This window comes from Calonectris borealis, unplaced genomic scaffold (assembly GCF_964195595.1).
Source record: "Calonectris borealis unplaced genomic scaffold, bCalBor7.hap1.2 HAP1_SCAFFOLD_33, whole genome shotgun sequence".
In the NCBI taxonomy this organism is placed as follows: domain Eukaryota; kingdom Metazoa; phylum Chordata; class Aves; order Procellariiformes; family Procellariidae; genus Calonectris; species Calonectris borealis.
Genome location: NW_027441449.1, coordinates 2,580,644 through 2,650,934, shown reverse-complemented (window position 1 = coordinate 2,650,934; position 70,291 = coordinate 2,580,644). Strand labels below are relative to the sequence as shown.

General features: G+C 47.5%; 1 pseudogene; it reads right to left on the bottom strand.

Moving 5' to 3' along the window:
• Window positions 1–45,789: 45,789 nt before the first annotated feature.
• Window positions 45,790–64,891, bottom strand: LOC142076139 (adenylate cyclase type 10-like; annotated as a pseudogene).
• Window positions 64,892–70,291: the final 5,400 nt, after the last annotated feature.

Sequence of the window (70,291 nt, the reverse complement as noted above, 5' to 3'; positions counted from 1 at the left end):
TGAACTCTAGACTCAAAGCTGTGGACCCTAAAAATAAAGCTTTGAGCCCCAAAAGAGGGGTTTGGACCCTAAAAATGAGGGTTTGGGCCATAAAAAAGGCAATTCTGAACTCTAGAATCAAAGCTGTGGACCCTAAAAATAAAGCTTGGAGCCCCAAAAGAGCGGTTTGGACCCTAAAAATGAGGGCTTAGAAACTCAGTATATGGCTTGGACCCTAAAAAGAACTGGCTGGATCCTAAAACCGAGCGTTTGGTGCCTGAAAATCGGACTTCAAAAACTAAAAATGCAGCTTTGGACTCTCAAAATGAGATTTTGTAAACTGAAATGGAGCCTTTGGACCTTAAAAATGAGGGTTTGGGCCATAAAAAGGCAATTCTGAAGTCTAGAATCCAAGCTGTGGACCCTAAAAATGAAGCTTTGAGCCTCAAAAGAGGGGTTTACACCCTAAAAATGAGCGTTTGGGCCTTAAAAAAGCAATTTTTAAGTCTGGAATCAAAGCTGTGGATCCTAAAAGTGGAGCTTTGAGCCCCAAAAGAGGGGTTTACTCCACAAAAATGAGGGTTTTGGCTGTAAAAAGGCAGTTTTGAACTCTAAAATCAAAGCTGTGTATGCTAAAAATGAAGCTTTGAGCCCCAAAAGAGGGGTTTGGACCCTAAAAATGAGGGTTTGGGGCAAAAAAGGCAATTCTGAACTCCAGACTCAAAGCTGTGGACCCTACAAGTGTAGCTTTGAGCCCCAAAAGTGGGGTTTGGACCCTAAAATTGAGGGTTTAGAAACTCAGTATATGGGTTGGACCCTAAAAAGAACTGTCTGGATCCTAAAACCGAGCCTTTGGAGCCTGAAAATCGGACTTTAGAAACTAAAAATGCAGCTTTGGACTCTAAAAATGAGATTTTGTAAACTGAAATGGAGGCTTTGGACCCTAAAAATGAGGGTTTGGGCCATAAAAAGGCAATTCTGAACTCCAGACTCAAAGCTGTGGACCCTAAAAATGAAGCTTGGAGCCACAAAAGAGGAGTTTGGACCATCAAAATGAGGGTTTGGGCTAAAAAGGCAGTTTTGAACATTAAAATCAAAGCTGTGGACCCTAAAAATGAAGCTTGGAGCCCCAAAAGAGGGGTTTGGACCCTAAAAATGAGGGTTTGGGCCATAAAAAGGCAGTTCTGAACTCTAGACTCAAAGCTGTGGAGCCTAAAAATGAAGCTTGGAGCCCCAAAAGAGGGGTTTGGACCCTAAAAATGAGCGTTTGGGCCATAAAAATGCAATTCTGAAGTCTAGAATCCAAGCTGTGGAGCCTAAAAATGAAGCTTTGAGCCCCAAAAGAGGGGTTTGGACCCTAAAAATGAGGGTTTGGGCCAAAAAAAGGCAATTCTGAACTCCAGACTCAAAGCTGTGGACCCTACAAGTGGAGCTTTGAGCCCCAAAAGAGGGGTTTACACCACAAAAATGAGGGTTTTGGCCGTAAAAAGGCAGTTTTGAACTCTAAAATCAAAGGTGTGTACGCTAAAAATGAAGCTTTGAGCCCCAAAAGAGGGGTTTGGACCCTAAAAATGAGGATTTGGGGCATAAAAAGGCAATTCTGAACTCTAGAATCAAAGCTGTGGACCCTAAAAATAAAGCTTTGAGCCCCAAAAGAGGGGTTTGGACCCTAAAAATGAGGGTTTGGGCCATAAGAAGGCAATTTTGAAGTCTAGAATCAAAGCTGTGGACCCTAAAAATGAAGCTTGGAGCCCCAAAAGAGGGGTATACACCACAAAAATGAGGCTTTTGGCTGTAAAAAGGCAATTTTGAACTCTAGACTCAAAGCTGTGGACCCTAAAAATGAAGCTTTGAGCCGCAAAAGAGGGGTTTACACCCTAAAAATGAGGGTTTGTCCTTAAAAAGGCAATTCTGAAATCTAGAATAAAAAGCTGTGGACCCTAAAAATGAAGCTTTGAGCCCCAAAAGAGGGGTTTGGACCCTAAAAATGAGGGTTTGGGCCATAAAAAAGGCAATTCTGAAGTCTAGAATCAAAGCTGTGGACCCTAAAAATGAAGCTTGGAGCCCCAAAAGAGGGGTTTGGACCCTAAAAATGAGCGTTTGGGCCATAAAAAGGCAATTTTGAACTCTAGAATCAAAGCTGTGGACCCTAAAAATGAAGCTTGGAGCCCCAAAATAGGGGTTTGGACCCTAAAAATGAGGGTTTGGAAACTCAGTATATGGCTTGGACCCTAAAAAGAACTGGCTGGATCTTAAAACCGAGCCTTTGGACCCTGAAAATCGGACTTTAGAAACTAAAAATGCAGCTTTGGACTCTAAAAATGAGATTTTGTAAACTGAAGCGGAGCAATTGGACTTTAAAAATGGGGGTTTGGGCCATAAAAGGCAATTCTGAACTCTAGACTCAAAGCTGTGGAGCCTAAAAATGAAGCTTTGAGCCCCAAAAGAGGGGTTTGGACCCTAAAAATGAGGATTTGGGCCATAAAAATGCAATTCTGAACTCTAGACTCAAAGCTGTGGACCCTAAAAATGAAGCTTGGAGCCCCAAAAGAGGGGTTTACACCCTAAAAATGAGGGTTTGGGCCATAAGAAGGCAATTTTGAAGTCTAGACTCAAAGCTGTGGAACCTAAAAATGAAGCTTGGAGCCCCAAAAGAGGGGTATACACCACAAAAATGAGGCTTTTGGCTGTAAAAAGGCAATTTTGAACTCTAGACTCAAAGCTGTGGACCCTAAAAATGAAGCTTTGAGCCGCAAAAGAGGGGTTTACACCCTAAAAATGAGGGTTTGTCCTTAAAAAGGCAATTCTGAACTCTAGAATAAAAAGCTGTGGACCCTAAAAATGAAGCTTTGAGCCCCAAAAGAGGGGTTTGGACCCTAAAAATGAGGGTTTGGGCCATAAAAAGGCAATTCTGAAGTCTAGACTGAAAGCTGTGGACCCTAAAAATGAAGCTTTGAGCCCCAAAAGAGGGGTTTGGACCATCAAAATTAGGGTTTGGGCCTTAAAAAGGCAATTCTGAAGTCTAGAATCAAAGCTGTGGACCCTAAAAATGAAGCTTTGAGCCCCGAAGAGGGGTTTGGACCCTAAAAATGAGGGTTTGGGCCATAAAAAGGCAATTCGGAACTCTAGAATCAAAGCTGTGGACCCTAAAAGTGGAGCTTTGAGCCCCAAAAGACCGGTATGGACCCTAAAAATGAGGGTTTAGAAACTCAGTATATGGCTTGGACCCTAAAAAGAACTGGCTGGATCCTAAAACCGAGCCTTTGGACCCTGAAAATCAGACTTTAGAAACTAAAAATGCAGCTTTGGACTCTAAAAATGAGATTTTGTAAACTGAAATGGAGCCTTTGGACCTTAAAAATGAGGGTTTGGGCCATGAAAAGGCAGTTTTGAACTCTAGACTGAAAGCTGTGGACCCTAAAAATGAAGCTCTGAGCTGCAAAAGAGGGATTTACACCTTAAAATGAGGGTTTGGGCCATAAAAAGGCAATTCTGAAGTCTAGAATCAAAGCTGTGGACCCTAAAAATGAAGCTTTGAGCCCCAAAAGAGGGGTTTGGACCTTAAAAATGAGGTTTTGGACCATAAAAAGGCAATTCTGAATTCCAGACTCAAAGCTGTGGACCCTAAAAATGAAGCTTGGAGCCCCAAAAGAGGGGTTTGGACCCTAAAAATGAGGGTTTAGAAACTCAGTATATGGCTTGGACCCTAAAAAGAACTGGCTGGATCCTAAAACCGAGCGTTTGGAGACTGAAAATCGGACTTCAAAAACTAAAAATGCAGCTTTGGACTCTAAAAATGAGATTTTGTAAACTGAAATGGAGGCTTTGGACCTTAAAAATGAGGGTTTGGGCCATAAAAAGGCAATTCTGAAGTCTAGAATCCAAGCTGTGGACCCTAAAAATGAAGCTTTGAGCCTCAAAAGAGGGGTTTACACCCTAAAAATGAGCGTTTGGGCCTTAAAAAAGCAATTTTTAAGTCTGGAATCAAAGCTGTGGATCCTAAAAGTGGAGCTTTGAGCCCCAAAAGAGGGGTTTACTCCACAAAAATGAGGGTTTTGGCTGTAAAAAGGCAGTTTTGAACTCTAAAATCAAAGCTGTGTATGCTAAAAATGAAGCTTTGAGCCCCAAAAGAGGGGTTTGGACCCTAAAAATGAGGGTTTGGGGCAAAAAAGGCAATTCTGAACTCCAGACTCAAAGCTGTGGACCCTACAAGTGTAGCTTTGAGCCCCAAAAGTGGGGTTTGGACCCTAAAATTGAGGGTTTAGAAACTCAGTATATGGGTTGGACCCTAAAAAGAACTGGCTGGATTCTAAAACCGAGCCTTTGGAGCCTGAAAATCGGACTTTAGAAACTAAAAATGCAGCTTTGGACTCTAAAAATGAGATTTTGTAAACTGAAATGGAGGCTTTGGACCCTAAAAATGAGGGTTTGGGCCATAAAAAGGCAATTCTGAACTCCAGACTCAAAGCTGTGGACCCTAAAAATGAAGCTTGGAGCCACAAAAGAGGAGTTTGGACCATCAAAATGAGGGTTTGGGCCTAAAAAGGCAGTTTTGAACATTAAAATCAAAGCTGTGGACCCTAAAAATGAAGCTTTGAGCCCCAAAAGAGGGGTTTGGACCCTAAAAATGAGGGTTTGGGCCATAAAAAGGCAGTTCTGAACTCTAGACTCAAAGCTGTGGAGCCTAAAAATGAAGCTTGGAGCCCCAAAAGAGGGGTTTGGACCCTAAAAATGAGCGTTTGGGCCATAAAAATGCAATTCTGAAGTCTAGAATCAAAGCTGTGGAGCCTAAAAATGAAGCTTGGAGCCCCAAAAGAGGGGTTTGGACCCTAAAAATGAGGGCTTAGAAACTCAGTATATGGCTTGGACCCTAAAAAGAACTGGCTGGATCCTAAAACCGAGCCTTTGGAGCCTGAAAATCGGACTTTAGAAACTAAAAATGCAGCTTTGGACTCTAAACATGAGATTTTTTAAACTGAAGCGCAGGCTTTGGACCCTAAAAATGAGGGTTTGGGCCATAAAAAGGCAATTCTGAAGTCTAGAATCCAAGCTGTGGACCCTAAAAATGAAGCTTTGAGCCCCAAAAGAGGGGTTTGGACCCTAAAAATGAGGGTTTGGGCCAAAAAAAGGCAATTCTGAACTCCAGACTCAAAGCTGTGGACCCTACAAGTGGAGCTTTGAGCCCCAAAAGAGGGGTTTACACCACAAAAATGAGGGTTTTGGACGTAAAAAGGCAGTTTTGAACTCTAAAATCAAAGGTGTGTACGCTAAAAATGAAGCTTTGAGCCCCAAAAGAGGGGTTTGGACCCTAAAAATGAGGATTTGGGCCATAAAAAGTCAATTCTGAACTCTAGACTCAAAGCTGTGGACCCTAAAAATAAAGCTTTGAGCCCCAAAAGAGGGGTTTGGACCCTAAAAATGAGGGTTTGGGCCATAAGAAGGCAATTTTGAAGTCTAGAATCAAAGCTGTGGACCCTAAAAATGAAGCTTGGAGCCCCAAAAGAGGGGTATACACCACAAAAATGAGGCTTTTGGCTGTAAAAAGGCAATTTTGAACTCTAGACTCAAAGCTGTGGACCCTAAAAATGAAGCTTTGAGCCGCAAAAGAGGGGTTTACACCCTAAAAATGAGGGTTTGTCCTTAAAAAGGCAATTCTGAACTCTAGAATAAAAAGCTGTGGACCCTAAAAATGAAGCTTTGAGCCCCAAAAGAGGGGTTTGGACCCTAAAAATGAGGGTTTGGGCCATAAAAAGGCAATTCTGAAGTCTAGACTGAAAGCTGTGGACCCTAAAAATGAAGCTTTGAGCCCCAAAAGAGGGGTTTGGACCATCAAAATTAGGGTTTGGGCCTTAAAAAGGCAATTCTGAAGTCTAGAATCAAAGCTGTGGACCCTAAAAATGAAGCTTTGAGCCCCGAAGAGGGGTTTGGACCCTAAAAATGAGGGTTTGGGCCATAAAAAGGCAATTCGGAACTCTAGAATCAAAGCTGTGGACCCTAAAAGTGGAGCTTTGAGCCCCAAAAGAGCGGTATGGACCCTAAAAATGAGGGTTTAGAAACTCAGTATATGGCTTGGACCCTAAAAAGAACTGGCTGGATCCTAAAACCGAGCCTTTGGAGCCTGAAAATCAGACTTTAGAAACTAAAAATGCAGCTTTGGACTCTAAAAATGAGATTTTGTAAACTGAAATGGAGCCTTTGGACCTTAAAAATGAGGGTTTGGGCCATAAAAAGGCAATTCTGAACTCCAGACTCAAAGCTGTGGACCCTAAAAATGAAGCTTGGAGCCACAAAAGAGGAGTTTGGACCATCAAAATGAGGGTTTGGGCTAAAAAGGCAGTTTTGAACATTAAAATCAAAGCTGTGGACCCTAAAAATGAAGCTTGGAGCCCCAAAAGAGGGGTTTGGACCCTAAAAATGAGGGTTTGGGCCATAAAAAGGCAGTTCTGAACTCTAGACTCAAAGCTGTGGAGCCTAAAAATGAAGCTTGGAGCCCCAAAAGAGGGGTTTGGACCCTAAAAATGAGCGTTTGGGCCATAAAAATGCAATTCTGAAGTCTAGAATCCAAGCTGTGGAGCCTAAAAATGAAGCTTTGAGCCCCAAAAGAGGGGTTTGGACCCTAAAAATGAGGGTTTGGGCCAAAAAAAGGCAATTCTGAACTCCAGACTCAAAGCTGTGGACCCTACAAGTGGAGCTTTGAGCCCCAAAAGAGGGGTTTACACCACAAAAATGAGGGTTTTGGCCGTAAAAAGGCAGTTTTGAACTCTAAAATCAAAGGTGTGTACGCTAAAAATGAAGCTTTGAGCCCCAAAAGAGGGGTTTGGACCCTAAAAATGAGGATTTGGGGCATAAAAAGGCAATTCTGAACTCTAGAATCAAAGCTGTGGACCCTAAAAATAAAGCTTTGAGCCCCAAAAGAGGGGTTTGGACCCTAAAAATGAGGGTTTGGGCCATAAGAAGGCAATTTTGAAGTCTAGAATCAAAGCTGTGGACCCTAAAAATGAAGCTTGGAGCCCCAAAAGAGGGGTATACACCACAAAAATGAGGCTTTTGGCTGTAAAAAGGCAATTTTGAACTCTAGACTCAAAGCTGTGGACCCTAAAAATGAAGCTTTGAGCCGCAAAAGAGGGGTTTACACCCTAAAAATGAGGGTTTGTCCTTAAAAAGGCAATTCTGAACTCTAGAATAAAAAGCTGTGGACCCTAAAAATGAAGCTTTGAGCCCCAAAAGAGGGGTTTGGACCCTAAAAATGAGGGTTTGGGCCATAAAAAAGGCAATTCTGAAGTCTAGAATCAAAGCTGTGGACCCTAAAAATGAAGCTTGGAGCCCCAAAAGAGGGGTTTGGACCCTAAAAATGAGTGTTTGGGCCATAAAAAGGCAATTTTGAACTCTAGAATCCAAGCTGTGGACCCTAAAAATGAAGCTTGGAGCCCCAAAATAGGGGTTTGGACCCTAAAAATGAGGGTTTGGAAACTCAGTATATGGCTTGGACCCTAAAAAGAACTGGCTGGATCTTAAAACCGAGCCTTTGGACCCTGAAAATCGGACTTTAGAAACTAAAAATGCAGCTTTGGACTCTAAAAATGAGATTTTGTAAACTGAAGCGGAGCAATTGGACTTTAAAAATGGGGGTTTGGGCCATAAAAGGCAATTCTGAACTCTAGACTCAAAGCTGTGGAGCCTAAAAATGAAGCTTTGAGCCCCAAAAGAGGGGTTTGGACCCTAAAAATGAGGATTTGGGCCATAAAAATGCAATTCTGAACTCTAGACTCAAAGCTGTGGACCCTAAAAATGAAGCTTGGAGCCCCAAAAGAGGGGTTTACACCCTAAAAATGAGGGTTTGGGCCATAAGAAGGCAATTTTGAAGTCTAGACTCAAAGCTGTGGAACCTAAAAATGAAGCTTGGAGCCCCAAAAGAGGGGTATACACCACAAAAATGAGGCTTTTGGCTGTAAAAAGGCAATTTTGAACTCTAGACTCAAAGCTGTGGACCCTAAAAATGAAGCTTTGAGCCGCAAAAGAGGGGTTTACACCCTAAAAATGAGGGTTTGTCCTTAAAAAGGCAATTCTGAACTCTAGAATAAAAAGCTGTGGACCCTAAAAATGAAGCTTTGAGCCCCAAAAGAGGGGTTTGGACCCTAAAAATGAGGGTTTGGGCCATAAAAAGGCAATTCTGAAGTCTAGACTGAAAGCTGTGGACCCTAAAAATGAAGCTTTGAGCCCCAAAAGAGGGGTTTGGACCATCAAAATTAGGGTTTGGGCCTTAAAAAGGCAATTCTGAAGTCTAGAATCAAAGCTGTGGACCCTAAAAATGAAGCTTTGAGCCCCGAAGAGGGGTTTGGACCCTAAAAATGAGGGTTTGGGCCATAAAAAGGCAATTCGGAACTCTAGAATCAAAGCTGTGGACCCTAAAAGTGGAGCTTTGAGCCCCAAAAGACCGGTATGGACCCTAAAAATGAGGGTTTAGAAACTCAGTATATGGCTTGGACCCTAAAAAGAACTGGCTGGATCCTAAAACCGAGCCTTTGGACCCTGAAAATCAGACTTTAGAAACTAAAAATGCAGCTTTGGACTCTAAAAATGAGATTTTGTAAACTGAAATGGAGCCTTTGGACCTTAAAAATGAGGGTTTGGGCCATGAAAAGGCAGTTTTGAACTCTAGACTGAAAGCTGTGGACCCTAAAAATGAAGCTTTGAGCCGCAAAAGAGGGATTTACACCTTAAAATGAGGGTTTGGGCCATAAAAAGGCAATTCTGAAGTCTAGAATCAAAGCTGTGGACCCTAAAAATGAAGCTTTGAGCCCCAAAAGAGGGGTTTGGACCTTAAAAATGAGGTTTTGGACCATAAAAAGGCAATTCTGAATTCCAGACTCAAAGCTGTGGACCCTAAAAATGAAGCTTGGAGCCCCAAAAGAGGGGTTTGGACCCTAAAAATGAGGGTTTAGAAACTCAGTATATGGCTTGGACCCTAAAAAGAACTGGCTGGATCCTAAAACCGAGCGTTTGGAGACTGAAAATCGGACTTCAAAAACTAAAAATGCAGCTTTGGACTCTAAAAATGAGATTTTGTAAACTGAAATGGAGGCTTTGGACCTTAAAAATGAGGGTTTGGGCCATAAAAAGGCAATTCTGAAGTCTAGAATCCAAGCTGTGGACCCTAAAAATGAAGCTTTGAGCCTCAAAAGAGGGGTTTACACCCTAAAAATGAGCGTTTGGGCCTTAAAAAAGCAATTTTTAAGTCTGGAATCAAAGCTGTGGATCCTAAAAGTGGAGCTTTGAGCCCCAAAAGAGGGGTTTACTCCACAAAAATGAGGGTTTTGGCTGTAAAAAGGCAGTTTTGAACTCTAAAATCAAAGCTGTGTATGCTAAAAATGAAGCTTTGAGCCCCAAAAGAGGGGTTTGGACCCTAAAAATGAGGGTTTGGGGCAAAAAAGGCAATTCTGAACTCCAGACTCAAAGCTGTGGACCCTACAAGTGTAGCTTTGAGCCCCAAAAGTGGGGTTTGGACCCTAAAATTGAGGGTTTAGAAACTCAGTATATGGGTTGGACCCTAAAAAGAACTGGCTGGATTCTAAAACCGAGCCTTTGGAGCCTGAAAATCGGACTTTAGAAACTAAAAATGCAGCTTTGGACTCTAAAAATGAGATTTTGTAAACTGAAATGGAGGCTTTGGACCCTAAAACTGAGGGTTTGGGCCATAAAAAGGCAATTCTGAACTCCAGACTCAAAGCTGTGGACCCTAAAAATGAAGCTTGGAGCCACAAAAGAGGAGTTTGGACCATCAAAATGAGGGTTTGGGCCTAAAAAGGCAGTTTTGAACATTAAAATCAAAGCTGTGGACCCTAAAAATGAAGCTTTGAGCCCCAAAAGAGGGGTTTGGACCCTAAAAATGAGGGTTTGGGCCATAAAAAGGCAGTTCTGAACTCTAGACTCAAAGCTGTGGAGCCTAAAAATGAAGCTTGGAGCCCCAAAAGAGGGGTTTGGACCCTAAAAATGAGCGTTTGGGCCATAAAAATGCAATTCTGAAGTCTAGAATCCAAGCTGTGGACCCTAAAAATGAAGCTTTGAGCCCCAAAAGAGGGGTTTGGACCCTAAAAATGAGGGTTTGGGCCAAAAAAAGGCAATTCTGAACTCCAGACTCAAAGCTGTGGACCCTACAAGTGGAGCTTTGAGCCCCAAAAGAGGGGTTTACACCACAAAAATGAGGGTTTTGGACGTAAAAAGGCAGTTTTGAACTCTAAAATCAAAGGTGTGTACGCTAAAAATGAAGCTTTGAGCCCCAAAAGAGGGGTTTGGACCCTAAAAATGAGGATTTGGGCCATAAAAAGTCAATTCTGAACTCTAGACTCAAAGCTGTGGACCCTAAAAATAAAGCTTTGAGCCCCAAAAGAGGGGTTTGGACCCTAAAAATGAGGGTTTGGGCCATAAGAAGGCAATTTTGAAGTCTAGAATCAAAGCTGTGGACCCTAAAAATGAAGCTTGGAGCCCCAAAAGAGGGGTATACACCACAAAAATGAGGCTTTTGGCTGTAAAAAGGCAATTTTGAACTCTAGACTCAAAGCTGTGGACCCTAAAAATGAAGCTTTGAGCCGCAAAAGAGGGGTTTACACCCTAAAAATGAGGGTTTGTCCTTAAAAAGGCAATTCTGAACTCTAGAATAAAAAGCTGTGGACCCTAAAAATGAAGCTTTGAGCCCCAAAAGAGGGGTTTGGACCCTAAAAATGAGGGTTTGGGCCATAAAAAGGCAATTCTGAAGTCTAGACTGAAAGCTGTGGACCCTAAAAATGAAGCTTTGAGCCCCAAAAGAGGGGTTTGGACCATCAAAATTAGGGTTTGGGCCTTAAAAAGGCAATTCTGAAGTCTAGAATCAAAGCTGTGGACCCTAAAAATGAAGCTTTGAGCCCCGAAGAGGGGTTTGGACCCTAAAAATGAGGGTTTGGGCCATAAAAAGGCAATTCGGAACTCTAGAATCAAAGCTGTGGACCCTAAAAGTGGAGCTTTGAGCCCCAAAAGACCGGTATGGACCCTAAAAATGAGGGTTTAGAAACTCAGTATATGGCTTGGACCCTAAAAAGAACTGGCTGGATCCTAAAACCGAGCCTTTGGAGCCTGAAAATCAGACTTTAGAAACTAAAAATGCAGCTTTGGACTCTAAAAATGAGATTTTGTAAACTGAAATGGAGCCTTTGGACCTTAAAAATGAGGGTTTGGGCCATGAAAAGGCAGTTTTGAACTCTAGACTGAAAGCTGTGGACCCTAAAAATGAAGCTTTGAGCCGCAAAAGAGGGGTTTACACCCTAAAAATGCGGGTTTGGGCCATAAGAAGGCAATTCTGAACTCCAGACTCAAAGCTGTGGACGCTAAAAGTGGAGCTTTGAGCCCCAAAAAGAGGGGTTTACACCACAGAAATGAGGGTTTTGGCCATAAAAAGGCAATTCTGAACTCTAGAATCCAAGCTGTGGACCCTAAAAATGAAGCTTTGAGCCCCAAAAGAGGGGTTTGGACCTTAAAAATGAGGTTTTGGACCATAAAAAGGCAATTCTGAATTCCAGACTCAAAGCTGTGGACCCTAAAAATGAAGCTTGGAGCCCCAAAAGAGGGGTTTGGACCCTAAAAATGAGGGTTTGGGCCATAAAAAGGCAATTCTGAAGTCTAGAATCCAAGCTGTGGACCCTAAAAATGAAGCTTTGAGCCCCAAAAGAGGGGTTTGGACCCTAAAAATGAGGGTTTGGAAACTCAGTATATGGCTTGGACCCTAAAAAGAACTGGCTGGATCTTAAAACCGAGCCTTTGGACCCTGAAAATCGGACTTTAGAAACTAAAAATGCAGCTTTGGACTCTAAAAATGAGATTTTGTAAACTGAAGCGGAGCAATTGGACTTTAAAAATGGGGGTTTGGGCCATAAAAGGCAATTCTGAACTCTAGACTCAAAGCTGTGGAGCCTAAAAATGAAGCTTTGAGCCCCAAAAGAGGGGTTTGGACCCTAAAAATGAGGATTTGGGCCATAAAAATGCAATTCTGAACTCTAGACTCAAAGCTGTGGACCCTAAAAATGAAGCTTGGAGCCCCAAAAGAGGGGTTTACACCCTAAAAATGAGGGTTTGGGCCATAAGAAGGCAATTTTGAACTCTAGACTCAAAGCTGTGGACCCTAAAAATGAAGCTTTGAGCCGCAAAAGAGGGGTTTACACCCTAAAAATGAGGGTTTGTCCTTAAAAAGGCAATTCTGAACTCTAGAATAAAAAGCTGTGGACCCTAAAAATGAAGCTTTGAGCCCCAAAAGAGGGGTTTGGACCCTAAAAATGAGGGTTTGGGCCATAAAAAGGCAATTCTGAAGTCTAGACTGAAAGCTGTGGACCCTAAAAATGAAGCTTTGAGCCCCAAAAGAGGGGTTTGGACCATCAAAATTAGGGTTTGGGCCTTAAAAAGGCAATTCTGAAGTCTAGAATCAAAGCTGTGGACCCTAAAAATGAAGCTTTGAGCCCCGAAGAGGGGTTTGGACCCTAAAAATGAGGGTTTGGGCCATAAAAAGGCAATTCGGAACTCTAGAATCAAAGCTGTGGACCCTAAAAGTGGAGCTTTGAGCCCCAAAAGACCGGTATGGACCCTAAAAATGAGGGTTTAGAAACTCAGTATATGGCTTGGACCCTAAAAAGAACTGGCTGGATCCTAAAACCGAGCCTTTGGAGCCTGAAAATCAGACTTTAGAAACTAAAAATGCAGCTTTGGACTCTAAAAATGAGATTTTGTAAACTGAAATGGAGCCTTTGGACCTTAAAAATGAGGGTTTGGGCCATGAAAAGGCAGTTTTGAACTCTAGACTGAAAGCTGTGGACCCTAAAAATGAAGCTTTGAGCCGCAAAAGAGGGGTTTACACCCTAAAAATGCGGGTTTGGGCCATAAGAAGGCAATTCTGAACTCCAGACTCAAAGCTGTGGACGCTAAAAGTGGAGCTTTGAGCCCCAAAAAGAGGGGTTTACACCACAGAAATGAGGGTTTTGGCCATAAAAAGGCAATTCTGAACTCTAGAATCCAAGCTGTGGACCCTAAAAATGAAGCTTTGAGCCCCAAAAGAGGGGTTTGGACCTTAAAAATGAGGTTTTGGACCATAAAAAGGCAATTCTGAATTCCAGACTCAAAGCTGTGGACCCTAAAAATGAAGCTTGGAGCCCCAAAAGAGGGGTTTGGACCCTAAAAATGAGGGTTTGGGCCATAAAAAGGCAATTCTGAAGTCTAGAATCCAAGCTGTGGACCCTAAAAATGAAGCTTTGAGCCCCAAAAGAGGGGTTTGGACCCTAAAAATGAGGGTTTGGAAACTCAGTATATGGCTTGGACCCTAAAAAGAACTGGCTGGATCTTAAAACCGAGCCTTTGGACCCTGAAAATCGGACTTTAGAAACTAAAAATGCAGCTTTGGACTCTAAAAATGAGATTTTGTAAACTGAAGCGGAGCAATTGGACTTTAAAAATGGGGGTTTGGGCCATAAAAGGCAATTCTGAACTCTAGACTCAAAGCTGTGGAGCCTAAAAATGAAGCTTTGAGCCCCAAAAGAGGGGTTTGGACCCTAAAAATGAGGATTTGGGCCATAAAAATGCAATTCTGAACTCTAGACTCAAAGCTGTGGACCCTAAAAATGAAGCTTGGAGCCCCAAAAGAGGGGTTTACACCCTAAAAATGAGGGTTTGGGCCATAAGAAGGCAATTTTGAAGTCTAGACTCAAAGCTGTGGAACCTAAAAATGAAGCTTGGAGCCCCAAAAGAGGGGTATACACCACAAAAATGAGGCTTTTGGCTGTAAAAAGGCAATTTTGAACTCTAGACTCAAAGCTGTGGACCCTAAAAATGAAGCTTTGAGCCGCAAAAGAGGGGTTTACACCCTAAAAATGAGGGTTTGTCCTTAAAAAGGCAATTCTGAACTCTAGAATAAAAAGCTGTGGACCCTAAAAATGAAGCTTTGAGCCCCAAAAGAGGGGTTTGGACCCTAAAAATGAGGGTTTGGGCCATAAAAAGGCAATTCTGAAGTCTAGACTGAAAGCTGTGGACCCTAAAAATGAAGCTTTGAGCCCCAAAAGAGGGGTTTGGACCATCAAAATTAGGGTTTGGGCCTTAAAAAGGCAATTCTGAAGTCTAGAATCAAAGCTGTGGACCCTAAAAATGAAGCTTTGAGCCCCGAAGAGGGGTTTGGACCCTAAAAATGAGGGTTTGGGCCATAAAAAGGCAATTCGGAACTCTAGAATCAAAGCTGTGGACCCTAAAAGTGGAGCTTTGAGCCCCAAAAGACCGGTATGGACCCTAAAAATGAGGGTTTAGAAACTCAGTATATGGCTTGGACCCTAAAAAGAACTGGCTGGATCCTAAAACCGAGCCTTTGGACCCTGAAAATCAGACTTTAGAAACTAAAAATGCAGCTTTGGACTCTAAAAATGAGATTTTGTAAACTGAAATGGAGCCTTTGGACCTTAAAAATGAGGGTTTGGGCCATGAAAAGGCAGTTTTGAACTCTAGACTGAAAGCTGTGGACCCTAAAAATGAAGCTTTGAGCCGCAAAAGAGGGATTTACACCTTAAAATGAGGGTTTGGGCCATAAAAAGGCAATTCTGAAGTCTAGAATCAAAGCTGTGGACCCTAAAAATGAAGCTTTGAGCCCCAAAAGAGGGGTTTGGACCTTAAAAATGAGGTTTTGGACCATAAAAAGGCAATTCTGAATTCCAGACTCAAAGCTGTGGACCCTAAAAATGAAGCTTGGAGCCCCAAAAGAGGGGTTTGGACCCTAAAAATGAGGGTTTAGAAACTCAGTATATGGCTTGGACCCTAAAAAGAACTGGCTGGATCCTAAAACCGAGCGTTTGGAGACTGAAAATCGGACTTCAAAAACTAAAAATGCAGCTTTGGACTCTAAAAATGAGATTTTGTAAACTGAAATGGAGGCTTTGGACCTTAAAAATGAGGGTTTGGGCCATAAAAAGGCAATTCTGAAGTCTAGAATCCAAGCTGTGGACCCTAAAAATGAAGCTTTGAGCCTCAAAAGAGGGGTTTACACCCTAAAAATGAGCGTTTGGGCCTTAAAAAAGCAATTTTTAAGTCTGGAATCAAAGCTGTGGATCCTAAAAGTGGAGCTTTGAGCCCCAAAAGAGGGGTTTACTCCACAAAAATGAGGGTTTTGGCTGTAAAAAGGCAGTTTTGAACTCTAAAATCAAAGCTGTGTATGCTAAAAATGAAGCTTTGAGCCCCAAAAGAGGGGTTTGGACCCTAAAAATGAGGGTTTGGGGCAAAAAAGGCAATTCTGAACTCCAGACTCAAAGCTGTGGACCCTACAAGTGTAGCTTTGAGCCCCAAAAGTGGGGTTTGGACCCTAAAATTGAGGGTTTAGAAACTCAGTATATGGGTTGGACCCTAAAAAGAACTGGCTGGATTCTAAAACCGAGCCTTTGGAGCCTGAAAATCGGACTTTAGAAACTAAAAATGCAGCTTTGGACTCTAAAAATGAGATTTTGTAAACTGAAATGGAGGCTTTGGACCCTAAAAATGAGGGTTTGGGCCATAAAAAGGCAATTCTGAACTCCAGACTCAAAGCTGTGGACCCTAAAAATGAAGCTTGGAGCCACAAAAGAGGAGTTTGGACCATCAAAATGAGGGTTTGGGCCTAAAAAGGCAGTTTTGAACATTAAAATCAAAGCTGTGGACCCTAAAAATGAAGCTTGGAGCCCCAAAAGAGGGGTTTGGACCCTAAAAATGAGGGTTTGGGCCATAAAAAGGCAGTTCTGAACTCTAGACTCAAAGCTGTGGAGCCTAAAAATGAAGCTTGGAGCCCCAAAAGAGGGGTTTGGACCCTAAAAATGAGCGTTTGGGCCATAAAAATGCAATTCTGAAGTCTAGAATCAAAGCTGTGGAGCCTAAAAATGAAGCTTGGAGCCCCAAAAGAGGGGTTTGGACCCTAAAAATGAGGGCTTAGAAACTCAGTATATGGCTTGGACCCTAAAAAGAACTGGCTGGATCCTAAAACCGAGCCTTTGGAGCCTGAAAATCGGACTTTAGAAACTAAAAATGCAGCTTTGGACTCTAAACATGAGATTTTTTAAACTGAAGCGCAGGCTTTGGACCCTAAAAATGAGGGTTTGGGCCATAAAAAGGCAATTCTGAAGTCTAGAATCCAAGCTGTGGACCCTAAAAATGAAGCTTTGAGCCCCAAAAGAGGGGTTTGGACCCTAAAAATGAGGGTTTGGGCCAAAAAAAGGCAATTCTGAACTCCAGACTCAAAGCTGTGGACCCTACAAGTGGAGCTTTGAGCCCCAAAAGAGGGGTTTACACCACAAAAATGAGGGTTTTGGACGTAAAAAGGCAGTTTTGAACTCTAAAATCAAAGGTGTGTACGCTAAAAATGAAGCTTTGAGCCCCAAAAGAGGGGTTTGGACCCTAAAAATGAGGATTTGGGCCATAAAAAGTCAATTCTGAACTCTAGACTCAAAGCTGTGGACCCTAAAAATAAAGCTTTGAGCCCCAAAAGAGGGGTTTGGACCCTAAAAATGAGGGTTTGGGCCATAAGAAGGCAATTTTGAAGTCTAGAATCAAAGCTGTGGACCCTAAAAATGAAGCTTGGAGCCCCAAAAGAGGGGTATACACCACAAAAATGAGGCTTTTGGCTGTAAAAAGGCAATTTTGAACTCTAGACTCAAAGCTGTGGACCCTAAAAATGAAGCTTTGAGCCGCAAAAGAGGGGTTTACACCCTAAAAATGAGGGTTTGTCCTTAAAAAGGCAATTCTGAACTCTAGAATAAAAAGCTGTGGACCCTAAAAATGAAGCTTTGAGCCCCAAAAGAGGGGTTTGGACCCTAAAAATGAGGGTTTGGGCCATAAAAAGGCAATTCTGAAGTCTAGACTGAAAGCTGTGGACCCTAAAAATGAAGCTTTGAGCCCCAAAAGAGGGGTTTGGACCATCAAAATTAGGGTTTGGGCCTTAAAAAGGCAATTCTGAAGTCTAGAATCAAAGCTGTGGACCCTAAAAATGAAGCTTTGAGCCCCGAAGAGGGGTTTGGACCCTAAAAATGAGGGTTTGGGCCATAAAAAGGCAATTCGGAACTCTAGAATCAAAGCTGTGGACCCTAAAAGTGGAGCTTTGAGCCCCAAAAGACCGGTATGGACCCTAAAAATGAGGGTTTAGAAACTCAGTATATGGCTTGGACCCTAAAAAGAACTGGCTGGATCCTAAAACCGAGCCTTTGGAGCCTGAAAATCAGACTTTAGAAACTAAAAATGCAGCTTTGGACTCTAAAAATGAGATTTTGTAAACTGAAATGGAGCCTTTGGACCTTAAAAATGAGGGTTTGGGCCATGAAAAGGCAGTTTTGAACTCTAGACTGAAAGCTGTGGACCCTAAAAATGAAGCTTTGAGCCGCAAAAGAGGGGTTTACACCCTAAAAATGCGGGTTTGGGCCATAAGAAGGCAATTCTGAACTCCAGACTCAAAGCTGTGGACGCTAAAAGTGGAGCTTTGAGCCCCAAAAAGAGGGGTTTACACCACAGAAATGAGGGTTTTGGCCATAAAAAGGCAATTCTGAACTCTAGAATCCAAGCTGTGGACCCTAAAAATGAAGCTTTGAGCCCCAAAAGAGGGGTTTGGACCTTAAAAATGAGGTTTTGGACCATAAAAAGGCAATTCTGAATTCCAGACTCAAAGCTGTGGACCCTAAAAATGAAGCTTGGAGCCCCAAAAGAGGGGTTTGGACCCTAAAAATGAGGGTTTGGGCCATAAAAAGGCAATTCTGAAGTCTAGAATCCAAGCTGTGGACCCTAAAAATGAAGCTTTGAGCCCCAAAAGAGGGGTTTGGACCCTAAAAATGAGGGTTTGGGCCATAAAAAGGCAATTCTGAACTCTAGAATCAAAGCTGTGGACCCTAAAAGTGGAGCTTTGAGCCCCAAAAGAGCGGTATGGACCCTAAAAATGAGGGTTTAGAAACTCAGTATATGGCTTGGACCGTAAAAAGAACTGGCTGGATCCTAAACCCGAGCCTTTGGAGCCTGAAAATCAGACTTTAGAAACTAAAAATGCAGCTTTGGACTCTAAAAATGAGATTTTGTAAACTGAAATGGAGCCTTTGGACCTTAAAAATGAGGGTTTGGGCCATGAAAAGGCAATTCTGAAGTCTAGAATCCAAGCTGTGGACCCTAAAAATGAAGCTTTGAGCCCCAAAAGAGGGGTTTGGACCCTAAAAATGAGGGTTTGGGCCATAAAAAGGCAATTCTGAACTCTAGAATCAAAGCTGTGGACCCTAAAAGTGGAGCTTTGAGCCCCAAAAGAGCGGTATGGACCCTAAAAATGAGGGTTTAGAAACTCAGTATATGGCTTGGACCGTAAAAAGAACTGGCTGGATCCTAAACCCGAGCCTTTGGAGCCTGAAAATCAGACTTTAGAAACTAAAAATGCAGCTTTGGACTCTAAAAATGAGATTTTGTAAACTGAAATGGAGCCTTTGGACCTTAAAAATGAGGGTTTGGGCCATGAAAAGGCAATTCTGAACTCTAGACTCAAAGCTGTGGACCCTAAAAATGAAGCTTTGAGCCCCAAAAGAGGGATTTACACCTTAAAATGAGGGTTTGGGCCATAAAAAGGCAATTCTGAAGTCTAGAATCAAAGCTGTGGACCCTAAATTGAAGCTTTGAGCCCCGAAGAGGGGTTTGGAACCTAAAAATGAGTGTTTGGGCCATAAAAAGGCAACTTTGAAGTCTAGAATCAAAGCTGTGGAGCCTAAAAATGAAGCTTTGAACCCCAAAAGCGGGGTTTGGACCCTAAAAATGAGGGTTTAGAAACTCAGTATATGGCTTGGACCCTAAAAAGAACTGGCTGGATCCTAAAACCGAGCGTTTGGAGACTGAAAATCGGACTTCAAAAACTAAAAATGCAGCTTTGGACTCTAAAAATGAGATTTTGTAAACTGAAATGGAGGCTTTGGACCTTAAAAATGAGGGTTTGGGCCATAAAAAGGCAATTCTGAAGTCTAGAATCCAAGCTGTGGACCCTAAAAATGAAGCTTTGAGCCTCAAAAGAGGGGTTTACACCCTAAAAATGAGCGTTTGGGCCTTAAAAAAGCAATTTTTAAGTCTGGAATCAAAGCTGTGGATCCTAAAAGTGGAGCTTTGAGCCCCAAAAGAGGGGTTTACTCCACAAAAATGAGGGTTTTGGCTGTAAAAAGGCAGTTTTGAACTCTAAAATCAAAGCTGTGTATGCTAAAAATGAAGCTTTGAGCCCCAAAAGAGGGGTTTGGACCCTAAAAATGAGGGTTTGGGGCAAAAAAGGCAATTCTGAACTCCAGACTCAAAGCTGTGGACCCTACAAGTGTAGCTTTGAGCCCCAAAAGTGGGGTTTGGACCCTAAAATTGAGGGTTTAGAAACTCAGTATATGGGTTGGACCCTAAAAAGAACTGGCTGGATCCTAAAACCGAGCCTTTGGAGCCTGAAAATCGGACTTTAGAAACTAAAAATGCAGCTTTGGACTCTAAAAATGAGATTTTGTAAACTGAAATGGAGGCTTTGGACCCTAAAAATGAGGGTTTGGGCCATAAAAAGGCAATTCTGAACTCCAGACTCAAAGCTGTGGACCCTAAAAATGAAGCTTGGAGCCACAAAAGAGGAGTTTGGACCATCAAAATGAGGGTTTGGGCCTAAAAAGGCAGTTTTGAACATTAAAATCAAAGCTGTGGACCCTAAAAATGAAGCTTTGAGCCGCAAAAGAGGGGTTTGGACCCTAAAAATGAGGGTTTGGGCCATAAAAAGGCAGTTCTGAACTCTAGACTCAAAGCTGTGGAGCCTAAAAATGAAGCTTGGAGCCCCAAAAGAGGGGTTTGGACCCTAAAAATGAGCGTTTGGGCCATAAAAATGCAATTCTGAAGTCTAGAATCCAAGCTGTGGAGCCTAAAAATGAAGCTTTGAGCCCCAAAAGAGGGGTTTGGACCCTAAAAATGAGGGTTTGGGCCAAAAAAAGGCAATTCTGAACTCCAGACTCAAAGCTGTGGACCCTACAAGTGGAGCTTTGAGCCCCAAAAGAGGGGTTTACACCACAAAAATGAGGGTTTTGGCCGTAAAAAGGCAGTTTTGAACTCTAAAATCAAAGGTGTGTACGCTAAAAATGAAGCTTTGAGCCCCAAAAGAGCGGTTTGGATCCTAAGAATGAGGGTTTGGAAACTCAGTATATGGCTTGGACCCTAAAAACAACTGGCTGGATCCTGAAACCGAGCCTTTGGAGCCTGAAAATCAGACTTTAGAAAGTAAAAATGCAGCTTTGGACTCCAAAAATGAGATTTTGTAAACTGAAGCGGAGCCTTTGGACCTTAAAAATGAGGGTTTGGGCCATAAAAAGGCAATTCTGAACTCTAGAATCAAAGCTGTGGACCCTAAAAATGAAGCTTTGAGCCCCAAAAGAGGGGTTTGGACCCTAAAAATGAGGGGTTTGGCCATGAAAAGGCAGTTTTGAACTCTAGACTCAAAGCTGTGGACCCTAAAAATGAAGCTTTGAGCCCCAAAAGAGAGGTTTACACCCTAAAAATGCGGGTTTGGGCCATAAAAAGGCAATTCTGAACTCTGGACTCAAAGCTGTGGACCCTAAAAATGAAGCTTTGAGCCCCAAAAGAGGGGTTTGGACCTTAAAAATGAGGTTTTGGACCATAAAAAGGCAATTCTGAATTCCAGACTCAAAGCTGTGGACCCTAAAAATGAAGCTTGGAGCCCCAAAAGAGGGGTTTGGACCCTAAAAATGAGGGTTTGGGCCATAAAAAGGCAATTGTGAAGTCTAGACTGAAAGCTGTGGACCCTAAAAATGAAGCTTTGAGCCCCAAAAGAGGGGTTTGGACCATCAAAATGAGGGTATGGGCCTTAAAAAGGCAATTCTGAAGTCTAGAATCAAAGCTGTGGACCCTAAAAATGAAGCTTTGAGCCCCGAAGAGGGGTTTGGACCCTAAAAATGAGGGTTTGGGCCATAAAAAGGCAATTCTGAACTCTAGAATCAAAGCTGTGGACCCTAAAAGTGGAGCTTTGAACCCCAAAAGAGCGGTATGGACCCTAAAAATGAGGGTTTAGAAACTCAGTATATGGCTTGGACCCCAAAAACAACTGGCTGGATCCTAAACCCGAGCCTTTGGAGCCTGAAAATCAGACTTTAGAAAGTAAAAATGCAGCTTTGGACTCTAAAAATGAGATTTTGTAAACTGAAGCGGAGCCTTTGGACCTTAAAAATGAGGGTTTGGGCCATAAAAAGGCAATTCGGAACTCTAGAATCAAAGCTGTGGACCCTAAAAGTGGAGCTTTGAACCCCAAAAGAGCGGTATGGACCATAAAATTGAGGGTTTAGAAACTCGGTATATGGCTTGGACCCTAAAAAGAACTGGCTGGATCCTAAAACCGAGCCTTTGGAGCCTGAAAATCAGACTTTAGAAACTAAAAATGCAGCTTTGGACTCTAAAAATGAGATTTTGTAAACTGAAATGGAGCCTTTGGACCTTAAAAATGAGGGTTTGGGCCATGAAAAGGCAGTTTTGAACTCTAGACTCAAAGCTGTGGACCCTAAAAATGAAGCTTTGAGCCCCAAAAGAGGGGTTTACACCCTCAAAATGCGGGTTTGGGCCATAAAAAGGCAATTCTGAATTCCAGACTCAAAGCTGTGGACCCTAAAAATGAAGCTTGGAGCCCCAAAAGAGGGGTTTGGACCCTAAAAATGAGGGTTTGGGCCATAAAAAGGCAATTCTGAAGTCTAGACTGAAAGCTGTGGACCCTAAAAATGAAGCTTTGAGCCCCAAAAGAGGGGTTTGGACCCTAAAAATGAGGGTTTGGGCCATAAAAAGGCAATTCTGAACTCTAGAATCAAAGCTGTGGACCCTTAAAAATGAAGCCTTGGAGCCCCAAAAGAGGGGTTTGGACCCTAAAAATGAGGGTTTGGGCCATAAAAAGGCAGTTCTGAACTCTAGAATCAAAGCTGTGGAGCCTAAAAATGAAGCTTTGAGCCGCAAAAGAGGGGTTTACACCCTAAAAATGAGGGTTTGGGCCATAAAAAGGCAGTCCTGAACTCTAGACTCAAAGCTGTGGACCCTTAAAAATGAAGCTTTGAGCCCCAAAAGAGGGGTTTGGACCCTAAAAATGAGGGTTTGGGCCATAAAAAGGCAGTTCTGAACTCTAGAGTCAAATCTGTGGACCCTAAAAATAAAGCTTTGAGCCCCAAAAGAGGGGTTTGGACCCTAAAAATGAGGGTTTGGGCCATAAGAAGGCAATTTTGAAGTCTAGAATCAAAGCTGTGGACCCTAAAAATGAAGCTTGGAGCCCCAAAAGAGGGGTATACACCACAAAAATGAGGCTTTTGGCTGTAAAAAGGCAATTTTGAACTCTAGACTCAAAGCTGTGGACCCTAAAAATGAAGCTTTGAGCCGCAAAAGAGGGGTTTACACCCTAAAAATGAGGGTTTGTCCTTAAAAAGGCAATTCTGAACTCTAGAATAAAAAGCTGTGGACCCTAAAAATGAAGCTTTGAGCCCCAAAAGAGGGGTTTGGACCCTAAAAATGAGGGTTTGGGCCATAAAAAAGGCAACTCTGAAGTCTAGAATCCAAGCTGTGGACCCTAAAAATGAAGCTTTGAGCCCCAAAAGAGGGGTTTACACCCTAAAAATGAGGGGTTTGGCCGTAAAAAGGCAGTTTTGAACTCTAAAATCAAAGCTGTGTACGCTAAAAATGAAGCTTTGAGCCCCAGAAGAGGGGTTTGGACCCTAAAAATGAGGGTTTGGGCCATAAAAAGGCTATTCGGAACTCTAGAATCAAAGCTGTGGACCCTAAAATTGAAGCTTTGAGCCCCAAAACTGGCGTTTACACCATAAAATTCTGCGTTTAGAAACTCAGTATATGGCTTGGACCCTAAAAAGAACTGGCTGGATCCTAAAACCGAGCCTTTGGAGCCTGAAAATCGGACTTTAGAAACTGAAAGTGCAGCTTTGGACTCTAAAAATGAGATTTTGTAAACTGAAACGGAGCCTTTGGACCTTAAAAATGAGGGTTTGGGCCATAAAAGGACAATTCTGAACTCTGGACTCAAAGCTGTGGGCGCTAAAAGTGGAGCTTTGAGCCCCAAAAGAGTGGTTTACACCACAAAAATGAGGGTTTGGGCCATAAAAAGGCAGTTCTGAACTCTAGAATCAAAGCTGTGGACCCTAAAAATGAAGCTTTGAGCCCCAAAAGAGGGGTTTGGACCCTAAAAATGAGGGTTTGGGCCATAAAAAGGCAATTCTGAACTCTGGACTCAAAGCTGTGGAGCCTAAAAACGAAGCTTGTAGCCCCAAAAGAGGGGTTTGGACCCTAAAAATGAGCGTTTGGGCCATAAAAAGGCAATTCTAAAGTCTAGAATGAAAACTGTGGACCCTAAAAATGAGGGTTTGAGCCCCAAAAGAGCGGTTTGGACCCTAAGAATGAGGGTTTCGAAACTCAGTATATGGCTTGGATCCTAAAAAGAACTGGCTGGATCCTAAAACCGAGCCTTTGGAGCCTGAAAATCAGACTTTAGAAACTAAAAATGCAGCTTTGGACTCTCAAAATGAGATTTTGTAAACTGAAGCGGAGCCTTTGGACCTTAAAAATGAGGGTTTGGGCCATAAAAAGGCAGTTTTGAACTCTAGACTCAAAGCTGTGGACCCTAAAAATGAAGCTTGGAGCCCCAAAAGAGGGGTTTGGACCCTAAAAATGAGGGTTTGGGCCATAAAAAGGCAATTCTGAACTCTAGAGTCAAAGCTGTGGACCCTAAAAATGAAGCTTGGAGCCCCAAAAGAGCGATTTGGACCCTAAAAATGAGGGTTTAGTAACTCAGTATATGGCTTGGACCCTAAAAAGAACTGGCTGGATCCTAAAACCGAGCCTTTGGAGCCTGAAAATCGGACTTTAGAAACTAAAAACGCAGCTTTGGACTCTAAAAATGAGATTTTGTAAACTGAAATGGAGCCTTTGGACCTTAAAAATGAGGGTTTGGGCCATGAAAAGGCAGTTTTGAACTCTAGACTGAAAGCTGTGGACCCTAAAAATGAAGCTCTGAGCTGCAAAAGAGGGATTTACACCCTCAAAATGAGGGTTTGGGCCATAAAAATGCAATTCTGAACTCTAGACTCAAAGCTGTGGACCCTAAAAATGAAGCTTTGAGCCGCAAAAGAGCGGTTTGGACCATAAAAATGAGGTTTTGAGCCATAAAAAGGCAATTCTGAATTCCAGACTCAAAGCTGTGGACCCTAAATATGAAGCTTGGAGCCCCAAAAGACTGGTTTGGACCCTAAAAATGAGTGTTTAGGCCATAAAAAGGCAACTTTGAAGTCTATAATCAAAGCTGTGGAGCCTAAAAATAAAGCTTTGAGCCCCAAAAGCGGGGTTCGGACCCTAAAAATGAGGGTTTAGAAACTCAGTATATGGCTTGGACCCTAAAAGGAACTGGCTGGAACCTAAAACCGAGCCTTTGGAGCCTGAAAATCGGACTTCAAAAACTAAAAATGCAGCTTTGGACTCTAAAAATGAGATTTTGTAAACTGAAATGGAGGCTTTGGACCTTAAAAATGGGGGTTTGGGCCATAAAAAGGCAATTCTGAACTTTAGACTCAAAGCGGTGGACCCTAAAAATGAAGCTTGGAGCCCCAAAAGAGGGGTTTGGACCCTAAAAATGAGCGTTTGGGCCATAAAAAGGCAATTTTGAAGTCTAGAATCAAAGCTGTGGACCCTAAAAATGAAGCTTTGAGCCCCAAAAGAGGGGTTTACACCCTAAAAATGAGGGTTTGTCCCTAAAAAGTAATTCTGAACTCTAGACTCAAAGCTGTGGACCCTAAAAATGAAGCTTTGAGCCGCAAAAGAGGGGTTTGCACCCTAAAAACGAGTGTTTGGGCCATAAAAAGGCAATTTTGAACTCCAGACTCAAAGCTGTGGACCGTAAAAGTGGAGCTTTGAGCCCCAAAAGTGGGGTTTACACCAGAAAAATGAGGTGTTTGGCCGTAAAATGCAGTTTTGAACTCTAAAATCAAAGCTGTGTACCCTAAAAATGAAGCTTTGAGCCGCAAAAGAGGGGTTTGCACCCTAAAAATGAGTGTTTGGGCCATAAAAAGGCAATTTTGAACTCTAGAATCCAAGCTGTGGACCCTAAAAATGAAGCTTGGAGCCCCAAAATAGGGGTTTGGACCCTAAAAATGAGGGTTTGGAAACTCAGTATATGGCTTGGACCCTAAAAAGAACTGGCTGGATCTTAAAACCGAGCCTTTGGACCCTGAAAATCGGACTTTAGAAACTAAAAATGCAGCTTTGGACTCTAAAAATGAGATTTTGTAAACTGAAGCGGAGCAATTGGACTTTAAAAATGGGGGTTTGGGCCATAAAAGGCAATTCTGAACTCTAGACTCAAAGCTGTGGAGCCTAAAAATGAAGCTTTGAGCCCCAAAAGAGGGGTTTGGACCCTAAAAATGAGGATTTGGGCCATAAAAATGCAATTCTGAACTCTAGACTCAAAGCTGTGGACCCTAAAAATGAAGCTTGGAGCCCCAAAAGAGGGGTTTACACCCTAAAAATGAGGGTTTGGGCCATAAGAAGGCAATTTTGAAGTCTAGACTCAAAGCTGTGGAACCTAAAAATGAAGCTTGGAGCCCCAAAAGAGGGGTATACACCACAAAAATGAGGCTTTTGGCTGTAAAAAGGCAATTTTGAACTCTAGACTCAAAGCTGTGGACCCTAAAAATGAAGCTTTGAGCCGCAAAAGAGGGGTTTACACCCTAAAAATGAGGGTTTGTCCTTAAAAAGGCAATTCTGAACTCTAGAATAAAAAGCTGTGGACCCTAAAAATGAAGCTTTGAGCCCCAAAAGAGGGGTTTGGACCCTAAAAATGAGGGTTTGGGCCATAAAAAGGCAATTCTGAAGTCTAGACTGAAAGCTGTGGACCCTAAAAATGAAGCTTTGAGCCCCAAAAGAGGGGTTTGGACCATCAAAATTAGGGTTTGGGCCTTAAAAAGGCAATTCTGAAGTCTAGAATCAAAGCTGTGGACCCTAAAAATGAAGCTTTGAGCCCCGAAGAGGGGTTTGGACCCTAAAAATGAGGGTTTGGGCCATAAAAAGGCAATTCGGAACTCTAGAATCAAAGCTGTGGACCCTAAAAGTGGAGCTTTGAGCCCCAAAAGACCGGTATGGACCCTAAAAATGAGGGTTTAGAAACTCAGTATATGGCTTGGACCCTAAAAAGAACTGGCTGGATCCTAAAACCGAGCCTTTGGACCCTGAAAATCAGACTTTAGAAACTAAAAATGCAGCTTTGGACTCTAAAAATGAGATTTTGTAAACTGAAATGGAGCCTTTGGACCTTAAAAATGAGGGTTTGGGCCATGAAAAGGCAGTTTTGAACTCTAGACTGAAAGCTGTGGACCCTAAAAATGAAGCTTTGAGCCGCAAAAGAGGGATTTACACCTTAAAATGAGGGTTTGGGCCATAAAAAGGCAATTCTGAAGTCTAGAATCAAAGCTGTGGACCCTAAAAATGAAGCTTTGAGCCCCAAAAGAGGGGTTTGGACCTTAAAAATGAGGTTTTGGACCATAAAAAGGCAATTCTGAATTCCAGACTCAAAGCTGTGGACCCTAAAAATGAAGCTTGGAGCCCCAAAAGAGGGGTTTGGACCCTAAAAATGAGGGTTTAGAAACTCAGTATATGGCTTGGACCCTAAAAAGAACTGGCTGGATCCTAAAACCGAGCGTTTGGAGACTGAAAATCGGACTTCAAAAACTAAAAATGCAGCTTTGGACTCTAAAAATGAGATTTTGTAAACTGAAATGGAGGCTTTGGACCTTAAAAATGAGGGTTTGGGCCATAAAAAGGCAATTCTGAAGTCTAGAATCCAAGCTGTGGACCCTAAAAATGAAGCTTTGAGCCTCAAAAGAGGGGTTTACACCCTAAAAATGAGCGTTTGGGCCTTAAAAAAGCAATTTTTAAGTCTGGAATCAAAGCTGTGGATCCTAAAAGTGGAGCTTTGAGCCCCAAAAGAGGGGTTTACTCCACAAAAATGAGGGTTTTGGCTGTAAAAAGGCAGTTTTGAACTCTAAAATCAAAGCTGTGTATGCTAAAAATGAAGCTTTGAGCCCCAAAAGAGGGGTTTGGACCCTAAAAATGAGGGTTTGGGGCAAAAAAGGCAATTCTGAACTCCAGACTCAAAGCTGTGGACCCTACAAGTGTAGCTTTGAGCCCCAAAAGTGGGGTTTGGACCCTAAAATTGAGGGTTTAGAAACTCAGTATATGGGTTGGACCCTAAAAAGAACTGGCTGGATTCTAAAACCGAGCCTTTGGAGCCTGAAAATCGGACTTTAGAAACTAAAAATGCAGCTTTGGACTCTAAAAATGAGATTTTGTAAACTGAAATGGAGGCTTTGGACCCTAAAACTGAGGGTTTGGGCCATAAAAAGGCAATTCTGAACTCCAGACTCAAAGCTGTGGACCCTAAAAATGAAGCTTGGAGCCACAAAAGAGGAGTTTGGACCATCAAAATGAGGGTTTGGGCCTAAAAAGGCAGTTTTGAACATTAAAATCAAAGCTGTGGACCCTAAAAATGAAGCTTTGAGCCCCAAAAGAGGGGTTTGGACCCTAAAAATGAGGGTTTGGGCCATAAAAAGGCAGTTCTGAACTCTAGACTCAAAGCTGTGGAGCCTAAAAATGAAGCTTGGAGCCCCAAAAGAGGGGTTTGGACCCTAAAAATGAGCGTTTGGGCCATAAAAATGCAATTCTGAAGTCTAGAATCCAAGCTGTGGACCCTAAAAATGAAGCTTTGAGCCCCAAAAGAGGGGTTTGGACCCTAAAAATGAGGGTTTGGGCCAAAAAAAGGCAATTCTGAACTCCAGACTCAAAGCTGTGGACCCTACAAGTGGAGCTTTGAGCCCCAAAAGAGGGGTTTACACCACAAAAATGAGGGTTTTGGACGTAAAAAGGCAGTTTTGAACTCTAAAATCAAAGGTGTGTACGCTAAAAATGAAGCTTTGAGCCCCAAAAGAGGGGTTTGGACCCTAAAAATGAGGATTTGGGCCATAAAAAGTCAATTCTGAACTCTAGACTCAAAGCTGTGGACCCTAAAAATAAAGCTTTGAGCCCCAAAAGAGGGGTTTGGACCCTAAAAATGAGGGTTTGGGCCATAAGAAGGCAATTTTGAAGTCTAGAATCAAAGCTGTGGACCCTAAAAATGAAGCTTGGAGCCCCAAAAGAGGGGTATACACCACAAAAATGAGGCTTTTGGCTGTAAAAAGGCAATTTTGAACTCTAGACTCAAAGCTGTGGACCCTAAAAATGAAGCTTTGAGCCGCAAAAGAGGGGTTTACACCCTAAAAATGAGGGTTTGTCCTTAAAAAGGCAATTCTGAACTCTAGAATAAAAAGCTGTGGACCCTAAAAATGAAGCTTTGAGCCCCAAAAGAGGGGTTTGGACCCTAAAAATGAGGGTTTGGGCCATAAAAAGGCAATTCTGAAGTCTAGACTGAAAGCTGTGGACCCTAAAAATGAAGCTTTGAGCCCCAAAAGAGGGGTTTGGACCATCAAAATTAGGGTTTGGGCCTTAAAAAGGCAATTCTGAAGTCTAGAATCAAAGCTGTGGACCCTAAAAATGAAGCTTTGAGCCCCGAAGAGGGGTTTGGACCCTAAAAATGAGGGTTTGGGCCATAAAAAGGCAATTCGGAACTCTAGAATCAAAGCTGTGGACCCTAAAAGTGGAGCTTTGAGCCCCAAAAGACCGGTATGGACCCTAAAAATGAGGGTTTAGAAACTCGGTATATGGCTTGGACCCTAAAAAGAACTGGCTGGATCCTAAAACCGAGCCTTTGGAGCCTGAAAATCAGACTTTAGAAACTAAAAATGCAGCTTTGGACTCTAAAAATGAGATTTTGTAAACTGAAATGGAGCCTTTGGACCTTAAAAATGAGGGTTTGGGCCATGAAAAGGCAGTTTTGAACTCTAGACTGAAAGCTGTGGACCCTAAAAATGAAGCTTTGAGCCGCAAAAGAGGGGTTTACACCCTAAAAATGCGGGTTTGGGCCATAAGAAGGCAATTCTGAACTCCAGACTCAAAGCTGTGGACGCTAAAAGTGGAGCTTTGAGCCCCAAAAAGAGGGGTTTACACCACAGAAATGAGGGTTTTGGCCATAAAAAGGCAATTCTGAACTCTAGAATCCAAGCTGTGGACCCTAAAAATGAAGCTTTGAGCCCCAAAAGAGGGGTTTGGACCTTAAAAATGAGGTTTTGGACCATAAAAAGGCAATTCTGAATTCCAGACTCAAAGCTGTGGACCCTAAAAATGAAGCTTGGAGCCCCAAAAGAGGGGTTTGGACCCTAAAAATGAGGGTTTGGGCCATAAAAAGGCAATTCTGAAGTCTAGAATCCAAGCTGTGGACCCTAAAAATGAAGCTTTGAGCCCCAAAAGAGGGGTTTGGACCCTAAAAATGAGGGTTTGGAAACTCAGTATATGGCTTGGACCCTAAAAAGAACTGGCTGGATCTTAAAACCGAGCCTTTGGACCCTGAAAATCGGACTTTAGAAACTAAAAATGCAGCTTTGGACTCTAAAAATGAGATTTTGTAAACTGAAGCGGAGCAATTGGACTTTAAAAATGGGGGTTTGGGCCATAAAAGGCAATTCTGAACTCTAGACTCAAAGCTGTGGAGCCTAAAAATGAAGCTTTGAGCCCCAAAAGAGGGGTTTGGACCCTAAAAATGAGGATTTGGGCCATAAAAATGCAATTCTGAACTCTAGACTCAAAGCTGTGGACCCTAAAAATGAAGCTTGGAGCCCCAAAAGAGGGGTTTACACCCTAAAAATGAGGGTTTGGGCCATAAGAAGGCAATTTTGAACTCTAGACTCAAAGCTGTGGACCCTAAAAATGAAGCTTTGAGCCGCAAAAGAGGGGTTTACACCCTAAAAATGAGGGTTTGTCCTTAAAAAGGCAATTCTGAACTCTAGAATAAAAAGCTGTGGACCCTAAAAATGAAGCTTTGAGCCCCAAAAGAGGGGTTTGGACCCTAAAAATGAGGGTTTGGGCCATAAAAAGGCAATTCTGAAGTCTAGACTGAAAGCTGTGGACCCTAAAAATGAAGCTTTGAGCCCCAAAAGAGGGGTTTGGACCATCAAAATTAGGGTTTGGGCCTTAAAAAGGCAATTCTGAAGTCTAGAATCAAAGCTGTGGACCCTAAAAATGAAGCTTTGAGCCCCGAAGAGGGGTTTGGACCCTAAAAATGAGGGTTTGGGCCATAAAAAGGCAATTCGGAACTCTAGAATCAAAGCTGTGGACCCTAAAAGTGGAGCTTTGAGCCCCAAAAGACCGGTATGGACCCTAAAAATGAGGGTTTAGAAACTCAGTATATGGCTTGGACCCTAAAAAGAACTGGCTGGATCCTAAAACCGAGCCTTTGGAGCCTGAAAATCAGACTTTAGAAACTAAAAATGCAGCTTTGGACTCTAAAAATGAGATTTTGTAAACTGAAATGGAGCCTTTGGACCTTAAAAATGAGGGTTTGGGCCATGAAAAGGCAGTTTTGAACTCTAGACTGAAAGCTGTGGACCCTAAAAATGAAGCTTTGAGCCGCAAAAGAGGGGTTTACACCCTAAAAATGCGGGTTTGGGCCATAAGAAGGCAATTCTGAACTCCAGACTCAAAGCTGTGGACGCTAAAAGTGGAGCTTTGAGCCCCAAAAAGAGGGGTTTACACCACAGAAATGAGGGTTTTGGCCATAAAAAGGCAATTCTGAACTCTAGAATCCAAGCTGTGGACCCTAAAAATGAAGCTTTGAGCCCCAAAAGAGGGGTTTGGACCTTAAAAATGAGGTTTTGGACCATAAAAAGGCAATTCTGAATTCCAGACTCAAAGCTGTGGACCCTAAAAATGAAGCTTGGAGCCCCAAAAGAGGGGTTTGGACCCTAAAAATGAGGGTTTGGGCCATAAAAAGGCAATTCTGAAGTCTAGAATCCAAGCTGTGGACCCTAAAAATGAAGCTTTGAGCCCCAAAAGAGGGGTTTGGACCCTAAAAATGAGGGTTTGGAAACTCAGTATATGGCTTGGACCCTAAAAAGAACTGGCTGGATCTTAAAACCGAGCCTTTGGACCCTGAAAATCGGACTTTAGAAACTAAAAATGCAGCTTTGGACTCTAAAAATGAGATTTTGTAAACTGAAGCGGAGCAATTGGACTTTAAAAATGGGGGTTTGGGCCATAAAAGGCAATTCTGAACTCTAGACTCAAAGCTGTGGAGCCTAAAAATGAAGCTTTGAGCCCCAAAAGAGGGGTTTGGACCCTAAAAATGAGGATTTGGGCCATAAAAATGCAATTCTGAACTCTAGACTCAAAGCTGTGGACCCTAAAAATGAAGCTTGGAGCCCCAAAAGAGGGGTTTACACCCTAAAAATGAGGGTTTGGGCCATAAGAAGGCAATTTTGAAGTCTAGACTCAAAGCTGTGGAACCTAAAAATGAAGCTTGGAGCCCCAAAAGAGGGGTATACACCACAAAAATGAGGCTTTTGGCTGTAAAAAGGCAATTTTGAACTCTAGACTCAAAGCTGTGGACCCTAAAAATGAAGCTTTGAGCCGCAAAAGAGGGGTTTACACCCTAAAAATGAGGGTTTGTCCTTAAAAAGGCAATTCTGAACTCTAGAATAAAAAGCTGTGGACCCTAAAAATGAAGCTTTGAGCCCCAAAAGAGGGGTTTGGACCCTAAAAATGAGGGTTTGGGCCATAAAAAGGCAATTCTGAAGTCTAGACTGAAAGCTGTGGACCCTAAAAATGAAGCTTTGAGCCCCAAAAGAGGGGTTTGGACCATCAAAATTAGGGTTTGGGCCTTAAAAAGGCAATTCTGAAGTCTAGAATCAAAGCTGTGGACCCTAAAAATGAAGCTTTGAGCCCCGAAGAGGGGTTTGGACCCTAAAAATGAGGGTTTGGGCCATAAAAAGGCAATTCGGAACTCTAGAATCAAAGCTGTGGACCCTAAAAGTGGAGCTTTGAGCCCCAAAAGACCGGTATGGACCCTAAAAATGAGGGTTTAGAAACTCAGTATATGGCTTGGACCCTAAAAAGAACTGGCTGGATCCTAAAACCGAGCCTTTGGACCCTGAAAATCAGACTTTAGAAACTAAAAATGCAGCTTTGGACTCTAAAAATGAGATTTTGTAAACTGAAATGGAGCCTTTGGACCTTAAAAATGAGGGTTTGGGCCATGAAAAGGCAGTTTTGAACTCTAGACTGAAAGCTGTGGACCCTAAAAATGAAGCTTTGAGCCGCAAAAGAGGGATTTACACCTTAAAATGAGGGTTTGGGCCATAAAAAGGCAATTCTGAAGTCTAGAATCAAAGCTGTGGACCCTAAAAATGAAGCTTTGAGCCCCAAAAGAGGGGTTTGGACCTTAAAAATGAGGTTTTGGACCATAAAAAGGCAATTCTGAATTCCAGACTCAAAGCTGTGGACCCTAAAAATGAAGCTTGGAGCCCCAAAAGAGGGGTTTGGACCCTAAAAATGAGGGTTTAGAAACTCAGTATATGGCTTGGACCCTAAAAAGAACTGGCTGGATCCTAAAACCGAGCGTTTGGAGACTGAAAATCGGACTTCAAAAACTAAAAATGCAGCTTTGGACTCTAAAAATGAGATTTTGTAAACTGAAATGGAGGCTTTGGACCTTAAAAATGAGGGTTTGGGCCATAAAAAGGCAATTCTGAAGTCTAGAATCCAAGCTGTGGACCCTAAAAATGAAGCTTTGAGCCTCAAAAGAGGGGTTTACACCCTAAAAATGAGCGTTTGGGCCTTAAAAAAGCAATTTTTAAGTCTGGAATCAAAGCTGTGGATCCTAAAAGTGGAGCTTTGAGCCCCAAAAGAGGGGTTTACTCCACAAAAATGAGGGTTTTGGCTGTAAAAAGGCAGTTTTGAACTCTAAAATCAAAGCTGTGTATGCTAAAAATGAAGCTTTGAGCCCCAAAAGAGGGGTTTGGACCCTAAAAATGAGGGTTTGGGGCAAAAAAGGCAATTCTGAACTCCAGACTCAAAGCTGTGGACCCTACAAGTGTAGCTTTGAGCCCCAAAAGTGGGGTTTGGACCCTAAAATTGAGGGTTTAGAAACTCAGTATATGGGTTGGACCCTAAAAAGAACTGGCTGGATTCTAAAACCGAGCCTTTGGAGCCTGAAAATCGGACTTTAGAAACTAAAAATGCAGCTTTGGACTCTAAAAATGAGATTTTGTAAACTGAAATGGAGGCTTTGGACCCTAAAAATGAGGGTTTGGGCCATAAAAAGGCAATTCTGAACTCCAGACTCAAAGCTGTGGACCCTAAAAATGAAGCTTGGAGCCACAAAAGAGGAGTTTGGACCATCAAAATGAGGGTTTGGGCCTAAAAAGGCAGTTTTGAACATTAAAATCAAAGCTGTGGACCCTAAAAATGAAGCTTGGAGCCCCAAAAGAGGGGTTTGGACCCTAAAAATGAGGGTTTGGGCCATAAAAAGGCAGTTCTGAACTCTAGACTCAAAGCTGTGGAGCCTAAAAATGAAGCTTGGAGCCCCAAAAGAGGGGTTTGGACCCTAAAAATGAGCGTTTGGGCCATAAAAATGCAATTCTGAAGTCTAGAATCAAAGCTGTGGAGCCTAAAAATGAAGCTTGGAGCCCCAAAAGAGGGGTTTGGACCCTAAAAATGAGGGCTTAGAAACTCAGTATATGGCTTGGACCCTAAAAAGAACTGGCTGGATCCTAAAACCGAGCCTTTGGAGCCTGAAAATCGGACTTTAGAAACTAAAAATGCAGCTTTGGACTCTAAACATGAGATTTTTTAAACTGAAGCGCAGGCTTTGGACCCTAAAAATGAGGGTTTGGGCCATAAAAAGGCAATTCTGAAGTCTAGAATCCAAGCTGTGGACCCTAAAAATGAAGCTTTGAGCCCCAAAAGAGGGGTTTGGACCCTAAAAATGAGGGTTTGGGCCAAAAAAAGGCAATTCTGAACTCCAGACTCAAAGCTGTGGACCCTACAAGTGGAGCTTTGAGCCCCAAAAGAGGGGTTTACACCACAAAAATGAGGGTTTTGGACGTAAAAAGGCAGTTTTGAACTCTAAAATCAAAGGTGTGTACGCTAAAAATGAAGCTTTGAGCCCCAAAAGAGGGGTTTGGACCCTAAAAATGAGGATTTGGGCCATAAAAAGTCAATTCTGAACTCTAGACTCAAAGCTGTGGACCCTAAAAATAAAGCTTTGAGCCCCAAAAGAGGGGTTTGGACCCTAAAAATGAGGGTTTGGGCCATAAGAAGGCAATTTTGAAGTCTAGAATCAAAGCTGTGGACCCTAAAAATGAAGCTTGGAGCCCCAAAAGAGGGGTATACACCACAAAAATGAGGCTTTTGGCTGTAAAAAGGCAATTTTGAACTCTAGACTCAAAGCTGTGGACCCTAAAAATGAAGCTTTGAGCCGCAAAAGAGGGGTTTACACCCTAAAAATGAGGGTTTGTCCTTAAAAAGGCAATTCTGAACTCTAGAATAAAAAGCTGTGGACCCTAAAAATGAAGCTTTGAGCCCCAAAAGAGGGGTTTGGACCCTAAAAATGAGGGTTTGGGCCATAAAAAGGCAATTCTGAAGTCTAGACTGAAAGCTGTGGACCCTAAAAATGAAGCTTTGAGCCCCAAAAGAGGGGTTTGGACCATCAAAATTAGGGTTTGGGCCTTAAAAAGGCAATTCTGAAGTCTAGAATCAAAGCTGTGGACCCTAAAAATGAAGCTTTGAGCCCCGAAGAGGGGTTTGGACCCTAAAAATGAGGGTTTGGGCCATAAAAAGGCAATTCGGAACTCTAGAATCAAAGCTGTGGACCCTAAAAGTGGAGCTTTGAGCCCCAAAAGACCGGTATGGACCCTAAAAATGAGGGTTTAGAAACTCAGTATATGGCTTGGACCCTAAAAAGAACTGGCTGGATCCTAAAACCGAGCCTTTGGAGCCTGAAAATCAGACTTTAGAAACTAAAAATGCAGCTTTGGACTCTAAAAATGAGATTTTGTAAACTGAAATGGAGCCTTTGGACCTTAAAAATGAGGGTTTGGGCCATGAAAAGGCAGTTTTGAACTCTAGACTGAAAGCTGTGGACCCTAAAAATGAAGCTTTGAGCCGCAAAAGAGGGGTTTACACCCTAAAAATGCGGGTTTGGGCCATAAGAAGGCAATTCTGAACTCCAGACTCAAAGCTGTGGACGCTAAAAGTGGAGCTTTGAGCCCCAAAAAGAGGGGTTTACACCACAGAAATGAGGGTTTTGGCCATAAAAAGGCAATTCTGAACTCTAGAATCCAAGCTGTGGACCCTAAAAATGAAGCTTTGAGCCCCAAAAGAGGGGTTTGGACCTTAAAAATGAGGTTTTGGACCATAAAAAGACAATTCTGAATTCCAGACTCAAAGCTGTGGACCCTAAAAATGAAGCTTGGAGCCCCAAAAGAGGGGTTTGGACCCTAAAAATGAGGGTTTGGGCCATAAAAAGGCAATTCTGAAGTCTAGAATCCAAGCTGTGGACCCTAAAAATGAAGCTTTGAGCCCCAAAAGAGGGGTTTGGACCCTAAAAATGAGGGTTTGGGCCATAAAAAGGCAATTCTGAACTCTAGAATCAAAGCTGTGGACCCTAAAAGTGGAGCTTTGAGCCCCAAAAGAGCGGTATGGACCCTAAAAATGAGGGTTTAGAAACTCAGTATATGGCTTGGACCGTAAAAAGAACTGGCTGGATCCTAAACCCGAGCCTTTGGAGCCTGAAAATCAGACTTTAGAAACTAAAAATGCAGCTTTGGACTCTAAAAATGAGATTTTGTAAACTGAAATGGAGCCTTTGGACCTTAAAAATGAGGGTTTGGGCCATGAAAAGGCAATTCTGAAGTCTAGAATCCAAGCTGTGGACCCTAAAAATGAAGCTTTGAGCCCCAAAAGAGGGGTTTGGACCCTAAAAATGAGGGTTTGGGCCATAAAAAGGCAATTCTGAACTCTAGAATCAAAGCTGTGGACCCTAAAAGTGGAGCTTTGAGCCCCAAAAGAGCGGTATGGACCCTAAAAATGAGGGTTTAGAAACTCAGTATATGGCTTGGACCGTAAAAAGAACTGGCTGGATCCTAAACCCGAGCCTTTGGAGCCTGAAAATCAGACTTTAGAAACTAAAAATGCAGCTTTGGACTCTAAAAATGAGATTTTGTAAACTGAAATGGAGCCTTTGGACCTTAAAAATGAGGGTTTGGGCCATGAAAAGGCAATTCTGAACTCTAGACTCAAAGCTGTGGACCCTAAAAATGAAGCTTTGAGCCCCAAAAGAGGGATTTACACCTTAAAATGAGGGTTTGGGCCATAAAAAGGCAATTCTGAAGTCTAGAATCAAAGCTGTGGACCCTAAATTGAAGCTTTGAGCCCCGAAGAGGGGTTTGGAACCTAAAAATGAGTGTTTGGGCCATAAAAAGGCAACTTTGAAGTCTAGAATCAAAGCTGTGGAGCCTAAAAATGAAGCTTTGAACCCCAAAAGCGGGGTTTGGACCCTAAAAATGAGGGTTTAGAAACTCAGTATATGGCTTGGACCCTAAAAAGAACTGGCTGGATCCTAAAACCGAGCGTTTGGAGACTGAAAATCGGACTTCAAAAACTAAAAATGCAGCTTTGGACTCTAAAAATGAGATTTTGTAAACTGAAATGGAGGCTTTGGACCTTAAAAATGAGGGTTTGGGCCATAAAAAGGCAATTCTGAAGTCTAGAATCCAAGCTGTGGACCCTAAAAATGAAGCTTTGAGCCTCAAAAGAGGGGTTTACACCCTAAAAATGAGCGTTTGGGCCTTAAAAAAGCAATTTTTAAGTCTGGAATCAAAGCTGTGGATCCTAAAAGTGGAGCTTTGAGCCCCAAAAGAGGGGTTTACTCCACAAAAATGAGGGTTTTGGCTGTAAAAAGGCAGTTTTGAACTCTAAAATCAAAGCTGTGTATGCTAAAAATGAAGCTTTGAGCCCCAAAAGAGGGGTTTGGACCCTAAAAATGAGGGTTTGGGGCAAAAAAGGCAATTCTGAACTCCAGACTCAAAGCTGTGGACCCTACAAGTGTAGCTTTGAGCCCCAAAAGTGGGGTTTGGACCCTAAAATTGAGGGTTTAGAAACTCAGTATATGGGTTGGACCCTAAAAAGAACTGGCTGGATCCTAAAACCGAGCCTTTGGAGCCTGAAAATCGGACTTTAGAAACTAAAAATGCAGCTTTGGACTCTAAAAATGAGATTTTGTAAACTGAAATGGAGGCTTTGGACCCTAAAAATGAGGGTTTGGGCCATAAAAAGGCAATTCTGAACTCCAGACTCAAAGCTGTGGACCCTAAAAATGAAGCTTGGAGCCACAAAAGAGGAGTTTGGACCATCAAAATGAGGGTTTGGGCCTAAAAAGGCAGTTTTGAACATTAAAATCAAAGCTGTGGACCCTAAAAATGAAGCTTTGAGCCGCAAAAGAGGGGTTTGGACCCTAAAAATGAGGGTTTGGGCCATAAAAAGGCAGTTCTGAACTCTAGACTCAAAGCTGTGGAGCCTAAAAATGAAGCTTGGAGCCCCAAAAGAGGGGTTTGGACCCTAAAAATGAGCGTTTGGGCCATAAAAATGCAATTCTGAAGTCTAGAATCCAAGCTGTGGAGCCTAAAAATGAAGCTTTGAGCCCCAAAAGAGGGGTTTGGACCCTAAAAATGAGGGTTTGGGCCAAAAAAAGGCAATTCTGAACTCCAGACTCAAAGCTGTGGACCCTACAAGTGGAGCTTTGAGCCCCAAAAGAGGGGTTTACACCACAAAAATGAGGGTTTTGGCCGTAAAAAGGCAGTTTTGAACTCTAAAATCAAAGGTGTGTACGCTAAAAATGAAGCTTTGAGCCCCAAAAGAGCGGTTTGGATCCTAAGAATGAGGGTTTGGAAACTCAGTATATGGCTTGGACCCTAAAAACAACTGGCTGGATCCTGAAACCGAGCCTTTGGAGCCTGAAAATCAGACTTTAGAAAGTAAAAATGCAGCTTTGGACTCCAAAAATGAGATTTTGTAAACTGAAGCGGAGCCTTTGGACCTTAAAAATGAGGGTTTGGGCCATAAAAAGGCAATTCTGAACTCTAGAATCAAAGCTGTGGACCCTAAAAATGAAGCTTTGAGCCCCAAAAGAGGGGTTTGGACCCTAAAAATGAGGGGTTTGGCCATGAAAAGGCAGTTTTGAACTCTAGACTCAAAGCTGTGGACCCTAAAAATGAAGCTTTGAGCCCCAAAAGAGAGGTTTACACCCTAAAAATGCGGGTTTGGGCCATAAAAAGGCAATTCTGAACTCTGGACTCAAAGCTGTGGACCCTAAAAATGAAGCTTTGAGCCCCAAAAGAGGGGTTTGGACCTTAAAAATGAGGTTTTGGACCATAAAAAGGCAATTCTGAATTCCAGACTCAAAGCTGTGGACCCTAAAAATGAAGCTTGGAGCCCCAAAAGAGGGGTTTGGACCCTAAAAATGAGGGTTTGGGCCATAAAAAGGCAATTGTGAAGTCTAGACTGAAAGCTGTGGACCCTAAAAATGAAGCTTTGAGCCCCAAAAGAGGGGTTTGGACCATCAAAATGAGGGTATGGGCCTTAAAAAGGCAATTCTGAAGTCTAGAATCAAAGCTGTGGACCCTAAAAATGAAGCTTTGAGCCCCGAAGAGGGGTTTGGACCCTAAAAATGAGGGTTTGGGCCATAAAAAGGCAATTCTGAACTCTAGAATCAAAGCTGTGGACCCTAAAAGTGGAGCTTTGAACCCCAAAAGAGCGGTATGGACCCTAAAAATGAGGGTTTAGAAACTCAGTATATGGCTTGGACCCCAAAAACAACTGGCTGGATCCTAAACCCGAGCCTTTGGAGCCTGAAAATCAGACTTTAGAAAGTAAAAATGCAGCTTTGGACTCTAAAAATGAGATTTTGTAAACTGAAGCGGAGCCTTTGGACCTTAAAAATGAGGGTTTGGGCCATAAAAAGGCAATTCGGAACTCTAGAATCAAAGCTGTGGACCCTAAAAGTGGAGCTTTGAACCCCAAAAGAGCGGTATGGACCATAAAATTGAGGGTTTAGAAACTCGGTATATGGCTTGGACCCTAAAAAGAACTGGCTGGATCCTAAAACCGAGCCTTTGGAGCCTGAAAATCAGACTTTAGAAACTAAAAATGCAGCTTTGGACTCTAAAAATGAGATTTTGTAAACTGAAATGGAGCCTTTGGACCTTAAAAATGAGGGTTTGGGCCATGAAAAGGCAGTTTTGAACTCTAGACTCAAAGCTGTGGACCCTAAAAATGAAGCTTTGAGCCCCAAAAGAGGGGTTTACACCCTCAAAATGCGGGTTTGGGCCATAAAAAGGCAATTCTGAATTCCAGACTCAAAGCTGTGGACCCTAAAAATGAAGCTTGGAGCCCCAAAAGAGGGGTTTGGACCCTAAAAATGAGGGTTTGGGCCATAAAAAGGCAATTCTGAAGTCTAGACTGAAAGCTGTGGACCCTAAAAATGAAGCTTTGAGCCCCAAAAGAGGGGTTTGGACCCTAAAAATGAGGGTTTGGGCCATAAAAAGGCAATTCTGAACTCTAGAATCAAAGCTGTGGACCCTTAAAAATGAAGCCTTGGAGCCCCAAAAGAGGGGTTTGGACCCTAAAAATGAGGGTTTGGGCCATAAAAAGGCAGTTCTGAACTCTAGAATCAAAGCTGTGGAGCCTAAAAATGAAGCTTTGAGCCGCAAAAGAGGGGTTTACACCCTAAAAATGAGGGTTTGGGCCATAAAAAGGCAGTCCTGAACTCTAGACTCAAAGCTGTGGACCCTTAAAAATGAAGCTTTGAGCCCCAAAAGAGGGGTTTGGACCCTAAAAATGAGGGTTTGGGCCATAAAAAGGCAGTTCTGAACTCTAGAGTCAAATCTGTGGACCCTAAAAATAAAGCTTTGAGCCCCAAAAGAGGGGTTTGGACCCTAAAAATGAGGGTTTGGGCCATAAGAAGGCAATTTTGAAGTCTAGAATCAAAGCTGTGGACCCTAAAAATGAAGCTTGGAGCCCCAAAAGAGGGGTATACACCACAAAAATGAGGCTTTTGGCTGTAAAAAGGCAATTTTGAACTCTAGACTCAAAGCTGTGGACCCTAAAAATGAAGCTTTGAGCCGCAAAAGAGGGGTTTACACCCTAAAAATGAGGGTTTGTCCTTAAAAAGGCAATTCTGAACTCTAGAATAAAAAGCTGTGGACCCTAAAAATGAAGCTTTGAGCCCCAAAAGAGGGGTTTGGACCCTAAAAATGAGGGTTTGGGCCATAAAAAAGGCAACTCTGAAGTCTAGAATCCAAGCTGTGGACCCTAAAAATGAAGCTTTGAGCCCCAAAAGAGGGGTTTACACCCTAAAAATGAGGGGTTTGGCCGTAAAAAGGCAGTTTTGAACTCTAAAATCAAAGCTGTGTACGCTAAAAATGAAGCTTTGAGCCCCAGAAGAGGGGTTTGGACCCTAAAAATGAGGGTTTGGGCCATAAAAAGGCTATTCGGAACTCTAGAATCAAAGCTGTGGACCCTAAAATTGAAGCTTTGAGCCCCAAAACTGGCGTTTACACCATAAAATTCTGCGTTTAGAAACTCAGTATATGGCTTGGACCCTAAAAAGAACTGGCTGGATCCTAAAACCGAGCCTTTGGAGCCTGAAAATCGGACTTTAGAAACTGAAAGTGCAGCTTTGGACTCTAAAAATGAGATTTTGTAAACTGAAACGGAGCCTTTGGACCTTAAAAATGAGGGTTTGGGCCATAAAAGGACAATTCTGAACTCTGGACTCAAAGCTGTGGGCGCTAAAAGTGGAGCTTTGAGCCCCAAAAGAGTGGTTTACACCACAAAAATGAGGGTTTGGGCCATAAAAAGGCAGTTCTGAAGTCTAGAATCCAAGCTGTGGACCCTAAAAATGAAGCTTTGAGCCCCAAAAGAGGGGTTTGGACCCTAAAAATGAGGGTTTGGGCCATAAAAAGGCAATTCTGAACTCTGGACTCAAAGCTGTGGAGCCTAAAAACGAAGCTTGTAGCCCCAAAAGAGGGGTTTGGACCCTAAAAATGAGCGTTTGGGCCATAAAAAGGCAATTCTAAAGTCTAGAATGAAAACTGTGGACCCTAAAAATGAGGGTTTGAGCCCCAAAAGAGCGGTTTGGACCCTAAGAATGAGGGTTTCGAAACTCAGTATATGGCTTGGATCCTAAAAAGAACTGGCTGGATCCTAAAACCGAGCCTTTGGAGCCTGAAAATCAGACTTTAGAAACTAAAAATGCAGCTTTGGACTCTCAAAATGAGATTTTGTAAACTGAAGCGGAGCCTTTGGACCTTAAAAATGAGGGTTTGGGCCATAAAAAGGCAGTTTTGAACTCTAGACTCAAAGCTGTGGACCCTAAAAATGAAGCTTGGAGCCCCAAAAGAGGGGTTTGGACCCTAAAAATGAGGGTTTGGGCCATAAAAAGGCAATTCTGAACTCTAGAGTCAAAGCTGTGGACCCTAAAAATGAAGCTTGGAGCCCCAAAAGAGCGATTTGGACCCTAAAAATGAGGGTTTAGTAACTCAGTATATGGCTTGGACCCTAAAAAGAACTGGCTGGATCCTAAAACCGAGCCTTTGGAGCCTGAAAATCGGACTTTAGAAACTAAAAACGCAGCTTTGGACTCTAAAAATGAGATTTTGTAAACTGAAATGGAGCCTTTGGACCTTAAAAATGAGGGTTTGGGCCATGAAAAGGCAGTTTTGAACTCTAGACTGAAAGCTGTGGACCCTAAAAATGAAGCTCTGAGCTGCAAAAGAGGGATTTACACCCTCAAAATGAGGGTTTGGGCCATAAAAATGCAATTCTGAACTCTAGACTCAAAGCTGTGGACCCTAAAAATGAAGCTTTGAGCCGCAAAAGAGCGGTTTGGACCATAAAAATGAGGTTTTGAGCCATAAAAAGGCAATTCTGAATTCCAGACTCAAAGCTGTGGACCCTAAATATGAAGCTTGGAGCCCCAAAAGACTGGTTTGGACCCTAAAAATGAGTGTTTAGGCCATAAAAAGGCAACTTTGAAGTCTATAATCAAAGCTGTGGAGCCTAAAAATAAAGCTTTGAGCCCCAAAAGCGGGGTTCGGACCCTAAAAATGAGGGTTTAGAAACTCAGTATATGGCTTGGACCCTAAAAGGAACTGGCTGGAACCTAAAACCGAGCCTTTGGAGCCTGAAAATCGGACTTCAAAAACTAAAAATGCAGCTTTGGACTCTAAAAATGAGATTTTGTAAACTGAAATGGAGGCTTTGGACCTTAAAAATGGGGGTTTGGGCCATAAAAAGGCAATTCTGAACTTTAGACTCAAAGCGGTGGACCCTAAAAATGAAGCTTGGAGCCCCAAAAGAGGGGTTTGGACCCTAAAAATGAGCGTTTGGGCCATAAAAAGGCAATTTTGAAGTCTAGAATCAAAGCTGTGGACCCTAAAAATGAAGCTTTGAGCCCCAAAAGAGGGGTTTACACCCTAAAAATGAGGGTTTGTCCCTAAAAAGTAATTCTGAACTCTAGACTCAAAGCTGTGGACCCTAAAAATGAAGCTTTGAGCCGCAAAAGAGGGGTTTGCACCCTAAAAACGAGTGTTTGGGCCATAAAAAGGCAATTTTGAACTCCAGACTCAAAGCTGTGGACCGTAAAAGTGGAGCTTTGAGCCCCAAAAGTGGGGTTTACACCAGAAAAATGAGGTGTTTGGCCGTAAAATGCAGTTTTGAACTCTAAAATCAAAGCTGTGTACCCTAAAAATGAAGCTTGGAGACCCAAAAGAGGGGTTTACACCCTAAAAATGAGGGTTTGGGCCATAAAAAGGCAGTTCTGAAGTCTAGACTCAAAGCTGTGGACCCTAAAAATGAAACTTTGAGCCCCAAAAGAGGGGTTTCAACCATGAAAATGAGGATTTGGGCCTTAAAAAGGCAATTTTGAAGTCTAGAATCAAAGCTGTGGAGCCTAAAAATGAAGCTTTGAGCCCCAAAAGAGGGGTTTGGACACTAAAAATGAGGGTTTGGGCCATAAAAAGGCAATTCTGAACTCTAGAATCAAATCTGTGGACCCTAAAATTGAAGCTTTGAGCCCCAGAAGAGAGGTTTGGACCCTAAAAATGAGAGTTTTGGCCATAAAAAGGCAATTCTGAACTCTAGAATCCAAGCTGTGGACCTAAAAATTGAAGCTTTGAGCCTCAAAACACGGCTTTGGACCCTAACAATGAGGGTTTGGGCCATAAAAAGGCAATTCTGAACTCTAGACTCAAAGCTGTGGACCCTAAAAATGAAGGTTGGAGCCCCAAAAGAGGGGTTTGGACCCTAAAAATGAGGGTTTGGGCTATAAAAATGCAATTTTGAACTCCAGAATCAAAGCTGTGGACCCTAAAAGTGGAGCTTTGAGCCCCAAAAGAGGGTTTTACACCACAACAATGAGGGTTTTGGCCGTAAAAAGGCAGTTTTGAACTCTAAAATCAAAGCTGTGGACCCTAAAAGAGGAGCTTTGAGGCCCAAAAGAGGGGTTTACAATCTAAAAATGAGGGTTTGGGCCATAAAAAGGCAATTCTGAACTCTAGAACCCAAGGTGTGTACCCTAAAAATGAAGCTTGGAGCCCAAAAAGATGGGTTTGGACCTTAAAATGAGGGTTTGGGCCATAAAAAGGCAATTCTGAACTCTAGAATCAAAGCTGTGGACCCTAAAAATGAAGCTTGGAGCCGCAAAAGAGGGGTTTACACCCTAAAAAGGAGGGTTTGGGCCATAAAATGCAATTCGGAACTCTAGAGTCAAAGCTGTGGACCCTAAAAATGAAGCTTTGAGCCCCAAAAGAGGGGTTGGACCATAAAAATGAGGGTTTGGATGCTCATTATATGGCTTGGACCCTAAAAAGAACTGGCTGGATCCTAAAACTGAGCCTTTGGAACCTGAAAATTAGAGTTTAGAAACTAAAAATGCAGCTTTGGACTCTAAAACTGAGACTTTGTAATCTGAAACGGAGCCTTTGGACCATAAAAATGAGGCTTTGGAGCCCAAGATGAGGTTTTCTGCCATAATAGTGAGGGTTTAGACCCAAAAAATGGAAGCGTGTGTCCTAAAAAAAGGCTATTGGTAATAAAAGACAGGTTTGGACCCTATAAATAAGGCTTTGGACGCTAAAAATGAGGCTTTGACCTTTAAAAGCAGACTTTGGTCCTTAAAAATTATGCTCTGGGCCCTTGAAATGAGTGTTTGGCCCTTAAAAGGGGGGGGTTGGAACTTATGAGGGTTCGTACCCTAAAAATGAGGCTTGGCTCCAACAATATTTGGGCTGTGAAGAGGAGGATTTGGGCTCTGCTTCTGCTGTGCAGGTGCTTGTGATGCCACGCGGTTGGGGTGCTGGTAGGGCAGGAACAGGCAGGTGTGAGCAGCCTGAGGGTGACTGCTCCGAAGGGGAAATGGCTGAGCAGAAGAACGTTCCTGGGAGCCTGGGGACCAGAAGCATCCTTGAAACGTGCAGCTGGCCGCTCTGGAGCACAGCTGGGTACCGAGAATCCAGGCACCTCCAGGTCATCTCTGAAGTGAGACTCTGTGACTTGATCGGTCCCCTTTTGGGCTGACTTTTGGAGTGGGTTAGCTTTATCCGCCCACCTCGGGGATGGCTGAAGGCACAACTGGCCACTGCAGTAGGTGCCACACATAGGGACGGTCCCAGCTGGCAGCGGGGAGGCCATTACGTGCGGCCGGAGGGACCCCGGTCCTGCTTAACGCCTGTGTGAAGAAACGGAAGCTTTTGGACCAGAAGGCCTGGCACAGCTGTGAGCTCGGCCACCGAACTTCTGTGCTAAGGAGGGTGCCAGAGGCAAAGCTGCACAGGCAGAGCTCCTGCAGGTGACTGGAAGCTCCTCGAGTGAAGCCCCTGCCATTCTGCAGTTCCCTAACGGAGCTGCAATTCGCCGGTGAGCTCCTGCAGGTGACTGGAAGCTCCTCGAGTGAAGCCCCGGCCATTCTGCAGTTCCCTAACGGAGCTGCAATTCGCCGGTGAGCTCCTGCAGGTGACTGGAAGCTCCTCGAGTGAAGCCCCTGCCATTCTGCAGTTCCCTAACGGAGCTGCAATTCGCCGGTGAGCTCCTGCCCCTCTTCTGTAGCTATGCCCGCGATTTGGAAGCCTGCCACGATCTTACAGGTGCCTCAGCGAGAAGCGCAGAAGATAACAACTTCCAGATGCAAACCCTTCTCACGCCAAAGCCGCTGGTAGGCAGCCGGAGGGGATGAGCCTAAGGAATTCTGCCGCTGGGAGGAGTGCTGCCAGCTGGAAGGGCAGGAGGAGCGGACCTATGACCTACCTGCGTGCTGTGGCCCCACGTTTCTTCCCCAGTGTCTGCGGTGCTGCTTATGCACCGTAATTGTTCGTAGAGTTTTGCGGCAGACGCTGACTTGCGGGCAATGCGGGGCAGAAGGCTGTGTTGTTTCAAGTCCCCCAACGGGTTCAGACAAGGCAAAACCTTTGGAGATACCTGTCCAAAGTCCCCTCGGCAGCTGGGGCTCTTCCTGCCACCCTTGCCTTCTTGAACAGGTTTCTCCTCCCCTTTAGCTGGGGAAGGACAGGGAACAGCAGTACGGCTGACCGTACGTGGGGGGTGAGGAACAAGGGCAAGAGAGAGGGCCAGGGTTTTAGAGGGTCTCTGGTTTGAATGTGACCTAAACTCAGAAGCGTCTTCAGTCGTGAGTCTGCACCAGGGCCTGCGAGAGAGCTGCAGCCATCGCTGAGGGAGCACCAGTAGCCCTCCACGGAAACGATAGGACAGCGTATCTCAGAATGACAACAAAGGTCGTCATAAAGGAGACGTTTAATGAGACGGAACAGGGTGGCAATGAAGCTAAGCGGATCTGTGGCGGGAGTCTGCTGCCCAATAGGAGTCCGCTGCCCTGTCCGTGTTGGCCTTCATGCGCGCTGCCAGGCGGGAGAACGTTGGTCCGCTGGGCGTTCCCTCCAGGCTGAAGAGGTGCTCCAGTAAGGAAAGGCAGCAGCTCTGCCGCAGCAGCCGGGCTAGCCTCTTCCTCCTGCCGCACAAGAGAAACTGCTGGGCCCAGGGGCACCCGCTGCACAGTGCTACATGGGACAGGGACGGGGGAAGCGGGGCGGGGGACAAGCCAGTTACACCTCCTGGGAGGAAAGGGAGCTGATGGAGGGAGGGCTGCCGGAGCGGAAGGGGGCAGACAAAGAAGTGCCGCCGGGGGAAGCCGACCGCTGGAGAGGGCGTGTTGGCACTACAGCGCCGGGGGGGCCAAGCAAAGCTGGGAACCGGCAGGAAAAGGGGGATCACTCTCTGAGCTTCCTCATCCTCACTCCTCACCTCCACCTACTGCTCCGTCCCCACGTCCTGCTCCTGCCTCCAGACCCCCTGCCCCTCTTCAGCCTCTGCTCCCTGTTCACAGCTCTCTCTTCCCAGCCACCACCAACCCCCTGCCACTGCCAACGCGCGCCGGCAGACGCATCCCCGGCTGCAAGCTGCTCTTTACCCAAAGGCGTGCTTTGTTCCCGCGACTGCGCAGGGAGGGAGGGAGCGTGGGGCTCTGCCGGTCCCTGTTCTACCCGCGCATCGCTCCTTGGTGCCTCGGTCCTGCTAAGGCCCATGCGCCAGGTTAGGTGTGGCCTCAAGTCTAGGCAGGGCTGGGCCTAGGTGCCTGGGACCAGGGAGGAGATGGCTCTTCCTCCCCTGGGTTCTCAGTTCTGCTTCTTACCGGGCCTCCTGCGGCAGGGAGGATGCTCTTCTGGCAACGTACGCGGCACACGGCAACTTTTCCACCTGAGACTTGACAAAGGCTCCGAGGATGGTCCGGGGGAACTGCCTTTTGAGCAGGCTCAAAGCCTTCCTGATCATTTTCTTTGCCAGCTTCACGCGTCCCATACGCCAGGAGGCCTGCAGAGGAAAAGGGAAACATCCCGACATGGCCGAGTTGCCCAAGAGACTGCAGGAATCTGCCAGTGGCTGGAGATGCCGGGGATATCCCCTGCAACTGGGGCAGGCATCCAGCTCCGTCCCCAAGGAGATCCTTCCAGACCTCCCCGTCTCTTTACCTCCCCTTTGAGGCTGAAGAAGGTGGTCTCTTCGAAGCGGGCTATCACCTTCGCTCTCTCCGCTACTGAGTTCCTCAGAACCTCCGCTTCATTCAGCTTCATGAGGGCCTTTGCGCAAGCACACAGAGAGCAGGTGAGCGTGGGTGCGGAGCCCACGGCCAGCCCTGTCCTCCCTCGTTGCCTCCGGCATCGGTCTTAAGAGGGCCTGTTTCTCCCCCTGGTGATGCCCGCCCAAACACAGCCACGCTGGCTCAGAGCACAGCACCAGTGATCCTTCAGACCGCCTCCCTGCTAATGCCCCTCGTGCCAAGGGCACAGCGCCCTGCGTCTCTTGCCGCAGAAGAGGCGAACCGGAGGAAAAAGTCAGGGTCTGACCCCCGTCCCTTCCAAGGCACGCCCGACTGCAATGGGGAAGTTGTCCTGCCCGGAGCCAGGCAGGACTCCGTGCACAGTGGGTGCTGGCAAGCGGGGCACCTCACCATGTAGATGTTGGAGACGTGCAGGTAGGCAGCCGCACACTCCAGGAGGTAGTAAAAGGCTCTGGCAGTATCGCCCATCGCCTTGTAGTGGCGAGCCAAAGGCACGAGCACCGATTCCACGATGGCTTCGCATTCACAGGAGCACGCGCTGCTGCTCTTCCCGTCGGTCTTGCTGGGCAGCTCAGCTGCCTGTTCGCTCTCTGCCGCACTGCTCAGAGGAGAGTTCCCGGGGAGGAAGAGAGCAAAGAACACACGGGCATCACCTCTGCTGGTCTTTCTCCCCACAGAGACGGCACCAAAAGCCCTTTGTTCAAAGCAGAGCACGAGGCCGCAGGCAGGCGTGACTCTTACAGGTGCTTTGTAGGTAGGGAGAAAAACACAAGCTGGGCTTTCTGTCACCTCCCACGGGCAAACCAGCCGAGTCCCTCTGGCGGCTTTTGCCCTGCAGATTTTGCAGCGCTACTCTGCAGGAACTGGAAAGCCAGGGCTGTTCCAGTGTAGTGTGGCGATCGCTCTGAGCCCACGGGCTTCCTCAGGCACTTTCTCATCTCCATGGCCATCTCCTCCCAGCTCCCACCCCACGGAAAGCCTCTTCCCTAAGCTAGAGTCACAACCAGCAGCCAAATGCCGGCACTTCCTTTGTCTCCTCTGGAGACCCTGAGCTCACTGGCTTCAAAAATAATCAAAACTTTGTCTGCTCACCCAAAATCCTCCTCCGTGAAAGCCTGCAGAGGATCTGCAGCATCTGGGAAGAGAACAGGGGGTTAGACACCTCCTCGCCTACCCCAGGGGCAGAGCTGCTCTCCCTCTCCCAGCGGGCTTGCAAGAATCCTTGCAAGGGTCCCGACACACAGAGGAAAGTCTGCCGTGGTCGTCCTCACCTCCTGGGCTGGCCCCTAGCAGATCTACTCCCACCCGATCCCCAGCACACGCCCCTGGGCTCCTGGAGGGCCCGGGCTGCGGAGCACGGTGCACAGCATACCCTCGGTGTCGCGGATCCTATTCCTCTTCAGCTGTTCTCCTGCCAACACCAAGGCCTCCCAGCTGCACGAGTCGCCCTGCTCAGCAGGGCTCCGACAGCTCCCTCCGTCCTGGGTGCTGGTGACGGCGAAGCGGTGGAAGGCCACAAAGTCCCCTTGGCCACAGCTCTGGCATTTGTGTGCGTGCTGCTCCAGGAAGGCGGCACACTTGCGGTGCAAGGTGCCCCGCTGTCTCGCGGGCCACAGCTCGTAGGCAACCTCCCGCAGCAGTGGGACGCGGAAGGCCAGGACGCTGCACTGCTGCTGCACGGCCTTCCTGCTCAGACAGGGGCTCTCCATGCCTGCAAGGCAAAGGGCCTTTGCATCAGCCCGAGCTGGGGCCAGGGCTCGGGGCCGTCCCAACCGGGGCGCGAAAGTCCTGCCTTGGTGCGCAGCCTGGGCAGCGAACCAGCGCTGCTGCACGCCGAGCCTTGCGGCGCGGGGCGAAAGGGCCCGGCTTGCTTTGCTGACGCTAGGACAGCCCCGGGGACACAGCGCTCAGCTACGCTCCGGGCAGGAGCTGGGGGTGTTGCCGCCAGCCGAAGCAAGCCCCAGCCAGCGCCTTCTCCCCGCTCTTGGCAGGGCAGTCCCCAGGGCAATCCCCCCAGATTCCCCCCCCTCTGCCACAGGGGAATCAAAGCTGAGTAAAGGCCTGTCGAAGGCCCCAGGGCACTCTGGAGGGCATCTTTCATCTGGGCGCTGCAGGCGGCCGGGAGAGGACGTCAGGGATTCCACACGCCCTCTCATGCCTGCGCCACGAGCAGTGCTTGGAGGCAGGGGAGCGGAGGCCCTTGGGCCAGCTGGTGGGACCTTCCCTCCGGCGCAAAGCTGGTGTGCTTTGAGATCGACCTGTGAGACCTTTGAACAGCCCACGCCGAACAGCCGTGCCTGCCCGAGCTCCACCCGCCCATCACGGGGGGGAAGCGCACCATGCCCCGGGGAGCCCCGCCGGGACACAGCCGGGAGCTCCCTGGCTCACCTCACTGCTACCCCTTACCGTGCTCTGCCTGCGGGCAGATGGCTGGCCCCTCTTGGGCATCTTCTGGCAGCTCTGTGTCTTTCAGCCACTTAAGGATGTTGTCGCTCACCAGCATGTCCAACAAGCAATTCATCTTGTGCCTGATGTCAGCGGGAAGGATGTGCGACAGCATCTGGGTGGTAAACACCGGCCCGATGACAGCTGCGAACTTCAAAATCATCTGCTTCAGTGGCTTTGTCCGGTCGAGCTGAGCCAGCACAACCTCTGTCAAAAAGAAGCAACACGTCTCCCTCTTGCCTGTTCCCCAGGCTGAGGCTGCAAAGTTTCAACACGTGAAACGGGGTAGACTTTGGCCTCCTCTCCTCGGGACTGCGCCTGCTGGGCAATCGCAGCCCAGGGTAGGCGTCTTCAAAACGGCTCCGCTCCTGTTGGAATCGCAGGCCACGAGGCCTGGGGAAAAGCGAGATGCTCAAACAAATGCTCCCCCACCGAGGCAGAGGAGGGCAGGATCCAGCAGGTACAGGCATCCCGTGCTGCGCCCGGCCAGACCTGGAGTAGGTTTCTGCCCAACAGTGCACGCAGAGAACGGAGAACTTTCCCCACCTCAGAGGTGGACTGGGAGCTCCCCACAACGGTTGTCTTAACTTGCCCAGACGATACTATTCCTTTCTTTTGGTTTTCTTCTGGGCTTGTTTTTGGACAAAGCAACTTAATAGCGGGAATGCTTTAGCGTGACGTTTCTCCAAGGTTCATACAAATGGCTACGGCTAGAGAGGAGGGACGCTCCTTGACAGCTCCCCCATCCAGCTCCCCTGGCTACGGGGGGATTTCTGTGCCAATCCACAGAAAAAAAAATGGATTTGATTTGGGTCAAGTGCCTTGAGACCAGCGTTAGCTGGGGAACTTAAAAAGAGAATAGCGAGGTAGAAGCCACATTCAAAGCTGAGTCAGAGGCAAGTCACAGATTTTTCCCAGCAAAGGATTTGTTTCTGTGAGAAAAGGGAGCCGTGTTAGTCTTGCACCAATAACCTTTTCTCTCCTACCTGCTGCTGGAAAGCAGCCAGCAGGCTCACAGCTGGTGCACACCCAGGAGGGGAAAACGGCTGCCCGCAACCCCAGGCCTGTTTCTGGTTCCCAGCAGAGCCCCCGGGCTGAGAGGGCGACTCTGCAGCCCCCCGGGCAGAGCGGGCAGAGCGGCGCTCGGCCCCTCACCTTTCAAGGTGCCGGGCAGCACGGTGTTCTCCAGGTTCACATCTGGTCTGATGATGCAGACCCTGCCGTCGGTCCCCGCGCTGGAGCTCGAGGGTGCTGGGAGGGACGACGCCTCGACTGCAGAAGCTGGGTGGAGCAGGAGAGCACGAATAAGGCAATTTGCAAAGGGACTTGCAGCTTGCAAACATCTCAAAATTCACCTGAGATGGGACAAGTCCCACCTTACGTGGCCCAGTGCGGGCGCGCTGACCTGCCTGTGCTGAACGTGGTCATTGAGCAGAGCAAAACAGTTTCTTTGCATAGCCCTCCCAAAGATGTTCTGCCTTCAGACCAGCTTTCCCAAACAGTCCCTCAGTCAAAGCTTCCGCGACTGAACGCCCCGGGACAGAAAGCAGCAGCATCGCTGCCTTCAACAGCGCTGCCTCGCAGCCAGGGAAATTGCCGGCGATGATGCAAAACGGAGCGTCAGTCCTGGCTGTTCCCAAGGCCACAGCACTCTGGCTGGCATTGCTTTCTCGGCGGCATTACCACCGTTTTCTTCTATTACCAGCATCCTTGTGGGGATTTATGGGTTTGGATTCAAGTTTCCAGGGGTTTGTTCTCAAGCGAGCTGGCATTTGGCCAAGGCAAATGACATGCCCACTAGGACGCCTAAGGAACAGCAGAAACATGTGCTCCAGAGCAATTTCCCCTGTTTTAGCCCCCCAGCCCCTGCCCCAAGAATTTAGGCCCCTCCAAGCCACCAGAACTCGCTAGCCCCTGCTTTGGCTGTCCCAACAGCAAGGCACGCAGGAGCCCACACCTCCGCCAGACCAAGTTCTGCCCTGCTGCAGGATCTGACTCTGCCCAGATCCGTGGGGGAACGACGGGGCAAGACTGTGCTGCGGAGAATGCGCCACAACAACTCGCTCGTCAGCCGTAAAGGTGCTTACTGATCAGGCTCTCCCAGTTGTCCTCTGCTTTTTCACCCTGCCTCCGGGTGCGGAACAGGAGCATGTCGTTGCTGCGAAGGCAGCGCAGCAGCTCCTCGCAGTAATATGGGTTCCCCGAGCTCCTTTGGATCAGGAACCTGGACAGGAGCAGACCCAGCAGTGACCAGCAGAAGGGAAGTAAGGTGAAACACAGTTCGGGTGGGTGGTGAGTCACTCGCGCCTAACAGGGGAGCCGGCAGCCAGCTACACCGCACTTTTGAAAGGGACGGTCCTCCCGCTGGCTTGGGCTTTTGGGCCCCCCTGCACCTCCAGCCTTCGCTGAAGTCCATGGGAAAAGAATTGCGGACAACGCCCAAAGCACCGAGCAGCGAGCCCGGCCTTTCCTCTCCGCAGGAGCTTAGGTCCTCTCTGGCAGCAGGGCGGACCTCTGCCCCAGGGAATCTCCCCCACAGCCTGGCCACCTAGACCGAGGCCTTTTCACAGCCCGGCCACGCTGGGGCTCGGGACTCTTCCTCCCTGCCTCCCTTCCTCCCTCTGCAACAGCCCCGCGCTCTGTGTCTGGGGAGTCGCCCGCTCTCAGCTCCCGCCTGCCAGGGCCAGGCACAACAAGCAACCCCTGTCAGGTACTCGCTAGAGTCAGTGCTGCTTCTGGAGGCCCTGCGCCCCCTCTCCTGGGGGGTTGATTCCCTTCCACGGTCTGCAGAGGTTCGAGCCCTCAGGAAGAGCTCCCCTGGCTCCAACTTACCTCGCCAGATCCCTGGAGATGCTGACCACTCCGAGGTTCTTGCAGACTTTCTGCACCACGGCTGAGGGTTTCAGCTCAGCCAGACGAAGATAGGTGATTTTCTGGGGTGTTGTGTTGTCTGCTGCAGCTTTGCGGAAGTTCTCTGTTCTCGCGTAGCCCGGAGCTAAGCTTATGACCATGAAGAGGGAGATGTTTCGGAGCACGGGTGACATGATACTCCAGGAGGCAAGGTCGATGAAATGGGCATTGCCGATGACAACTATGCCAAATTCTCCTCCAATGGTCTGAAAAAAGCAGGTTGTTCTGAGGGGAATCCGGTGGATTCTCAAGCGTCTTCCAGGGGAGGTTTAGACTCTCTCTCCAGAGGATTCTCTGAAGTCTCTCCTCAACCACTTCCCTGCTCAGCAGCTTACTGACACTTAATTCCCTTGAGACTTTCAGGTCGCACCTAACATCGCTTGCCCTGCAGGAGGAGGGAGCTTGGCCGAGGGAATGCAGAAGACTGTTTCTCCTGCAGGGCAGGCTTTACAGGAGGAAAGTTACGGGGTGTGTTTGTGGGGCTGCGGGGGGAGGTGGGGGGTTTCTCGGGCCCTGAAGCGCGATGACCCAGGCACGTGGTCCTCCCACCCGCTCACACTGCTGTGGCGCAGAGCCCGCAGCCGGCAGGGTTGTTGTCCTTCTGCGACGCAGGAGGAAGGAAGGAGAAATGCTCACCTTCTCTAGCACTTTCGTCCAAGTCGCGTGCAATTCATTTTTTCTTTCCGTTTCATGCATCTTGCGAACCTTGTCCGAAACGGGAAACTGGCCAGAAAAGCAGAGTCAGGGAGAAACGTCACTCCGGGGCTAGGCACGCTTACCCACCAAGCAAGAGTGCAGAGCAAACCGCCGCTGCTGGCCTCAGCACCCCACCTCTCCCCAACACGGGGAGCCCCAGTGGGGACTTCGCCCGGAGCCTCAAGCAGAGGCCCTCTGCTGAGGGTCTTTGGCAGAGCTGGGGCTTTGGGGTGGGCTGAAGAGCTGGTTCTCCGGCTGTGGGCATCTCGGGCTGGCTGGAGCAGACCACTCACGCAGCAGTGACCTCAGCACCAGGGCAGCACCAGCCTCTCTCCAACGCACTTCCAGGGTGCTGAGCAAGGCACCGGGCGCTGCCGGCTGAAGTGCGGGACATGATCTCACCACCGGGCCCGGGAGTGGGAAACGTGTGCCGTGACCCCTGCGATTCCCCCCCTGAGCTAAGGCACGCCCAGCAGCGCGCCCACACAACGTCGGACCCCGAAGAGCTCAGGAGGCGGCCTCCTCCAGGGCCAGAGAGGCCTCTCTCTTACCTCGACGAGGAAAATGTCATTGAGGTGGCAATAGCTGCTCTCTTCGATGGTCCCTTGGAGCTTTTCCTGCAGCACGCTCTGCCTGGCGCTGCTCGATTCACAGTCGTGGAGGCCCAGAGCCCTGGCCATCAGGGTACGGAGGGCAGAGAAGGACTGCCTCATGTTGACCTCGACCAGTTTCATGGCAACCACCCTGCCGTGCAAAAGCAAAAGGGACTGAGCTCCCCAACGGCCCATGCCTTCTAAGACCAAAGGGTGGAGGTGCCCTTGCGCGGGGCTCTTCAGCCACCCATCCCAAAGTGCTTCCCAGAGAAGCCCAAGCTTTTCACTCCCCGTACGAGAAAGGGCACAGAGGGGCAGTTGCTGCCAAGCCACTGGGAGAGCTGGGCCCAGACCCCCTGTCGGCCCCAGGTCTCGCTACGTGCCCCCTGCAGAGGAACTCACGGGGCTAAGAGGCAAGGGTGGAGCAAGGGGTGAGCTTGCCTTTGGGCTCCAGACCTCAGCAGTCTGCCTCCCAGGCCACAGGAAGGCTTTTCTGCCCCAGTCCTCCCGCTGGGACACAGGCAGAGGGCAAGCAGGGCTTCTGGGACGGGCCACCCTGCTGTTTGTTGGGTCTGGTGCTGAAAAGCACCGAGCTTGGGCTCTTTCCTTCTATCTGTGCCTGGCCCAGAGGTGAAGGAGGAAAGGCCACGGCTCAAGAAGCCACTTCCAACTCCCCGAAGAGGCAGAGGCGGGAGCCGAGCACACAGGAGCTCCTAGGGAGTGTCTCCAGGAGGCTTTTTCGGGAGGCTGCAGTCCAAGGGCCAGGCGCACTGGCAGAGGGGCTGGAGTGTTCCATGGCTGTCAGGGGATGGGCAGGGGCAGTGTCCCAAAGCTACGGGTCAAAAACCTGTACCTGTAGCCAGCTTCCTGGCCTAAATGGGCCAGTTCAGTAAGTAAGTGGCTCCTGCCGGAGCCCAGCCTGCCCTCAAATGCCAGGATGTGCCTTTGTCCTAACTCCTTATAGGCTTCCAAGCAGCTGCGAAAGAGGTCAATCTCCTTCTCCCGACCTGGGAAGACAAACAAGAAAAGGAGCTGCTGGGGTGTGCTGAAAAGCAAAGAGCCGTCCCTTCAGCTGGCACCCTCCACCGCAGCTTCCCTCCCCGCCACCGCACCCGCCAGCCTGCCTACACCCAGGCCTCCTTCCCGCCCTCTCATCCCGGCTTTTGCCCCTCTGCCTTCCTCAGCGCGGCAGCAGACCCGCCTGCCCGCCTGCCCCACAGCGCCGCTCCCGTGCCCTCTTCCCTGCCCCGCTCCCCTCCCGTAAGCACAGAGATTCAGCCGGCCCCACGCGACTCCCCGCGGCGATCCGGCGCGAGACTGGAAGGGGTGATTTGAGTCGCTGCAGGCAGCTATGTCCCAAACAGACTCCTCGCTGTACCGTGAGCCGCAGAGCACTTCCCAGTAGCTAAGGCGGCATCTTCAAACCTGTACTGGTTTTGGCTGGGCTAAAGTTAACCTTCTTCAGTAACAGCTCCTACAGTGCTGTGTTTTGGATTTGTGACCCAACATCGGCGTTGATAACACAACGATGTTCGAGTTGTTGCTGAAGAGTGCTCGCACGGCGTCAAGGCCTTTTCCATTCCTCACGCCGCCCCGCCAGCGAGCAGGCTGGGGGTGCGTAAGAAGCTTGGAGGCGGCGCAGCCGCGACAGCTGACCCAACTGCCCAAAGGCCTATTCCATGCCATGTGATGCTGTGCTCAGCAAGAAAAGCTGGGGGAAAGGAGGAGGAAGGGGGACATTCGGAGTTATGGAGCTTGTCTTCCCAAGTCACCGTTACGCAGGATGAAGCCCTGCTTTCCTGGAAGTGGCTAGACACCTTCCTGCCGAAGGGAAGCAGTGAATGAATGCCTGATTTTGCCTTGCGCGCGTGCGCAGCTTTTGCTTTCCCTATTAAGCTGTCTGTATCGCAGCCCACCAGTGTTCTCCCTTTTGCCCTTCCAATTCTCTTCCCCATCCCACTGTGGGGAGCGAGCGGCTCTGTGGGGCTGAGCTGCCTACTGGGCTTAAGCCATAGCAGGGCCCAAAACATCCGGCAAGACACCGAGCGATTAAAGGCATCCCGTGTGTCCTGACATTTCCATGTCTACTCGCAGACGCTGCCAAGAAGGGAAGTCCGAGGAGTACGAGGGGGAGAACCCACCACCAAAACTCTCCGTCAGTCTGGCAGAAGGAAATCTCTTTCCTGACCCCAAAGACGGGGATCAGCTTAGCCCCCGGGGTGTGAGCAGCTCCATAGTTGAAAGGAACCTTTGTACGAGGTCTGGAGCACGGCAGGGAGCACCAGGCGCCTCACCCTGCTTTCCACTCCACAGATACCAACCAAGTAGAGGCCAAGACAGGCGGCACTTCCTTAGGGCCGCTGCAGGCAACACCATCCCTGGCAAAAGCTTCTCCCTTCCCAGCGTGGCACTAAAAGTTACCACGGGGAAGAAACTGGGGTTCAGAAGAGCAAGGCGTTCTCCACCTACCCAGCAAGGGGAGTTCCTCTGACCTCTCCGTGGTAAGAGCCATGCCAAATACGCTAGAAGCAGGGGAAAAGAAAACACAAGTCAATTAGCTGGTGAGAAGCCAGGGGACACAGAGAAGCAGCCTGACGTGGAGGGGCAGGATGTGCTCCTCGGGTACCTGCTTTTCTTTCGAGCAGCATCTTATCCCCTGCACGCTCCCCCAGCCAAAGTTCAAGCTGCACATTAGGACAGCTTCAAGCATAGAGAAGCCCAACGGCCATGGTGGGACAGGAGGACGTATCAAGAATCCATCCCCAGAGGCCAAACCCAGAGAAATTGGAGACATGAAAGAAGGCAGGGTGTGCTCTTGGCTAGCAGACAGCTTCACCACGTTGGCCAAGAAAAGCAAGTGCCTTGGAAAGGAGGGCTTGTGTCACTGAACGAGTTGGGATGCCAAGCACCTGACACCTGTGGCTCAAGTCTTCCTGTAGTTTCAAAGAGACGGCGATGTTAACATTCAAACCGTCATCCAAAGAGAAGGTTAAATCCTGGCCCAGAGGAAGAGCTGAGATTTCAGCAGGAAGACACGAGGAAGAGTGTCCCGATGGTCCACATTCCCCATGGGAACCGGACTGGCCCAAAGCTTCCTGCTCGGAAGCCGCTGGGACAAAAACCTCCTTAGGTCAGCATTACCAGGGCACGTGGTGGAGCAAGCACAGCACGGAAAGCCCAGTTGAAAGCCATTTGGACAGAGCCTGCAAGGCCAGGTTGTGTCTGCCAAGACAGACAAACCGTCCCCATCCCTGTGGCTACTCCCGCTCTCTCAGCAGCAGGAGACAGCAGGGGAGAGAGGCAAAAAGCCTCCCACGCCAGGGCTTCTGACCCTCTCAGCCCCACGGAAGGGAGACCAGCCCGGTCTCTCTCTGCAGAACTCCTCTTTGCTGGCCAAGGCTGCACCCTTGGTGCCACCGTCCCCTCATCCAGCCCTCTCAGAGGACACTCACTCCTCCTTGGTGATCCCCAGGTATTCATAGACAGTGCCAGGGTGTTCAAGGCCTTTCATCTCCTTGTCCTCCAGCTTCTTGAAGTAGTGAGGGGGCAGTCGAGAGGCGGCGTACGTCACTGCATCACAGGACACCAGCCCAGGGTAGTTCACCATCATCCGGGCTGCCAAATTCACCTTCTGGCCAATGACTGCCAGGGAGAGAGAGAGAGCACGCGTTGATGTACCTGTGCCACCCGCCCCGCGACGCCCTTCCCAGCCAACGGCCGCCTCGCCTCCGGCACAGGCCAACGCCACGGCGGGGTCAGCAGAACCCAGGGGAACAACCGGCCGCGGAGCCCATTCTCCCGCCCTGGGCCAGGACCGGCGCCGCCTGGGCCGTTCCCGACCGGCTGCTGGGCAAGCCCTCTCCCAGCCCGCCTTCCTCTTCCAGGCTGCTGTGCGTAAGCGGGCCCACGCCAGCCTCCCGCGCCGCAGACGTGTGCCTCCTACCTGTGTATTCGTGCCGCAAAGGGTGGCCAAGGACTCCGCAGAACACCGTCCCGCTGGTAACGGCAACAGACACTGCCCTGGCACACAGGGAAACGGTGTGGCTTCAGCAGCGTCCCAGGCACAGTCCTGCCCGCCCGGCTCCATCCCTTCCTGCCCCTCCCCGCGGCGCTAGCCTGGGCCGCCTGCCGTCCTGCCCCGCCAGCGCGGGCCTCGGGGACGTGGAGAGCTCAGGGGTGCGACATGCCCGGGTTGCAAAGGACAAAGGACAGGGGTAGAGCGCGTGCAGGAAGTTTTGGACTCTTCCCCTGAGGCCACGTTCCCTGAGCTGCGACCTGCAGAAGGCCCCAGCCTTCTTGTGAGAAAAGAGAGAGGGAAGAAGGCCCCCATGATGTCACCGCCTGCGATGACAGCAACTTGAGATGAGGTGGCTTCAGTTCATGGGCCAGTCGCCCAGAAGGGCCTTTTCCCTCTGGCACCAAGGAGCCTCTCGCCCTTGCGAGGGCTCGCTCCAGCACGGTGGCTAGCAGGGTGTGCTTGGAGGGAGTCCGCCTGGCTGCCGTGGGCTAAGCCCAGGGGTCACCTGCCACTTCTCAGGGCACTGCCTCCTTCCTGCCAGGGACGAGGGCGGGCAAGCTAGAAGGCACGTCTCTTTCTGGTAAGCCCCCTTGCACCGTCCCAGGCAGCGTGCACCCGCCCCCCCACCACACACTCACTGTATTTCCCTGAGCATCATGGGGCACGCGTAGGAGATCTGACTAGCGCACTGCAAGGCGTGAACGCTCTCGTAGGGCAGCTTTTCTCCGGTGAGCCCAAACACGCAGAGGAACGTGCAGCCCTGCCAAGGACAGATGCAGCACATCTTGCTACGACGCCTAAGTAGGGTCTCTCCCTCTTGCTCACCGCCCACCCTCTCGGGGTAGGGGGAGACGATTGCTCCCTCACACTCACTTTATCAAACAGGAGGACTTTGTTGATTTCGCCGTTGTGCGGACGGAGGATTTCTAGCATCATCCTGCTGGCATTGCGGAGGATTACGCAGAAATCCTCTTTGCTGCTTCCTGCAGCCAGCCGCAGTTGGACGAAGAGGCTGGTGACCGGCCGCAGCTCAGAGAAGAAGTCCAGCGGCACTCTGTCATCAAGCTGGAAGACAAGAGCAGGACGGCTTCACCGCCCAGCTCTCCCGGGGGCTTACTGCCCACCCCCCATCCCGAGGGAGAGCAGGCGTCCCGGCAATAGCAGGTACGAGGAGGAAGGGGTAAATCCTCCTCTGGGTGCAGATGGCCGGCAGGCTGCCCGGCCTGCGGCAGGCAGATACAGGTACGGACATGAGGGGCGACCCTCAGGAGCGCCCTAGGGACTTCACTGGAATCTCCCCTTTATCCCACCGTCATGTCCGCAGCACATCCAGAACCATACCCACGGCAAAGACAGAGAGACAGACGCCCGCCTCCCGCCACCCGCCTCTCTCTGAGGACAACGCACGCAATGGTGCAGCACCGGTGCCCCTTGGCTCAGTTTCCCCGCGTTGTCGTCTCAGGGTGCATTTTCTTTTGTTTGTCTGTTCTCGTGAGAACTCCATCTCTGCAGTGCACCGCTGCTGCCCTCCAAAAACGCAGCCCCCGGCAGTGGTGGCCTGGCCATACCTTCCTGAGAGCAGCTTCTGGTATGTACTTCCTAATCTCCTCCTCCGCATCAGGGTCATGGGGCATAAGAGGAGGCCTCATGGCACCTGAGGAGAGAAAGTGCAGGTGGTCGCTGGGAGGATGGGACTACGAGGCGGTGGAAAGCAGGGAGGAGAAAGAGCCTTCTCGTTTGCTCACGTTGCCACCTCCAGATGCTCGGGGCAGAACTGTCCCCTGCAGGAGGAGGCAGCAGCAGTGACTGCCCCAGCCGATGCACAGGAGGGCCAAAAGCGTGAGCGCTGACGGAAAGGGGGAAGAGGGCAGAAGTGGTTCCTCTCTGGCCCCTGAAGCAGCCGGGCCGCACCTTCCCAGGCAGTCACAGAAGAAGGTGAAGCTGGCACTCACCTTCCCCTTCCAAGCGGTGCTCCATTGGGTATTGGACAAGCCTGCGTAAAACGTCTTGGGATTCTGACCAAGGCATCCAATCCATGTCCGTAACCTGAAGACACAGGGAATGAAAGCGCTGCCACTGGCCTCCCCAGGAGCCCCAGGGGACAGAGCCTGCCCCCCACTGTCACTGCCCAGAAGAGGGGAGAACAAGCCCTCCTGGCTGGATGGGACAGCAGTGCTTCCTCAGAAGCACCGGAGCTGGGCAGGCATCCCCCAAGCATCCCCCAGCTGTCAACAACAGCTCCGTGACCCACAGAGGACATTGCTGGTGGGGCCAGAACCCTTCCAGTGCCTCCCGACCCCTCAAACCCAGCAAGCCCAGCCCACAGGTACCCCTGAGGTGGAAGGACAAGAGCTTCAGCTGCCTGCCCGCTTTCACAGCTACAACTCCCTCCACATTCAGCTCCTCAGCCTTCTGACACCTCCCTCCTTCATGCCCAGGTCGGGGTCTTCAGAATGGCTCTAGACGCTATCCCATCCACCCACCTTCCTAGCTCTTTTGCCTTCACATCTCCTGGTCCTGAGACTCTGCTGCTCACATTGCTCCCAGGCGGCGGCCGAGAGGATAACTTCGCCTGCCGTTGCAAGCTCTTGGGCCTCACAAACTTCATCCAGGGCCGGGCCAGAGATCAAGAAGTACTGCCACGTCCTCTGTCTGACAATCAGGAGGTCCATGGGCCCTGCAGAGATCCCTGGTGAGAGAGGGAGAAGCAGAACTGACACAGGGAACGTTTTGAGCTCCGCAGCCCCCGGCATCTCAGCTGTTCAGAAGCTAATCTGAAGCCCAGCGGGGAGATGGGCGTTATGGAGGGGGAGGGCACCCTCCGTCCAACTCGGGAGCGCACTGACACGGGTCCCTGAAACGGGTGTCTAGAAATAGAATGTGTTGAGAGTGCCGGGCGTCAGAAGCCCTGCCTGCCCCAGAAGCCCAGCAAACCAGCAGGCTTGATCACCGCCTGCTCCGTTTACGTGCAGGCAGGTTGTAGCTCTCTGCTTGAGAAAACACAACAGCCTGCCAAAGCCCTTCCCACAGCCGTCTGCAAAGCCGTTCCCCTTTGCTCTTTGTGCAAGGCAGGGGAGAATCCAGCAGGGGAAAGGGGGCAAAGCTGCCCCCACCTGAAAAAAATGAAAGGGTAGCTCCCTCCTGCAGAGGTCTCTGCTAAAACGGACATTCCAAGACCCTAATACTTGATCTGACACCCGCTCTGCCTTGAAGCTTCCTCTGCATCTGCAAACGCGTGCAAACCCAGCAGTCCTGGTCTCCCATCCCCGCTCCGACCACAGCTGGCCCCTTGAATGCTTGCAGGAGATGCTTTCCTTTGGCACCAGCCCCAGTAGGGATCCCCGCATTCCCTGCCGGTGAGAAGCACCCTGTGGCACGGGAGAGTGCCACGGCTCTGCGCCTGGCACAGCACCCGTACCTATCTTCAGCTGGATGTTCTGACGCACGTTCGTCTCATGACTCCCGTGCTTCTTCTGGATCTGCCGGCTACATTGCAGCACCAGGCGGATGGTCTTAGCCATCTCCTGGGGGGGGGCTCTCCACAGCACCAGCACAGCATCCCCTGGGGAAAGCGAGGGGAAGGTACAGGCTCTGCTGAGCCCTGACTCTCCCCGACCTATGCTCAGTGGCAGGGACAGCAGAAACCGGCCGCCGTGCTGAGGAAGATGGGCTTGTGGGAGGGCATCCTGCTGGAGCACCACACCCTGGGCACCGGGACACCTCTCCTCTCCCGGGCCAGCCGCAGCAGCAGCCAGCCGGCAGCGGTGGCACCCCCCGCCCCGAGCGCTCCTCTGCAGCTGCAGCGCACCAGGGACGACCCCTCCCCTCGCAGCCTGGCAGCCCGAGCTCCGCCACCACCAGGACCTCCCTGCCCCTCACCACCACCCCGACACACACCTTCGGCGGCGCTCCCGAGGGGGTCTCTTCCTCTCGGTGCTTCCTTGCCCCCACCCCCAGCCCAGGGCCCTACGAGCGGGGGCAGAGCGAGGGGAGCCAAAGCCAAACCGCAGGCAGGCCCGGGGGGGAAGAGAAGCCTGGAGAAAGGGCGCTGCGGGGGGGGGTGCGTGCCTGGCCAGAAAGCTGGCTGAAGGTGCTGCACGGAGCCCCTTGGGAAGGAGAGCAGAGCAAATGGCCGCCACACCAGTTCAGTGCTGCAGATCAGGACCCGTGGGCATCGTCGTCCTAAGTACATACCGGCAAACTTCAAGATGTCTCCTCCAAACACCAGTATCTCTGTGGACAGAGGGAAGGAAAAGAAGAGTCATGTGGACACCTTCTTCCAGAAGCCACAGAGCAAGCCCCTCTGCCCGGAGAGGAGCACCCGGGTGAGGGTGCGCTCTGGGGCACAGCTCAGGAAAGCCCCACTCCAGCCTGTCTCCCAGGCTCACAGTGGCCACAGCCCTGGTACCCGCACAGCAGGCAGGGTCGCGGGGCCTCGAGACGCCACCAAAGCTCGGAAAAGTGGAAGCTGGAAGGGACCTCTGGGGTCCATCTGGTCCAACCCCGCTGCTTAAGCAGGGCCGCACAGAGCCAGCTGCCCAGGACGGTGGCGAGATCGTTTTTGAATAGCTCTAAGGAGGGAGACTCCACAACCTGTGCCAGGGCTCAGTCACCCTCGCGGTCAAAAAGTGCTTCCTGACATACAGAGGGAACCTCCCGTGTTTCAGTGCCTGCCCGTGGCGTGGCCTCTGGTCCTGACGCTGGGCACCACTGGCAAGAGTGGCTCTTTGCACCCTCCCTTCAGGTTTTAGACACATTACGAAGATCCCCCCTGAGCCGTCTCTTCTCTGGAGCAAACAGTCCCAGCTCTCCCAGCCTGTCCTCATAGGAGAGATGCTCCAGACCCTTCATCATCTTTGAGGACTCTCTCGCTTTGCTCCACAAGTGCTGCCAAAGGGGTGGCCACAATGTGCTGGCGGTCAGCTCGGAAGGGTCAAGACATCCCCTGTGAAAGGGGGCTCGTGGGGGTCACACGCACGCCCACACGTCAGTGCCAGCACCCTCAGGTCACTCGCACGCTGGCACTTGCTGGGTGCCCTCAGCCTGCTCCGGGCCCCAAGGCGTCACCGCGCCTGCTGTTCGCGCCAGCGGCACAGAGGTGCCTGCTGAGAAAGCGGGTGCCTCCTTGGCCACAGAAAGGACCTGCGCTGGTCCTGGCTCGCCAGGAGACCCTGGCTGCTCTCGCTGTTCCTCCGGGCCACAGAAAGCCCCAGCCCTTCCAAGGAGGCAGGAGCAGGCTGCCTGGCATGTCTGCCTCCACCCTCCACGAGCAGCCTCACGGCCCGATGCCAGGGAGGCTCTTACCCTCCAAAATGTCACCCAAGTAGGAGTTGAGGGTTTGCGCCAGCTCATCAGTGCCTCTGTCCAGGCCGCTCATCTGGATGAACTTCTCTGTCAAAGCAGTGAAACCTGGAACAGGGACACCCAGAAATCAGGAGATGCCCGTGTGGGCCAAAGGACCCGGCAGCCAGTTCCACGCTGCCCGGCGCGAGAGCCTGTAGGTCACACCTTCCCGTGCCCCGGCTCAGCGCCGGTGGCAGCAGCGGTTGACTGCCCAAGATAAGCCATCCCGCTCTCTTTGGGCATCCCAGCAAAAGACCTCAGCAGTGACAAGATGGCCACTCTGGCTGAGGGGTAGGGACAGGGCTCCAAAGGGCCCGGTGTGCCCCAAAATGGCTCCTGCCCGTGGTTGCTCCTCCCTGCTCGCCCCACCTGAAATATCCGCGAAGAGCAGCACTCCGTGGACAGACTGAATGTCGGTCTTGGGGCAGTCCTCAGCAAGGAGGGTGGGGAGGAAAGCCGCTGCTTTCTCCAGGTCGGAGTAGTAATATTGCCTCTCCCAGATGGAAGCCATCGCCAGCGCCCTGTGGCACGTGGGGTGCCTCAGGAGAAGATGGCCGTGCCCAGCTGGGAGGAGGACGAGGACCTCGCCGCACAGCGCGAGTCGCAGTGAGCCCGGGGCCTCTGCGCGGGACGACTGGCCCTCTGCCCTCGCGGGGTGGTCACAATCGCCCGTCAGCTGTCCTCAAGCGACACAATCAGCTCACAGTGACATCCTCCCTATGTCATCGCCCGCCACCGTGACCCCGGTCCCCTCCTTGCCGCTGAGCCACTGACCCGGAGGCGCCCAGTGCCGGAGGGAGGCTCGTGCAGCGAGGTCCATTAATTTATTAGAAGCAGTTCTGAAGGGGACTGCACCCCCAGAAGGACTTGCACAAAAGCCTACAGTTAGGAAATGGTATGCATACTTGACAGGAATTGCAGAGGAAATAAGATTAACTGAAGGACACACTAAACTTTCCAAATTACAGATGCCTATAAATGCAGACCCATTAGCATTACAACAACCTTTTAAACCCTCACCTATTTTAAATGCGCCTCCCTTTACCGAGGGAACACCATCAGAAGATATTTGGCTTACTGATGCCTCAGCAAGGAGAATAGATGGCAAATGGCAACCCAAGGCTGCTGCATTAAACATCAACAAATTATCGAAGAAGGTGAAGGTAGTGCACAAGTAGGAGAATTAAGGGCAGTTGTTCTAGCAGCACAAAATAGAGCAAAAGTTATCTGTGTCGACTCCTGTGCCGTGGGGGTGGTGCATTCCAGGGGGGCAACAAACTGAGCATTCTTTGTAAAAGCTGAGCCTAATATTCCCCCTGCTGATGAAAGAAGCCGTCTGCTAACATTACAGCCAGGGCAACCTGTTATGGTAGATTTACCACAAATTGGAACTGTGCCTGTGACTTTAACTAAACCCCGTGGCCCACTTGCTTGGGAAGCTACTGGTAGCAGTGGTGCAAAACACAGAATCGGTACTAGATGGATTTTTCCTTCTTTCTAAAAGGGGTAACCTGTTCGGCCTTCCCCACCGAAACGTTGTGTTTCTTTTTCTTCAACAGGAGAAGATGAACCTATACCGATGGCAACAACAACAGCAGCAGCATCTCCCCAACCCAATTTTGTTTTTCCTTTTAGTCGAGATAAGGATAACCCTTCTAGTTGAGACACAAGATCCCTGGGACCATGCACCACTAAATTACACTGGACGTGTGGGAACCCTACCGACAGACAAGACAAACCTGAGCCTTGCTCTTTTAGTTGTACATGGGAACGAGGCATATCCAAAAGATGAATGGAGATGGGAGACACTACACTGGAAAGAAGTTAAGATATCTCACAAAAATAACAACGTTCATCAAATATTATCACTTCAAGCACACCAGGGGAAGAAATAAAAAGAGGGTGCCGTGCAATCCATGGATCTACCCACAAAAAACCCCACTGAAATAAAAATAGATTACACTGATTTTTCTAAGCGTAAAGACAATGAGAAATCTTGCTGTAAACCACCAGAACCAAATTGTTGGTACAATTTCACTTTCACGCAACCTGTACTCACATTTTGCTTCTGGAGTAATCGTGGTGTAGAACTATTGTTTGATTTTATGATTAGCGAGCGCAAAATTTGGAATTTGTGTACGACGGGGCGGCCGTGGGTTGATGCATACATACTTTTTAACATACCTACACCTGATCTAAATTTATCTGCAACAGCACTACACAATAACATCACCTTTCATAGGCAGGAATGGATTATTACAGCTGAAAATGAAAATCAACACATTCCATCCTTAAAGGGAACCAAAGGAGACACCATTTCAATAGGATGCCGAATTGAAAATCACACTAAATGTATGACAGCAACCTTACACGTTGTTGTAAGCAACGTTGAAGGAAAAGGCAACATACATACCTGTCCTTCTAAACACGAACGCTGGTATACTTTTACTATATCCCATTCAGTACTCGTAATGTGTCTTTGGACAAACCCTAACTCTCATTCCAGCTTAGGTTTTCAATTCAGGATTGATACCGCACAACCACATTCACCAACTCAGCCTCCTACCAAACTGTCTCCTCACATTTATAACATTGGTCCCTAGATAATCAAGAACATAGGACAACAGCAAGTGCTATTTAATCCCTCGTGGTCTCTCAAACGAGTGGAGCTATCAACGCAAGTTGATATCTCTACAATTAACCTGCTTGCTCACCATTCCTGAATAACAGGATGGTTAGCGTGGGTGCATGGGCGAACCCTCACCTCTCCAAAACAATCAAGGAGAGATGTGACTGGCATTCTGGGAACGGGACTAGGAATATTGAACAGCGTGGATGCTGAAGTTTTAGCAAACAAATTTGGCAACAAGTGATTTACATAAATTGGAACACCCATTACGATCTTCTTTGACAGCATTAGGAATTAGTCAATGGCTTTTAGCTAATATATTGCTTAAATGGGAAAGAATTAATGAAGAGGACCACCAACTAATCACAAACGCATTTGGCATAATTCAAAATAACGTTTCTCTAGCTCTTAGCTGCATCCAGGCTCAATTATGGATACAATCTCCCGTGGCAGCAATTATAAGGGAAGGTGACGAGGGCACCTTGCCCACTGAAATCCAAAAGGTAGTTTGGGATAATGCAACTAAATTTGAAAAAGAATTTCAATCTTGGTGGCGTCTAGTCCATTTGACTTATGACCCCACTGACAGCAAAGTCACAGCTTTTGTTTTGACAATACGCAATGCTTCGGTATATATCATATACCCAATCATTGCACTGGGATTAAATCACAATGGAACGGGACTCTACCCGTTAGAACATGGAGTATGGGCCCAACAAAATGGGAATAAATGGCAAATTATTGATGTTGATGCACGTGTTGTGCAAGAACAACAGGGATTTATTTGTGCAAGCAAGACAATGAAGGCTCAAGACATTTGTCTTGACGCTAGACAAAACGTTTGTCATTTTGAAATACATCCTGATGAAACCCCTGAAACTGTACTTATATATGTTGGAAATGGATGTGTTTGCATGAGAACGCTTTGTGATTCTATATTTACAGACAACACCCCTGGGGAAACATCTAACCACTCAAATATCTGTATTTGTAATTTTACTAAGATTGTGGGATGCGACTTCAACTATTCAGCTCCTGTTACAACCCACCAGTTGCTACAATCAAGCTATGCGTCTTATCAAGATCTACTGCCTACCCGCATTGGAATGAATCTTACATTAGTACGAAAACTGTGACAACACGATGACTTGAATCAATTGCTAAACCAGATTCGAAACAACACGGACAAAGAACTCTGATTATCGTCCATCATGATGCAGAGAGGATACATCATGTCCTAGAAAAGGTGAAGAAGGATGGAGAACATCACTGGTGGGATGTTTTATTTGGATGGTCACCAACAGTAACGGGAACTTTGAATTGGGTTTTACATCCCATGACAATTTTACTAATTTCTATTGTGCTGTGCTTATTGCTGAACATTCTTCTATGTGTTAAAGTGTGGAAAATAACTAAACAAATGGCACCAATACCAAAACCTCCTCGCATATATAACATCGCTTAATTGTACTTAATAAAACCTTAAGAGTTAAGTATATTAATAATTAAGTATACCAACAAAAAATTTCCCTCAAACTACAATTGGAATATGGCATTGATCTGTTTATAGGCACAGAGGCAAGAGGCGACCACACCGCCACTCTGTCATCAAGATGGATTGACTTTAGTCACGGGGTGGATTGTGGTGGTGCATTCACACCCCCCCTTTTCTTCCCTGGGCCGCTTGTTGATCTCAGAAATTCCCATGAAACCTCGGCCTTGGTGTATTGAAGTCTGGCGGCTGAGCGCTCCTTGACCGTATCAGAAACTCTGCGTAGCTGAGGCTGGGAACGTCCTCCCACTGCCTGGCCCAGGTGTCCAGTGGAACAACACCGAAACCTGGAGAATTTTTTAGTAATTACCACCTGGGACTGCGGCCAGGATGGAAATTTACGGAGGACTAAAGCCAACCATCTTGTGAACCTATAAAGGGTGGTCCTAAGTGAGGCCCTTTGAGCTCTCCTGCACCGCAGCGGCTGCACCCAGCACCTCCCTCGGAGTGGGAGCCTCTCAGAGCTCGCGACCTTTCGGGCCTGCGATATTCGGAGGACCGCTGGGTCCTGGGCTGAGTCCCCTTCGAAGCTCAACCCTTCCGCCCGTTGAGAGGGAATGCCTAGACATTCGACGTGAATATTTCTTCACTGACATCGAGGGGAATTTTTAACAGGTATACCTTCTGTATATATATATTCTTTTTAATATAGATATATATTTCCCTGTGTGTGTGAACTGGTAGTAAACATAATCTGTAATTAAGTTGTGATTGTAGTAGACTTACTAACACACTTTGCAAATATTGAATTAGTTAATGATTAAGCGTTACTAAAGTTTGTAAATGATTAGTTGCTAATTAAGTGTTGCTAAACTGTGCTGCCGAATACATATAGTCCCTGAGATATAAACCCTTAGATGATTTTCCTTTATATGTTTCATCGTTGTAATAAGTAATAGAGTGACCCTTGCCATCGAATTCTGTTACGTCGCACCTTTATAAATCTCTATTAAAATCACTTTCTGCCAATATCTTTGATGGTGATTCTTTAAGCGGCCTCTAAACCACTCATTCGCGACTAATTGGCGTAGTCGGCAGGATGGCAAGTAGCATCACTGATTACTTACAAAAACATGGAATAAATCCAAGTCCCAAATTCTCAGAAGAATGGGCTCGTAATAATTGGCATGATTGGGAAGCTGTGGAAAAACAACTAAAAGTAGCTAGGGGCTATATAAAAGATGGAAAAGGAATTATTTGCAAAATGTTAGGCACCTGTTTGGAAGCTGCTTATCAATACAGAAAGAATAACAATAGAAGGGAGCAGGACCTGAAAGAAGAAATAGAAGGCAGAAAGGAAGCTGAATTAATACTGTCCTTGAAAATCGAGCAGCTGCAAAAACAGTTACAGGAAGAAAAGGAGAAATCACAAAAGTTGGAAGAAAAGATCGAGAGGATGCTTCTGCGGGCTCCCAATCCCCCTGACATTGTACAGATTAGGAAACTAAATGTATCCCCTGAGGAATGGGATGGTCATATTTGTGGTGATCCTGATGACTATGATGAGGGCAATGATGACCCCTTGTTCCCCTCAGATTCCTCTGAATATGAGGCTAGACCCATCATTAAAGCAAAGTATATTTTAATTCCAGCTGGTCCTCGGCAGCAATTAGTAAAATTTTTAATAGATACAGGAGCACAAATTTCAATATTAACACAACAAGATGCCGAGAAGCTGGGTGTACGACCCGGACGGCAAAGAGTTAAAATCACGGGAGTGAACGGAGCAAGTGTTATGTGCCAACTGCAAAAGTTAATTTACGGCTCCCGGGCGAGAAGCGTATCTCATCTACTGGCTTTGCAGTTGAAGATCACAATGAAAATATTTTAGGATTCGATGTTTTGAACGGTCGAACCTGGTGTCTGCCGGACGGCAGCGTGTGGTCCTTCGGTTCAAATGTCGACCCAAACCCTGATAAAAATCGGGAAATGACAGTGCGCGTACTCCGCGCAGCTCCTGCATTCCCTGATTCAAAAATCACCAACGTCCCGCAGTATCCGATCTCTGCTGCAGCACGAGCTGGAATCTCTGAAGTAACAGCAGATTTGGAAAAACGGCACATTATCTCCAGAACCCACTCCCCATATAATTCACCGGTTTGGCCCGTCCGAAAAGCAGACGGGAGGTGGCGACTAACAATTGGTTATCGGCACTTAAATGCCAACACAGCTCCGCTAACGGCTGCCGTACCTATATTATGTATTATGTGCCTGTATTATGTACTGTATGTACTGTCATATATTTTGTATTGTAATGTATTTTGTATTGCATTTTACGTATTGTAACGTGTGGTATGTATTCTATTTATTTTGTATTGTATTGTATGTATTGTATTGCATGTATCGTATGTGTTTTGTTCTATTGTATGGTATGGTATTTATTGTATTGTATGAATTCTCTTGTATTTTGGTTTGTATGGTATTTTGTTTTTTTACTATAGAGTATGTAGTGTATTGCATGGTATGTATTGTATGGTAGGTATTGTATGGTAGGTATTGTGGGTATGGTGGGTATGGTAGGGTATAGTATTGTATTGTATGTATTGTATCGTACTGTATTTTTTCCTGTACTGTAGTTTCTTTTGTATTGTGTATTGTATTTTGTATTGTATTGTGTATTGTCTGTATGGTATGGTATGGAATGGTATTTATTTTATTGTGTGTATCGTATTGTATGTATCCTATCCTATTTTATTGTATCGTATCCTATTGTATCCTATTGTATCCTATTTATTTTGTATTGTAGGTATGCTACTGTATTTTGTATTGTATTGTAGGTCTTGTATTTTGCATTGTGTATTGTATTCTGTATTGCATTGTGTATTGTATGTCTTGTATGGCATGGTATTTATTGTATTGGATGTATGGTATTGTACGGGATTGTATTTATCATATATGTATCTTATGTATCGTACTGTATGTATCGCACTGTATTTTGGATTTTGTACTGTATTTTGTATTATATTGTACTTTGTATTGTATTGTACTGTAGGTATTG